Below are 72,089 nucleotides of genomic sequence, written 5' to 3'. Positions count from 1 at the left end.
CCTATTATACGCTAAAATTTACCATTTCATACATAGAGCACCATGCGACTGTCGAGCACTGTTTGAAACATTGTAGAAATGCTTTGCCTGTACGTGGAGTGATTTCCAAAGTTTATAACCTCCTCAATGGCAAGGGCGTCGGTCCATTACACCATCGTAAGCTGGGGGAATCTGATTTTGATCACTCATTGTCCGATGAGGACTGGGACTTAATTTACTTAAAAGCTGGTAAATGTTCTATATCTACTGGGTTACAGGAAAATTGCTACAAATTATTATATCGTTGTCACTACACCCTAGTTACTCTCCATAAATTCAGGCCGGCTGTATCCCAACACTGTTGGAGGGACTGTGGGGAGGTTGGTACATATCATCTTTGGTGGCTCTGTCCCAAGATTTCTAGTTTTTGGGCAATGATTGCCAATTGGATATCCCAAATTCTTCAAACCACTGTGGAGTTTAAACCGTGGCATGTGCTCTTGGGAGCTCCTATTCAGAGTATGAATAATGAGGCACAAAAATTTGCATTGCAAGTCTTTATCGCAGCCCGCACAGAGATAGCGGCACATTGGACTAAAGCCTATACACCCAACTTGGCGAAAATACAACACAGAATATTTACATACTATCTGCTAGGCCGGTTCACAGCAGTCCACCAAGATCGCTTAACTGCTTTTCATAAGGTATGGGATCCCTACCTTACATGGTTGGAAACACAACAGGTGGAATAACTAGCCAGTATATGCCTATCTCCTTCTATAAAGGACATAGGCATGTATGATTATCATTGTCAAATTACAACACAGGTAGTCTGCCCTTGTGCAGACCTCTTCCATGATGGTGCAGATATATATTCTTTCCCTTTTCTCTTCTTCCCATTATAATGTATGAACCCAGTTGCTAAGGTGGGAGGGTGGGGATTGGGGAAGATTTACTAATTGTTAGAAAGATTGCTTTATCTATGGATGGTTCATCATTCTTATACAAATGGTTTTATGTATGGTTGTTTGTTCTTCAGTAACCATTGTATTGTAATTCATATGACTTATGTGATGAGGTTGTTATGAACCCATTAGATACTTATCAATAAAAAATGTTTAAACAAAAAAGAAACTGGTGACCATAACTGTACTCAACCAAACATAAACGCTGAATCCCAGCAATATTATAAATGTCCTGATCTAGGGACAGGGCAACAGCTTACCCGTAACCTCATGGAATCGAGATTCACCTCATGGGCGATTCCATGGCACTTATCATGGGCAGCCGAGGGTGGGATGCTGAGTCCATCTCTACACCAAGGAAAACTAAATTATCAGGTAAGTAATTTCTCCATTTCCTAGTGTGTAGCCAGATGGACTCAGGACCAATGGGATGTACAAAAGCTACTCCTGAACAGGGCAAGAAGCTGCCCATGGTCTGGTTAGCACTGCCCTCGCAAAGGCCGCATCCTTTCGGGCCTGGACATCCAAACGATAGAACCTGGAGGTGTGCAAGGAGGACCACGACGCTGCTAGACAGATGTCAATGGGAGACAGCAGCTTAGCTTCCACCCAGGATACGGCCTGGGCCCTAGTGGAATGAGCTTTAACCTGAAGGGGTATCAGCTTCCCTGCTTCTACATAAGCTCCCATGATCACTTCCTTGATCCAGCAAGCTATGGTTCCTCGTGAAGTCGCTTTGCCTAGTTTCCTTTCACCGTGAAGAACAAACAATGGTCTGTCTTGCGCATCAGTTCTGAAAGTTCCAGATACCATAGTAAAAGCCTACTAATGTTTAAGTGCTGGAGGAGGCGGCAGTTTTCCGTGTCCGTGGGGTCTGGATCCCTGTCAGGGTTACCCTTGGTAAGCCTGCTGATAGGGCTGGGAGGACGAGGCCTTCCCAGCTGGGGCAGCATCTGACTGCGCCTGAACAAAGGTTTGAAGGCCCTGAAAGAATTCCATCCAGGAAAAGGTTGCTGGGTCCATGCCTAGCCCAGGAGGAACTGGGGTAAGCACCCCTGAACTGCCCTCTCCCAAGGAGGACGCAGCCCCAGGATTGCTCAGATCCGGGTGCTAACAGATAAGGTCATGGCTGACCCATCCTCCGACTGGGAGAAGTTCTGAGAGTCCAGCCCTCCCTGGGCTTCCTCACAGAGCTGACACAGGAAGGATTCCAGGTCAGGCTGCGCAGCCCTAATATGGCAGGCAGCAGAGAGTGGCGCTTGTGCTTCTTTGTTGCTGGAGCCATAGTTCACTGTAACTTGTGTGTTCAATCAGCTAGCACGGACTCGCGTACGCACAAATACACCCTGAAGAGCGTAAGATAAGCATCCAGTTGTGCACGAATGTATGAGGGTGCTTATGCGCGCGGTTATGTGCAGAGATGCGCACTCATTAAGGGGTGGGGTCAGGCGCACAACAGGGCCAGCCCGCACCGCACGTACTAACGGTCAAGGAGGGGAAGTGCACCGCACCAAACCGCACACAAGATGGCGCCGCCGCGGCCTGCCACGTGAAGTGCCCACTGAGCCTGAAGTGGTGCCTGGCCCATCAGGGGGCCGCTGAACCCGCTCGGAAACCTCCTTTCCTTGCCCCTACCGGATCGGGAATGTCGTCAGTTCGGCGCACCGAGCAAGGAGACCGGAGGAAAGACTTACCGGAGCCCTTCCATGTCTCTGAAAAGAAAATTATTCCTTACCTGCTAATTTTCGTTCCTGTAGTACCATGGATCAGTCCAGACAGTGGGTTATATCCCCCGTCCAGCAGATGGAGTCAGAACAGAGTTTGAGAGCGTCAGCATATAGAGTAGTGCACCCTCTGCTGGAGCTCAGTATTACGCATAGCAAAGCCCAAAAGCAAAAACACAACATTTTGGATCCAGATCTGTCCCCAAAAAGGAACAGAGAAAGATATAAGTAAACAAACGATCAACGGGACCACCAACAGTCAACTTGTGAGGAGCTGTGAACAGTATTAATAATCAGAGACAAAACAGAATGAAAGTTACCTGGAAGAATCCGAGCAGGTCCTAATGAAACCCCTAGTGGTGGGTGTCTGGACTGATCCATGGTACTACAGGAACGAAAATTATCAGGTAAGGAATAATTTTCTTTTCCCTGTACGTACCTGGATCAGTCCAGACAGTGGGATGTACCCAAGCTTCCCTAAACCGGGTGGGGTCCTGAGAAACCTGCTCGGAGAACTTGATCGCCAAAAGAACCCGTGTACTGAGGCACCAGGTGTAGTCTGTAATGTCTGGAAAAAGTGTGCAACGACTTCCACGTCGCCGCACGGCAGATTTCCTGGGAGGAAATGGAGCGAGATTCCGCCCAGGACGCCGCTTGGGATCGCGTGGAATGAGCCGACATGCTGCGAGGCGGCACCTGCCCCGCCGCAATGTAAGCCGATGAGATGGCGTCCTTTATCCAGCGCGCAATAGTCGTCTTGGATGCCTGAGAACCTCTCCTCGGTCCTGACCAGAGGACAAACAAATGATCGGATACCCGGAAGTCATTGGTAACCTCCAGGTAACGGAGCAGCACACGCTGATGTCCAGGAGCCGGAGAGACCGGGGTTCCTTTGGAGCGAACGCTGGAAGCTCCACCGTTTGATTGACGTGGAAGGCCGAGACCACCTTTGGTAGGAAGGATGGCACCGTACGAAGGGAAACCCCGGAGTCGGAGAAACGCAGATAAGGGTCCCGGCAGGACAAGGCTTGGAGCTCTGAGATCCGGCGAGCAGAAGAGATGGCTACCAGGAAAACCGTCTTGAGGGTCAGGTCCTTGAGGGAGGACCCCCTCAGGGGTTCAAAAGGAGGGCCCGACAGCGTTCGCAGCACCAAGTTGAGGCTCCAAGAAGGGAAAGGATCCCTGACCGGTGGCCGTAGGTGTTTGGCACCCTTCAGAAAACGTGCGATATCCGGCTGAAGGGGTAGAGAGCAGTCCTTCTGTACCAAGACATTCAAGGCCGCCACCTGAACCCGGAGCGAATTATAGGCGAGACCCTTATCCAGACCATCCTGTAGGAAATGAAGGATCAGCGGGACAGTCGCCTCCATGGTTTGGACCCCGCGGTCGGAGCACCAGGCTTCAAAGACCTTCCAAACTCGAACGTAAGCGACGGAGGTCGAAGGCTTGCGGGAACGAAGCATCGTTGAGATCACTGTCTCCGGGTAGCCTCTGTGGCGGAGACGGCGCAGTTCAAAAGCCAGGTCGCAAGACAGAAGAGTTCTGCCTGCTCGAAAAATACCGGCCCCCGACGCAGAAGATGAGGAAGATGGGACAGGCGAAGTGGGCGGTCCACCGACATCTGAAGTAGATCTGCGAACCATGGCAGACGGGGCCATTCCGGGGTGACGAGAATTACAGTCCCTCGATGATGTTCCAACCTGCGGAGAACCTTGCCGACCAGAGGCCAAGGAGGAAACACAGAGCAGTTGATCAGACGGCCACGGAAAGGCGAGGGCATCCACCCCCCCCCCCGCGCTCTCTTCTGCGGCTGAAGAAGCGTGGAGCCTTGGCGTTGAGAAAGGTCACCATTAGATCGAGGCGTGGAGTCCCCCAACGACGGACGATGAGATGCATTGCCTCGGAGAGAGCCCACTCGCCGGGGTCTAGCTGTTGACGACTCAGGAAGTCCGCCTGAACGTTGTCCACCCCGGCGATGTGAGAGGCCGCTATCCGGACGAGATTGCTCTCCGCCCACTCCATCAGGGGAGTTGACTCGAGGGAGACATGCTTGCTTCTTGTCCCCCCTTGACGATTGATGTAGGCCACGGTGGTGGCGTTGTCCGAGAGGATCCTCACCTCTCTGTGTCGCACCAGGGGAAGAAAACGCTGGAGAGCGAAACGCACGGCTCTCGTTTCCAGGCGATTGATTGGCCACTTTGCCTCCTCTGGTGTCCAAGTCCCCTGCGTGGCGCTTCTTTCGCAGACGGCGCCCCATCCCGTGAGGCTGGCATCGGTGGTCACCACCACCCAATTGGGAACCTCGAGAGAGACTCCCCAAGCCAGATGCGAGGGGACAAGCCACCAATCCAGGCTTTTCCTGGCTAATGGTGGAAGCGGCAGGAACACCTGATACTCCTGGGAGACTGGTTTCCAACTGGATAGCAGGGACGCCTGCAGTGGACGCAGGTGTGCAAACGCCCAGGGTACCATGTCGATGGTGGAGGCCATTACTCCCAGAAGCTGTAGATAATTCCAGGCGGTTGGTTCTTCCAAAGCCGAAAACCGAGACACGTGCTCTTTCAGGGCTTGCGCCTTGTCCTGGCGCAGGAACACCATACCACGCCGGGTATCGAAGCTCGCTCCTAAGAAATCCAGGTGTTGCGAGGGCACAAGGGAACTCTTTGGAAGGTTCACCACCCAGCCCAGAGAGCATAGGAATTGTACTACTCTGGCCACTGAGGTCTGACCATGTGAGAAGGACTTCGCTCGAATCAGCCAGTCGTCTAGGTACGGATGTACTAGGATACCCTCCTTGCGGAGGGCCGCCGCCACCACTACCATGATCTTTGTGAAGGTCCGAGGTGCGGTCGCCAAACCGAAGGGAAGCATCTTGAACTGAAAGTATTGACCGAGAATCTTGAAGATACCACCGGTGAGCCGGCAGGATGGGAATGTGCAAGTATGCTTCCGAGAGATCCAGTGAAGCGAGGAATTCTTCCTTGTGCACTGCGGCAATCACTGATCGAAGAGTCTCCATGCGGAACCGGCTGACCCCGAGGGCCTTGTTTACCTCCTTCAAGTCCAGGATGGGCCGAAAGGAACCATCCTTTTTGGGAACGATGAAGTAAATAGAATAGTGGCCCAAGCCCACCTCGAAGGAGACGGGAACGATGGCCCCTATTTCCTGCAGTCGGTCTAGTGTTTGTTGAACCGCTATCCTCTTGAGATCCGAACCGCAGGGGGAGAAGATGAACGGGTCCCTTGGGGGGTGGACAAACTCCAAGGCGTAACCGTCTCTTATGGTGTCCAGCACCCACTGGTCCGTGGAGATAACTGCCCACTCCTCGTAGAAGTCCATGAGGCGGCCTCCGATCCAGGGAGGTGAGAAGTGGGCTCCTTTGGCATCATTGGGAGGACTTTGTGGGCGGATTTCCCTGCCCTGGACCCTCTCTCGCGGGCCTCCGCCCACGAAAGGAACGAGACCAAGGCTGGGATCTTGTCGGCTGTGTCCGGGAACCGGACTGCCGGTAAGACCTATAACGTCGCTGTGCCCTGGCTCTGATTCTACCGGAAGAAAATGACCTGAAGGAACGCTGTCTATCCTCCAGCAGCCGATGCACCGAATTTTCCCCCAGTGACTTGATGATCTGATCCAGGTCCTCTCCAAATAAAAACTTCCCCCTAAAGGGGAGGGAGCCAAGGCTCGACTTGGAGGAAGCATCCGCCGCCCAGCTGCGAAGCCACAAGAGCTGTCTGGCTGCTACAACCGAAACCATGGACTGCGCTATTACACGAAAGAGATCATACAAGGCGTCCGCCCCGTATGCTATGGCAGATTCCAGACGGTCCGCCTGGGCGGCCTCTTCGGGGGGCAACTCCTGAGAGGTGAGAAGCTGCTGTACCCAGAGTAAGCTGGCCCTTTGCGCGAGCGAACTGCACATCACGGCCCGCATACCTAGGGCGGAGACTTCGAAGACCCTCTTGAGGAAGGTTTCTAGTTTACGGTCCTGCGTATCCCGCAGGGCCGTTCCACCCGTAACTGGGATGGTCGTCCTCTTGGTCACTGCCGACACCGCTGAATCCACCTTGGGCACCTTGATAAGATCCAAAAAATGCTCAGGGAGCGGGTATAGCTTTTCCATGGCGCGTGTGACCTTCAAGGACGCCTCGGGAGTGTCCCACTCCCTGGTGAGAAGCTGTAGGAAGGACTCATGGATAGGGAAAGCCCTTGCCCTAGAACGGAGGGCGGCAAGTACTGGATCCCCTTTGCGAGAAGAGGTGGCAACGGCGGATCTGGAGGTGGGTCGAGGTCCAGCTCCTGAATAATATGGTAGATGAGTTCATCCAGCTCTTCTTTTTGAAAAATCCGTAGGGCTCGAGGGTCGTCCCCCTCCGTATGTCCATCCGGATGCGCCTCCCGGGGTTCCGGGGAGTCGTCTCTCACAGGGGAAGCCGCCCCCGTGGTACGCCGGGGTGGTACGGGAGAGGGACCCGGCAGGGATCCAGGCGTAACGGGCGAGGCGGTGAGAGACCAACAGCAAGTTTAGGAACCTTGGGGGGAGGGGCCCCCAGGGGATTCGGCGCCTGCGCTCCCATACCCTGCAAATAAGCCATGTGCATTGCCAGAATAAAATCAGGTGAGAAAAACGGGGAGCTGATTGGAATCCCTGGGGGGGGACCGTCCTGGGAGCCCTGGTCGGGCAAACCCCTCGCCGGGGGCAAAGCCTGTTGAGAGCCAGTGCAACCAATCCTGTCTGCATCTCGGAGCGAGTCCGTCTCACACTGTCCCCCTAAAATGGCCGCCGTTCCCGCCAAAGGCGGCGTCGTGGCCGGCCCGCGCCGCCCGGGCTGAGGAGGAGGCAGGTCCGAAATCGCACCGGAGGACTGCAGGGTGCCTTCCCCGTCGGGGAAGCACCGCTCACAAAGCCCCTCCCTCAGAAATTGATTCCTCGGTTCGCCGCAGGCCTCACACCTCGAGGACCGTGGCATGTCAGCACCGGGAAAAAAGCCTCGGGGGGGGGGGGGGGGGGGGGGGGGGGCCAAAAACGAGCTAGTGCCGCGGGGGGGGGCCTGGAATGGCCCTAACAACCCGCCGGAGGGGTCCAGGAACTGCGGGGGAAAACCCCCGTTTCAGTTGAGCACACACCCGCGGGCGGAGCTTGCGAACCGCGGGACCCACAAACGACGCGTGGAGCGGCCGGAACCACCGGCATCCACGGGGCACCACCAAAAAGAAGCAAACCTGTGGAGAAAGAAACTCAAAAAACTTCCACTTACCCCAACGGAAGAGGAAAGGAGTACAGAATAGAGAAGGCAGAGCCACAGACACACGCCTCCTCAAAAATTGAAAAGTCTTTTTTTTTTTTTTTAATTTTAAGGATCCAAAATGAAGAGAAACATAAGACAGGGAAATACTGTGGAGAAAAAGAAAGAAATAACCAAAAATGAAGAAACCCTGTCAATCTGGGGGAGCTAGTGGATCCCCCCACTCGCATCTGCTGGAGTCAGAAGAATACTGAGCTCCAGCAGAGGGTGCACTACTCTATATGCTGACGCGCTCAAACTCTGTTCTGACTCCATCTGCTGGAGTCAGAAGAATACTGAGCTCCAGCAGAGGGTGCACTACTCTATATGCTGACGCGCTCAAACTCTGTTCTGACTCCATCTGCTGGACGGGGGATATCACCCACTGTCTGGACTGATCCAGGTACGTACAGGGAATTAGAGTGTTACGCCCGTCGGTCGGAGACAGCTGCAACCACTCTTGCTCACCTCTCTCTTCACTTTTCTGACTCCATGGGGTAGACTGGCAGCCTCTGCCAGCTGCCGACGGCCTGCTACCACTTCCAAGCCTCCCGGGGCAGCACAGACGCGGCCGACCACCATCTTGTCGGAGGTCCCTAGGCGCGTGCACAGGCCAGTCTTAAAGCCGTCATGGGGGGGAACCTCAGGGGCGCCCCCTCCGGATGATGTCAGTCACCCAGGACATTTAAGCCAGCTGGCCCTGCCTACCGATGACTTAGCAAAGAGAACCCTTCTTGCTAAATCTACCTCGTTTCAGAGAACCTGCATTCCAGTTCTTGCTTCCAGGCATAGACGTCTTGGGGTACCCGCTCCTCGGGGGCCCTCTCCTCGTCTTGGCTATCCGCTCCTCGGAGGGTCTTTCGCTTGGGACTTCTGCCTGCCCCATTCCCCGGGGCTTCCCTGGAACCTTAAGCCACGCTTCCGTGAGTACCCCGCTCCGCGGACTACTACCTGTGCTACCGAGGATTCCTCTCATGTATTCCACTTCGCGGACCACCACCATCCCTACTGAGGACCTCACCGGTGTTCCCTGCTCAGCGGATCACTATCATCTCTACTGAGGATCTTCAGCATGAGTAGCCCGGTCCGCGGGCCTTACCACCTCTATTAAAGGGCCTCATCAGCGCGTCCTGCTCTGCGGACCGCTATCAGCACTACTGAGGACCCTCTCCGGTGTACCCCGCTTCGCGGACCATTACCAACTCAGCTGAGGACCTTCTTCAGGTGCACCCCGCTCCGCAGGCCACTACCATCTCTACTGAAAACATCATCAGTGTACCTGGCTCTACAGATCATCATCTACACTACGGAGATATCCACTTGGGGTATTCTCCTATCCATGGACCCAGTGTCTCTGGATCTGAGACCTTCTCTCTGACACCCCCCACTCCGCGGGTTGTGTCACCCTCTCTCTTTAATAAAGACTCTAGCCCGATACTGTGTCTGACTTCAATGTGACCTCGCCTCCCGACAGTGAGGCTCACGGGGCTCCTCCCTGTGGGCGGTATCATCTCTCACCTCGGCCCAGGGCCCACACACGAACTAATCTTAACACAGAGGAGTTCTCCTCTACTTTCCCGAGCTCAGTGCATACCAGCTGAGTACAGAGACTGCCTCCGGCTGCAGGGGTAGAGGGCTTAGGCCTTCACCACCACGCTCGGCTTCCTGCACCCGCTGCCTTTCAGCTGCTTCAGCAGCAAAGTCCACGCCAGGAACCGGCTACCGGACCAAGGTCCATCTCCAAGAAATCTCGGAAATCACCTCAGGAATTCTCAACTGGGAGAGGGACCTTCAGGTATCACCACAGGAGAGCGGGGCTCATTCTTTTTCCAGCTGGTAATGGGTTAGCACCTCTATATCTGCTAGGAGACAGAGCGATACTGGATGGCCGAGGTCACTGCAGGGGGTATCTAGGGTGACGTCAGCTTTGAAATCTGACTCAGCCTCCATCTGCTAGCAGGGGAGCACGTAACCCATTGTCCTGGGTCCACACTAGGAAATTTATTTTTTAAATTGACTTTGTTGTTCATTTTAGTTTATTATGTTTTTACTATTTATGCTGTAATATTTATATTGAATTTAATGTTTTGTTTATAATCATTTATAATTTGTAATTGATTTTATTTATATTTATACTGTGAACTGTTATGATTGTTATCAGAATAACGGTATATAATATAATATAAACAAAATAAATAAAGCGGGGGAGCCTGGCTGAGAATTGAAGACTAAAAGTGACCAAGGTTTAGAAAATTACTTTTGGGGTTCAACTTCTTCCTTGAAATTTGTGGATCAGCAACAAGAGACAGAAGATCTTTATACATTTAATTTTCACTAGAAAAGAAATGTGGTTAATTAGAAGAAGAGATTCCTTAGATATTTGCAAAGCCTCCCCTAAATAATTAATCATCATCTCCCCTGGTGAAATATTCTCTCTTGAGAAAGTTGATAATTCTAAAATATTTCTCTTTTGGCAACATTTTCCAAATTCTTAATTTTTCTTCTAACAAACTTTATCCTGAATGGACCCAGGAGAATTAATGAGTAAATTTCCCACCTTGCTCTCCGGTGCCTGCAGCCGCTTAGCATGAGCAGAGATTTTCTTCTCCTGGGTCACTGAGGAGATTTCCCCTTCAATCCTTTCCAACTTGCTGCTCATTGTTGCTTCCGGCCGCTCCACAACCATCCACAGAGAGTCCCAAGTCCTGGGCTGCAGTGGATCCAGAGCCAGCCCTGCCCCCTCCTCTGATCCCGGAGGCTCTGCCAGAGGCTGCACCGAGGAGGGATCTGGCTCTGGAGAAGGCAGAACCCCCTTCCTGGGCTCCACTGAAGTCCCAGAACCCATAAAACCATCCATGGGAGACGGGCGAGATTTAGACTTTCCCTTTCTATTCGATGTAGTCGGCAGAGACAGGTCGGGCTGTGGATTAGAGAAAGAGAGAATCTGGAGAGTTAATTCCCTCCTGTACCGAGCACTTTGTGAATTAATAGAAAAACCTGCAGAAAACACTCAGCACCTTTGTATCAAACCCATCACATTTAAACAGCGCCAACTCCCAAAACTCACACAGCAACATCCTATCTATGAAACAACAAAACTGGAAATGAGGTAACTTGCCCTAAGGCAGCTAAATAATGAACTTTTTGTAATATGTGAATTAGAAATGTTCTTAAATAAATAAAAATCTGTTCCCTGCTGGAAAACAAAACAAGCTGAACTGATACAAATCTTACACAAAAACTAAACACTAGCAGAATCCCTCACCTCAGTCCCACATGGAATATACAGACAGAGCCTCAGCAAATACAGGATAAGGGAATAGCAAATTGAAAAAAAAAACCATAATACAAATTATAAAACAATAGTAAAGTAAAATTACAGGTTACAGAGAGCACGAAAGATAAATCTCAGGTTTCTGTGTGCAAGTAAAATTGTGAGCTTTGAGGAGTCTCTTGCAGGCTAACTCCCCTCTACTCTCTTTACGGGGTGGTGCTTAGTGCTCCCCCCATTCAAGCTTTGACCCCTAAATCCTAACATTTTAATGCTCAAGTTTCTGAAAGTCAAATTATTGTGAATCCTAAGGGCAGCAATCAGAGCAGCTCATAAGAATGGCTGCATACATAGGGGCCGAAGCAAAAATCTTCCCAGAAAGGAGGCGCTGACTTTTCAGCACCCGCTTTCTTAACACACACAGGGGGGGGCACCATGCAATATTTAAATTTTGGGGGGGGGGGTCACGCAGGAAGGAGGAGCTAGAGTCGTTTGCGTGACCTTAGCACCTCCTTCCTAGCGCGACCCGCAGCGCTGCCCTGTCTGCCAGTAATGAAAACGGCCACAGACTGTTTACTGGCAGACGGCCGGATATAAAAACTGACGGTGCCCATCTTCATAACTCGCCTGTCTGCTGAGTTATTTTATTTACTTTAAAAAAAGAAGTACAGAAAAGCAGTTTTTTCTGCTTTTCCCTCCTTTTCAATTTATCTTTTTGCATTTGGAGTGAATGAGTGCATTTGCATGTGATGAGCGCTAACTCATTCACTTCGTGTCCTAGGCACGTTAAATAGGCACTAATCCCCCTATTGCATTAGGGGGTGGATTAGCGCCTGTTTGTCCCACAGCAGGTTAAACAATGCACTCGGCTGAGCTCACTGCATTGCATCGGCCCCAGAGATTGCAACTTAAAGACCTGATCACCACCTTGATTTCCTTTCCACGCTCCCAGTGCAGAGCCCCCACCTGGAGCCCTTTACAGTCAGTCCCGCTGCTTGCTAGAAAACGTCACAGGGACAGCAGAAAAGAACGGGTTGGAAAGACACCGCTTAGGGTTGCCAGGTTTTCATGAAAGAACAAGCACTTTTTTCCAAAAAAAAAAAACCAAGCCCAAAACACATGAAACTGCAACACCAATGTTTGTGAGTCGAATAGATGGCAAAGAAAGCTTAACTTCTTGCATGTTGCAAAAGGTCTGCATGATGTGCACGAATGTCACACTTACAAAATGTGCACACAGCCTTACTCTCATTGCTGACAGACTGAATCCATGCTTTTAGTTCACATTCCTCTTCCCACACTTAGCAGGATCTTTTAGGTCCTTACTTTAGCTATAGTAGATCAAATCCATTTAGTAGCGCAGCAGCCAATGACAGAAACAGTAGGTATGGACAGGCTTTCTTACAAAGGGGATCTGCTGCAGGGAGAAGAAATGAGAAAAAAATTACATGAAATTAAAAGTGGTGTAGGACAAATTAAAAAAACACCAGCCCCATACACAAATAACCCCTCCGAGCACATCTCTGGCCCCCCACACACCCACCGATTCCCCCCTCCGAGCGCATCTCTGGCCCCCCCTACACACACCCACCCACCGATTCCCCCCTCCGAGCGCATCCCTGACCCCCCCCACACACCCACCCACCGACCGACCGATTCCCCCCTCCGAGCGCATCCCTGCCCCCACACACAGATTCCCCCCTCCGAGCGCATCCCTGCCCCCACACAGATTCCCCCCTCCGAGCGCATCTCGGCCCCCCCCACACACACACAGATTCCCCCCTCCGAGCACATCTCTGCCCCCCCCCCCACATACAGATTCCCCCCTCCGAGCACATCTCTGGCCCCTAAACCCTCATTTTCCCCTCCCCACTCCCTACAAACCCGTCCTCAATCCCCCCACACTCATCCTCGCCTCCTGATCCCTGGTTGTAGGCAGCTGAGTGCTCCACACCTTTCAGCATTCAGGGCTGCAGCTGCACAGAAGCTTCTTGGTCACCCACGACGCTTGTTGCTTCCTGCAATGCCAGGCCGGGTCTGCCCACGCGCTCCTGGGATTGCTGGCTCTGGTTAGCTTAATGCTGCAATAGGTTAGGGTGCGCCTGCTATGGACAGGCCTCACCGGCAGCAGCAGCCAATCACTGCAAACATCAGAGCACAGGACCCGCCCACCAAGCCCAAACAAAAACGCGATTGGCAGGAAAAAACGCCCAATTACAAGCAACCCGCGAATCAAAACAAAGCCCGCGAATGACTGGAAAAAAGCCCAATCACGTGGGAAATAAGCGAGGTTTGCAACCCTTCTGTAGGACTGAGCATTATTGCAGTTGCTTAAGAATCATCATTCTGCGACTGCTGGTGGAACTGCTGCTGCTGATGAGTCATCAATCTGCGACTGCTGGTGGAGCTGCTACTGCCGATGAGTCATCATTCTGCGACTGCTGGAGGGACTGTGCAGCAAAGGAAAAAGCGGCAAACTTGAGGGTTGCTGGCAGTCAGGTGGCCATCCCAGATCTAACGCAACCGCACAAATGTGGTTTTTTTCCTACAGAATGGAAAAGAAATCGCCCAGCTGAGTGTGAAATTTCCCAATCTGCCAACAATGTATGCACTACTGTGGGGCCATAATGTTTGCAGGTGAGCTAGGAGGAATCTCCCTCCCCCTCCTCTAGGTGTGTCGGAGGAATATTTATGCCAAAGAAAATATACATAAAGAAATTAGAAATTGTCTCATTAAAAGAAATGCAAAATGTACTGCAAAAAAAAACTACACCTGGAGAAATCTTGAAGGGAAAGAAAAAAATATAATCTTCAAAAATGCATTAACCTAACCTAGTAACTCAGTAAAATGATCGCATCACCACATTGTGCTTTTTAAATAAAATACAGCATGACCTTTCCTTGCCCCTTCCCTGCAGCCACTATTTACTCTTTATTCGTGTGAAAAAAAAACTCAGCTCACACTGTTCACTCTCTCATTCCTCCACTTCATAAGAACATAAGAAAGATGCCATAACGAGTCAGACCAAGGGTCCATCACGCCCAGCATCCTGTTTCCACCAGGTTACAACAAGTACGTGGCAAGTACCCAAACATAAAATAGATCCCATGCTACTATTGCCAGTAATAGCAGTGACTATTCCCTAAGTCAACCTGATTAATAGCAGTTAATGAACTTCTCCAGGAATTCTTCCGAATTTTTTATAAACCCAGGTACACTAAGGGGCGGATTTTCAGAGCCCTGCTCGCGTAAATCCGCCCAAAACCGGGCGGATTTACGCGAGCAGGGCCCTGCGCGCCGGGAGGCCTATTTTACACAGACCTCCCGGCGCGCGCAGAGCCCCGGGACTCGCGTAAGTCCCGGGGTTCTCGGAGGGGGGCGTGTCGGGGGGGCGGGCCCAGTCGTCGCGGCGTTTCGGGGGCGTGTCGGCAGCGTTTTGGGGGCGGGTACGGGGGCGTGGCTACGGCCCGGGGCGTGGCCGCACCCTCCGTACCCGCCCCCAGGTCGCGGCCCGGCGCGCAGGAGTCCCGCTCGCGCGCGGGGATTTACGCCTCCCTCTGGGAGGCGTAAATCCCCCGACAAAGGTAGGATGGGGGTTTAGACAGGGCCGGGCGGGTGGGTTAGGTAGGGGAAGGTGAGGGGAGGGCAAAGGAAAGTTCCCTTCTAGGCCGCTCCGATTTCGGAGCGGCCTAGGAGGGAACGGGGGTAGGCTGCGCGGCTCGGCACGCGCAGGCTATACGAAATCGATAGCCTTGCGCGCGCCGATCCAGGATTTTAGCCGATACGCGCAACTACGCGCGTATCTACTAAAATCCAGCGTACTTTTGTTTGCGCCTGGAGCGCAAACAAAAGTAGGCTGTTCGTGCTCGTCTGAAAATCTACCCCTAAGTGCCCTAATTACATAGAAACATAGAAATGACAGCAGAAGAAGACCAAACGGCCCATCCAGTCTGCCCAGCAAGCCACGCAGTTAATCCATTTATTTATTTATTATTTATTTTTTTCCACCTTTTTTTTTCCCTTTTTTTTTCCCCACCCTTTTTCTCCCTCCACCCTTTTTCTCCCTCCCACCCATCACTATTGGCTTCCAGCACCCTCCGGCCCCAACTCCCTTCCACCCCTCCACCATGCAGAGAGCAGCGCTGTATCCGCATCCCAGTGAACATCCAGCTCAAACGGGGGTAGCAACCGCCGCAACAAGCAGGCCACACCCCTGCCCCATACTCCTACCCACCCCTGCTTTGTTTGTTTGTTTCTTGTTTTAGTTTTATTTGGAGATGGCAGCCCTCCGTGAAGGCGGAACACCAACCACTGGCCACTGGCATCCCGCTCCGTGAATGCCTCTGTGGCTACTGCCGCTCTGTGCAGTGTTTTGCTGCCTCCTCTTTATTTACGCCCACTAGACTTGATGGATCCACAGTGTTTATCCCATGCCCCTTTGAATTCCTTCACAGTTTTAGACTTCACCACTTCCTCCTGTACATAATTTTGTGTACACCGGACAGGGCAAATCAGAACACTTTGATTCAGAAAAAGATTTTAAAAATATAATTTATTCAGCTGTTTATACGAAATTCCAAGACAAGTGTTCTGGGAGATGCAATATGCCCTCTATCTATACCAACTAGCATCTCAGTGAAACTCTGACCTGCCCTGACTTATATAATCAAAATACAACCTTCCCGAAGCTTCCAGAATGAATGACGTAACTAGCCAAAGACTTCCTTACAAAAAATACCTTAGGCTATTGTCATGACAATCTATCATGTATAGGAAATGCTTGTGAGGTCATACTCCATTCAATTGTAAAAATCATTCATTTACTAGTCTTTCCTGATCCCATCCTCCTATGATAAAAGTTCCTGTATCATTCTGGCTTTGATGCACTGTATTCTTCTTTTCTTCTTTTGTTCTTCTTTGTTTATGTAAACAACTCGCAGTCTGGGTCTTGAATAGAGCTAGGCTTGGATTCCATTTCTTGGCACCAGGGTTTAATTAAAAACTATCACCTCACAAGATCTCCTTTTCACATTGGTTTCAGGTCATTGAAACCAGCATCTGCAAGATAAAAGCTTGCATCCAAGACTCAGTTTCTCTGCATTGTAAAGCAAATGTTGTCATTGATGCCTTCCTGGCCTGTAATTATAGGCTTTGCAGAGCTTACAAGTTTCCCAAATCTTCTGCATCCTTTGAATCTGTGATAGTCAGAAAGTCTCTCAAAGTTCATTCACCTCTGACAGGCTAGTACAGCAGAGGCGTCTGGGTATTCTTAATCAGACATATTCTTCATTTCCCTCTATGGGACACCTTTAATGGACAGGTGTCACATCAATCAGTCTTTGATGCTAAGCCATGACAGAGGAACTTAAAAGTGTAGCCTAACCCCTAACCTTGGTATTTATCAGGTGTAGTGCATAAGTGTATGTCCCTCTAGATTACCAATTAATATGAAGGATGCTCCCACAAGCATTCACTAGTTAATTAAACATCATCATTCAAAGTGAATTACAAGAATAATTCTCCAGTTCTATAGTTAAAATACACATATCATACTGTCATAATTATAGTCTTACACTTAAAATTTGCATTGCATAAGAAGAAAATACTATACTTAAACTAATAGTATGACGAGAGTGAGTTGTTCCTATTAGAAATTAATCTGCATACTACAAATCATATAATAATGCATCATATACTAATATAACTAAGATAAAGCAAGAACTAAAAATTATTAAAAAATAAAATACCTATCATATTACATTGTTTATAAAAGATGCGTCTCTGCAAGAAGAACTGTCTCATATTGAGAACCAGGGATAGAAGTAGGTATGTGTAATAGGGAAGAACGAGAACGAATAAGTGATAACAGTGAAAAAGAACATTGGAAGCAACAACAGCCAAAAATCAGTATACAGAAAATAGCAAATACAGAAAATAATAATTTACGTAACCAAGCAATGGAAGGAAGCCAAGAAAATATAGAATCTAACCATGAATCCGTATCAGGATTTATACCACCTTGTGTATACATAACATGCGATAGATTTCGAAGGTGTTGGAAAACATAGGACATATTATGTTCATAAGTTGCTGTAGGAATATAGGTACAACACGCAGTACCAATGATAACACAAACCCCTCCTTGCGATGCAAGGACAGAATCCAAAGCTAACCTATTTTGCTGAGCAGTAATTGCAGTTGCTCTGAGCTCAGTATTGATAGCATTAAGACCTGCAGTAGTCAAATTAACAAACTGCATAAACTGATAACGAATAGTCTGAATCCACTTAGCATTTGCTGCAGCTTGAACACCAGGTGTCAGCCATGAAGCAAAAAACAATTCAGTTCTACTAAACAGTTTAAATTCATCAGGGACATCAGTTGAAGTAAAATAAGCAGAACGACGTACCCGTTTAGAAAATGCAGAGGGTGAAAATATAGAAAGAGGTGTAATAAATACAGGGGCAGCTAAAGTCACCATAGCACAAGTACCACGCCATCGAAAGGGAAGAAACTGATAGACAGAAATACCACACTGCCAGAAAACATCCATGAGAGGCTGTGAACCAAATTCTAAATATATAGCATAATAGACAGTATCACAAGAAGAAATACCTAGAAAAGGTCCAGTACCATTTTGTGAAAAACAAAAAGGAAAGTGGGTAAGCGCAGTATGAAACAAAGGGCCTGAAAAAGGAGGTGGCCATGTATTAATAACAGAAGCAAAATGAGTAAAAGTACAAGTTATTGAAAGTCGTATAGGAATAGCAGAAACACATAATGTAGGAGTATCCGAAGTTCCACATATAGTCCATTTTTCTTTCTCTCTACAAGAATAAGTAAGGTAACTAAGCTGACGAAGTAAATGCTGAGGACACAAAGGGGAAGTCTCATTAATAACAGATGCATTCCACAAGGAAAGCATTGTAGAAGGGGAAAAACCAAATTTAGTATATTGATTAGCATTAGCAGCAGGAGGAATAGAATAAGGAGGTCCAAAAGTCTGATTACCATAAAAACAAGAAGTAACAGAAGAAATAAGGGAAGAAACTTGTGCTTGCATTCCAACAACTGGACAGGCAAGAGCATGATAGTAGCAAGAAACATTTGAAAGAGATAGTGGTATTGTCAGAACAAAACCAGCCATTTTAGTGGTATGAAAATGTTGAGAACACGCAATACAAAGAGTGTTGGGGTATGATGTAATAGCATGTTTATACATCAATTGATACCACATATTGGTAGAAAAAGGTATATGTGTAGGTAAAGAGAAATTAAGCAAAAGGTCAGGGGAAAGAATAGTAAAAGAGTGAGGAAGAGAACAGAGTAAATAAAAAACAAATAGATACATGATTTCTAAAATCTATCACTAATAAAGAAAACAAAAATAAGAATTAGCTAGCTTAATAACCTTCTAATTGAAATACACAGCTACTAAATAATACTTCCGTTGGTCATAGATTAGTCCTTTAAAGAACAAAACAGTCCTTAAATACTCCTAAGAATCCTTTAAAATAAAATAAAGTCAGTTCAAGCCTATGAAGCTGCAAAAGCAGATTTAAAAATAAAGTCTCATCAAGTAGCTTCTGTGCTGGGGCACAATCTCAAATCAATTAAATGAGTAAAAGTAGTGTCAGCATCTAAACAAGCCGCTGTAGGAGTTAATGTTGTTATTCTGTATGGTCCAGTATACACCGGATCTTTCCAAGTTCTGTGGGTAAAGTTGCGGCGATAGACTAGATCTCCTACTGCATACACCCTCGAAGGTTCTAACACTTTTGATTGCTTAGCTCTGGCAGCCTGTATTTGTTGACTTGCAACCTGCAAATTTTTAAGAAAAACAAACAGGTTATCTGGTACCTTAGCATGTTTCTGATACTCAACTTGTTGAGGTAAATTCATAGCTCTACCCATACACAGCTCAAAAGGAGTGAGTCCTATAGATCTCACTGGGCTCATTCTGATTGCCATCAGTGCAGCAGGTAAAGCTGTGAGCCAATTTTGCTCATAAGCCAACATCAGTTGTCTTAACTTTGTTTTAAGAATTCCATTCATTCTCTCTACCAAACCATTAGATGTAGGTCTATATACAGATACATGACGGCATTTGATATTCAGATCTGATGTTATTGCATGCATTATTTCATTTCTAAAATGTGATCCATTATCTGTCACAATTGTCACTGGTACCCCAAATCTGGGTATTATGTGGGTCAATAAAGCTTTTGCCATACAAGTACCTGTTTCTGCTTTACAGGGCATGGCTTCCAGCCATTGAGTGTATGGACATACACACATCAGTAAATATCGATAGCCAGAACAGGATTGGATCATATCAGTATAATCACAATGCCATTCTAAATAAGGTCCCTGTGGTTTTGGAATATGTCCACTAGGGGTCACTGCACCTCTACGGGGATTCGCAGTAGCACATATTGGACATCTGGTCACAAATTGCGAACAAAGGCTTTGTAAATTTGGAGCCCATATACTTTGAGACAAATTCAAATACATTGTATTAGAACTATTATGTAACGGCCAATGAGCTTCATGTAACATCAGATTTAAAACATTCAAAGCACAACACAAAGTTCCTGCTGGATGAATCCAACCTAAATTTTTAATAACTGTACACCCAGCTGCCTTCCATTTTGCTTTCTCATCACTAGTTGCTGACTCCTGTAATTGCTGGACTGTTCTTAAACCTGTATCTTTTTGTGCTCTTGTCTGCACTAATTCCTTCACTGCAGGCTGACAAGCTGTCTGTGCAACCTCTTGTGCTGCATAATCTGCCAATGCATTTCCTCTATAGATCCACGTATCAACAGCATGGTGAGCTTTCACCCAACAAATAGCTGTTAATAATCCTTTCTCTCCCCTTTCCTGTAAACGTGATAAAATTAATTCCCATAACTGCACATGTGAAAGAGGTTCTCCAGAAGCTGAAATAAATCCTCTCCTATTCCATTTGCGCAAATGTTCATTAACAGATGAAAATATATAATGTGAATCAGTAAAGATAGTCACCGGCTCATCTAAACAATATAATAATACCCATAAAACGGCACAAAGCTCCGCTCCTTGCGCAGACACTTCTGTTGGTAATGAAAACTGCTCACATCTAAGAACTTGATCATCCGAGTTGTATTGAATAGCAGCAAACCCTGGACTTGCTTTTGTACACGACCCATCTGTAAACCAAAAATTTCCTTCAACTAGAGGTTCATTAGATAGAACAACTTTATCAGGTAAAGGCAAAGCCGTGATTCCACAGGTGTGTGGCAACACAACTGCTCCCTCTAGCAGATCTTGGAGAAAATTGAATTTAGATGCGTTTGTAATAGTCCTATGTAACACTGTAGAATTCAATAATATAGCTGAATATTTCCCAAGCCTAGAAGCAGAAAAGGAAATATGAGTATCTCCCATAAGTGTTTTAACTGCATGAGAAGTATGCAATATAATTGGAATACCTGGCACATGTGACTGCAATTTACCTATAGCATCAGCACACGCAACAATACCTAGCTCACAGTCAGAAAATCCTTGTTCTACCACTCCAAAAGTGCCAGAAAAATAAGCGATGGGAGTGCTGTTATTATGTTGAGATGCTGCTGCTGTCCAACCATTCAAACCCTGATAGACCCATAAATCAACTGGACACTTTAAATCAACCAGAGCCAAACTAGGAGCATTTAATACTGACTGCACTAAGTCCTGCAATATTTCCAAATCTTGTTCAGTTAAAATCAATTTATCTTCACTAGCTGGGCTACCTTTAAGATGTCTTCTCAATGACTTACTTTTGGTACTAAAAGCTGGAATCCACAATCTACAAAAGTTTAACAAACCTAATAAACCTCTTAACTGTTTCACTGTTTGCGGAACTGCCAATTCTGACACTTGCTCATGCAGTGCACAACCAATACTCTTTCCCTCTACTCCTAGATTCAATCCTAGAAATGAAACTTGTAACTGACAGATTTGTGCTTTATCTGAATTTACTTTATATCCTGCCTGTGCTAATGTCTGCAAAAGCATTTCAGTTGCTGTCATACATGCAGACCGTGTAGGTGCTGATAATAATAAATCATCCACATACTGAATCAGCGACACACCCACTGGTAGTTGAGTACGTACTCCCTGAAGATCTTTAGACAGAATTTTAGAAAAAATAGATGGACTTTCTACATACCCTTGCGGTAATCTCGCCCACTGATAACTCTGCTTATCATATTGGAAAGCAGTTAACTCCCTACTTTGCCAAGCAAGAGGCACACAATAATATGCATTCGCCAAATCTAAAACAGTGTACCATTTTCCTAATGGCTCAGTTTGTAAAATAGTAGCTGGATTCGTAACATTAGGATATTCTACCACTACCATTTCATTAAGTGCACGTAAATCTTGCACTAATCTCCATTTCCCTGAAGGTTTTAAAATTGGGAACAACGGGGTATTAAATGGTGAACCACTAGACTCTATTATCCCATGTTTCAAAAGAGATGCAATTTCTGGTTTAATTCCTTCTTGTGCTTCTCTAGATAAAGGATACTGACTACGCTTAGGTCCTGTATAACCTGCCTTTAATTGTATTTCCACAGAATCTATACTCTTCACTTTACCATACGGATCATTCTCAGTTGCCCACACTGTCTCAGGCACATTAGGAAATTGGTCCTTTCTGTGTGTTATATTAACAAACTGTCTTGCAAAATGTAGTGCTGAGGATTTTGGTGCAAATGAGAGTTCTATTTCTAAGGCTTGTAACAAATCCCTTCCTAGTAAATTTACTGGACATTCTGGAGCATACAAAAACTGACTCATCACTTCTTTTCCTTCTAACTGCACACTAGTTTTTTCTGTTCTCTGTACTAACTTATCCTGTCCATTAAATCCTATTGTACAGATTGTTTCATCTGACAATGCAACTCCCTCAGGAAGTCTGGTAATCACAGATTTGGTTGCTCCTGAATCCAATAAAAAAGTATACGGTTGTTTATTTATATGTATTGTCAACATGGGATCTGCTGTTCCTGCCCTAATTTGCACCACCCCTAAAAGTCATTGATTATACCCATTTCCTGCTCTATACCTCTGAATCTCATTTGCAGGATCCCAATGAGGGAATCCTCCTTGTCTCCCTCTATTACCAGTACTGTTATTATCCGGATTGGCTCTACATTCATATGCATAATGCCCAAATTTGCCACAGAACCAGCAATCTATACCTGGTCTTCTATCAGGTCCAAACCCAGCTCCTTGTGATGGACTCCCATACATTCCTCTTCCACCGATCCCTCTTCTGCCTCGCAACATCCCTCTACCACGGATATTATTTCCTCTAGCTGTAATCACAGCACCTATTAATTGATTCTGGGAATGATTCTGTGGGAAATTCTGGGAGCAACCTACATTACACCCATCCTGTCCCGGTTGTATTTCTGACACAACTTCTTTATCTGAACATACTTTAACTCCTTCTGTCCCTATCACCTTATTTGTCTCTTCCTCTTTTTGTTTTTTCAGCTGTTCAATCTGAAGAGAGCATAACTTAGTTTGAATTTTAGTCAAATCAGCCGTGCCCTTATTTTTCTCCCTAATGTACAAATCCCCATAATGGCAGATAGTACGAAACATTTCTGGCCATAATTTACTGTCTAAACTGACTACAAGATCTAATTTTTGTTGGACACTTTTTGGTAAAGTTTTCCTTAAAGCTTGGAAAAACAGAGGTAACATTCCGAGCTGATCAAATGGCTGTTCCATCTGCCTAAACCAATCTTCCTGCATTGTTTGCACATGCAGTCTAATATCAGTTACGCCATCCCATACACGTGACATAAGAGTTGATAAATCTCTTTGTGTAGGGAAGTTTTGCCTTAAAGCTTCCCAGACATTCTGACGAAAATGATTAAAAGGATTACCATCATAATCTGAATTAGCTAATGTAATTTCCCTCATTCTAGCCTGTCTAAACAATGCATCTACATCAATTCCAGGCATTCTAGCTAATAATGCTTTTATATCTCCAATGGCTAATGTCAATCCACTAGTTAATTTTTCAAAATCACGAATCCATGCCCCTGCACCCTTGGTTAACGGAGGCAATTGCAGGATTAAATTAGTCAGATCAGTAAATTGCCATGGTGTATACCGAGGGAGAATCTGACCCCTTTCATTAGGTCTCCCTAACAACAGAGGATACTGTGCAGCTTCAGCCCCTGCTTGGTTTTCATATTTCTCCCATACCATTAAACCATCATTCATATATTGATCATCCCACTCAGGATCCCCATAAGGACCTCTAATACACTGACGAGCTACATTCATATCTCTAGAAGATAAAGAACCCTGTTTTGGATACGGAGACATATCTCCCCTCCTGTCCTCAGTCCATCTAGATAACCTATCCACCCATAAATCCACATAATATCTACTAGCTTCTTTCTCAGCCACTATTTCTTTTGGTGTCTGTTTACACCCACTCTGAACTATCATAACCAGATCCCCTTTTTCATCTCTACAAGCTGTCTCTTCATCTTTCCCTTCATGTATAATTATACAGCCCTGCGTCTTACATTTTCGGGGTGGCTGTTGTTTAGGAAAATAATTTCCTATCTTAATTGATTTTATCTTACCCTTTTCCCTTACGCTTTTATCCACTCCTGCCATACTTATAGCACTGTCCCCTGTTGATTCTATGCTCTCAGATGTTGGAAGAGTAAGCACTTCTCCAAACCTTTTTCGTAACTCATCTACAGTTAAACCTGGTTGCACTGTGTTAGATGGATGCATTAACCCCTTCAAAATGCAAGTTATCTCCTGCCATCCGTCCTGTAATTCTACCTGAGGAGGAACATATCCCTCTACTGGCTGTACTACCACCGGTGCTTTCTCTAATGCAGAAGCTGGGGAAACCATTTTTGGCTTAGCTACCACCTCTGGCAAAACAGAAGCACCAGCACTGGGGAACTTAGATTGCCCAGACATACCCTCTCCTGAATTAGCAATAACTGATAATGGAGTCACTGGGAGAGGATCCAACTGCAATGGTTTATATCCTGGGGCTACATCTTGTGGATTAACAGGTCCTAAGTCTTTAGGCATAGTATATACTGGAAAATGCCCTAAATTAAACTGTGGCAATGCTGGGTATAATCCTGAATAACTAGAAGCATGAAGCATGGGATTCTCAGGTGCATACGCTGGAGGTTTCTGAGTCCCCTCAGTGTCTGTAGTAACTGAATCTCTCTGCCTATACCATAAATCAAATACCTGCAAATGCTTATCTAACGATTTCCCTTTCTTGGAATCTCTAATATATTTAAGCAATTGTAACAGCACAGAAGATTGTAATGAGCCTGTTGGTGGCCACATGAAATCAGATGATACTTTAGATGGCTTCATCCACTTACAGTGAAAGTCTGTAATGTCCTTACGATTAAGAGGATTAGCCTGAATAACTGATTCTAACGGAGTTTTCATATTGTCCACTAGATGGCAACCCTATACCACAATCTACTTAACCCACACCAGTGCAAAAAATATATAGCTTATACCCCTTTTCTTTTCCTGTTCCAAATTCTACAAATTTTAATATACAATTTTCAGAAAATAGGAAAGAATTGAACTTCCGATAATGTTAAACTCAGAAAGCTTGAGTTAGCATTAGACCATTTGTCAGAAATCAATCAGAAAATATAAAGATTTATTTCCCTTTTCTTTTTTTTTTTTTTTCTAGTTTAAGGCAGGCACAAGGACTTAAGGGGAAAAAAAAATCAGAAAGGAGAGAGAACAAAATACCTAACTGAAACAAAATACCTGAATAAAATGAAACATACAATCACTATACATGTGCACACAAACACGCAAAAAATACAGATAATAAAATGTGAATACTTACAAACGTCTTGTTTGAAAAGTAATTACTTTTGATGTTTACCTGGAACCAGCCAGCTTCTTCTTGAACTCAAATATGCTCCGGGAATACCCTCCAGTCTTTACCTGGGAAACTCAATATCTTTGGATAAAATACCCAAGAACCTAGTGCAAAGTGTGTCCACCACACGTAGCACTACAGCTAATAATTATAATAACAACAGCTATTAATGTCCCTTCGTGGTCGCCAAAATGTACATAATTTTGTGTACACCGGACAGGGCAAATCAGAACACTTTGATTCAGAAAAAGATTTTAAAAATATAATTTATTCAGCTGTTTATACGAAATTCCAAGACAAGTGTTCTGGGAGATGCAATATGCCCTCTATCTATACCAACTAGCATCTCAGTGAAACTCTGACCTGCCCTGACTTATATAATCAAAATACAACCTTCCCGAAGCTTCCAGAATGAATGACGTAACTAGCCAAAGACTTCCTTACAAAAAATACCTTAGGCTATTGTCATGACAATCTATCATGTATAGGAAATGCTTGTGAGGTCATACTCCATTCAATTGTAAAAATCATTCATTTACTAGTCTTTCCTGATCCCATCCTCCTATGATAAAAGTTCCTGTATCATTCTGGCTTTGATGCACTGTATTCTTCTTTTCTTCTTTTGTTCTTCTTTGTTTATGTAAACAACTCGCAGTCTGGGTCTTGAATAGAGCTAGGCTTGGATTCCATTTCTTGGCACCAGGGTTTAATTAAAAACTATCACCTCACAAGATCTCCTTTTCACATTGGTTTCAGGTCATTGAAACCAGCATCTGCAAGATAAAAGCTTGCATCCAAGACTCAGTTTCTCTGCATTGTAAAGCAAATGTTGTCATTGATGCCTTCCTGGCCTGTAATTATAGGCTTTGCAGAGCTTACAAGTTTCCCAAATCTTCTGCATCCTTTGAATCTGTGATAGTCAGAAAGTCTCTCAAAGTTCATTCACCTCTGACAGGCTAGTACAGCAGAGGCGTCTGGGTATTCTTAATCAGACATATTCTTCACTCCGGAAGGGCATTCCAGGCATCCACCACCCTTTCCGTGAAGAAATACTTCCTGACATAGGTTCTTAGTCTTCCTCCCCGGAGCCTCAGCTCGTGACCTCTGGTTCTGCTGATTTTTTTCCTACGGAAAAGGTTTGTCGTTGTCTTTGGATCATTAAAGTTTTTTAAGTATCTGAAAGTCTGAATCATATCACCCCTGCTCCTCCTTTCCTCCAGGGTTGCTCTAACAATGAATTCCAGAGCTTAATTGTGCATTGAAAAATCATTTTCTCCAGTTTGTTTTAAATTTGCTACTTTTAACTTCATAGAGTGCCAAGGGGGAGCAATTTTAGGAAGCAGATTTTCAGGGCTGGCCTCACAGTCTGGGACAGTGGAAGCACTAGATGTACTAGGTAGTTGCCTAAAGTTCTACAGTTTTTAGGGTGACAGCAGCAGCAGGACTGGATCAGGCTGGCATAAGCTAAGGCCCAAGCCTTGCTGTATCAGTGGGAGCGAGCTCCCTGTTGCTTCTTCTACCACCCTTGCTCATATGGTTGTCTCCCATTGTAGAGGCTTTCAGTAGCGCCATAACCCAACTTAATTTCCAAATTCACGGCAGCGCTGATACTGCCACCTGTGCTCCCAGAGCCATATTTGAGATTGTGGGAATTGGCAAGAACACTCCAGGAGCTGGGGGAGGGTGGGGGGTTGGGAGATAGAGGAAGTTACATTTTCTGGGGCTGGAGAGGGAGTAAATGCATGGCTGAAGTCTTACGCAGGGCATCTCATACCCTTGCACTGGCCCTACAGCCCCAAACATTTCCTTGCAGTAAACAAAAACCTTGACAAGCATTTTCCCCTAAATAAGAACATAAGTTGCCAAACTGGGTCAGATAGAGGGTCCATCAAGCCCAGCATCCTGTTTCCAACAGTGGCCAATCAAGATTACCAATACCCAAACATTAAAAAGATCCCATGCTACTAATGCCAGTAATAAGCAGTGGCTATTCCCTAAATTAACATGATTAAGAGTGGTTTATGGACTTCTCCAGGAACTTATCCAAATCTTTTTTTTAAACCCAGCTAATCTAACTGCTTTAACCACATCCTCTGGCAATTCATTTAAGAGCTTAATTGTTCATTGAGTGAAATATAATTTTCTCTGATTTGTTTTAAATTTGCTAGTTGCTAACTTCTAGTCCTTCTATTATCTGAAAGTGTAAATAACCAATTCAGATTTACTCCTTCAAGGCCTTTAATGAGAGGTCGGGTAGGCTTCATGCCTGCCCGACCAGGACAATATGGCACCAGGCTCGCTAATGCAAGCCTGGCTGGCGCCTTGCTGGGGGAGGGGAGCCTCTAGGTGACCGGATGGTCACCCGGGCCCCCGTGTGTCCTGCTGCGTCGGGATTGGGTGGTTCTTTGAACCTCATCGTGGAGGGAGCTGATTGGCTCCCGAGGGGTGGGGGGGGAGGAGCCCGTAGAGGGATTAACTGAAACCTTCTGGTCAGTCCCTCTTCTTGGCCGGGCATCTGGTGCTGCATCGCGGTTCTGTCGGAAAAAGGGGGGGCGTCTGTTTTTCATATTCCGGAGGATTTTCTTGAGCCGGTGCGGTGGAGGTGAATCCGGTTGCAGCGTGTCGGCGGCGAATCGTGAGCAGGATGGCGTCTGAGGACATGGCAATGGCGTCGGACGTGATGGAGGGTGCTGTGCCTGATGTCCACAGTGACGATTTGAGGGCGGAGGCAGTCGGTTCGGTGGTGAGTGCTGGCATGAGCGTGGCTAAGGGGCGGGCCTCTCGTTCCCGGGCGTGGGGGGGGGTGCGACTGCAATGCCGAGCAGTAAGGGGGGCTCTCGCAAGGCCATTTTGCCTGCTCAGCCTCTGTCGGGTCCCGCCCCTTCTTCTTCCCCTCGCAATGCTTGTGCACATGGAGCTGTCCGGTGCTGTAACAGGCAGAGTCGCAGAGGATAAGGCTGCGCTGCCTTCCCCTGTGCCTGGACCCTGTGCTGGGCTTGTTCCCGTGCAGGACCTGGTCGGGGGCTCTTCTGTTGGGGAGGGGGCTAGTGCCAGCGATCAAGCCCCCCTGGATGGACAGCCTCCGGTTTTCCCAGGGTAGAGGCTTCTGGGGCTCCGGTTGCAAATCCAGCTCCGGGGTTAGATGGCGGCAGGGCCAGTGTCCGGTACCCTCCGGCTGGATCTTCTGGGCGGGCCCCCTCTGGTTCCCTTGGGGCCCAGGGCCATAGTCTGGCTACGAGCCCAGCTGCTGACTGGTGGTCCGCTAGCAGGGGCTCACCACAGGGTGGGGGTCCTGGGGATGTTTATGGCCCCTTTTTCCTTACGTGGCTTGGGGGCCCTTCGCCGTCTTGGTACGGCGGTCCATCTGGGTGGTTCCCTGCTCCTTCAGTTCCCCCTTGGGGCGTCAGTTTGGGCCCTTGGAGGGGTATGCAGGCCCCGGTCTCTTCGGGTGATGGTCCCCGGAGTTGTCCTTACTTCTTTGAGGTGCCACGGGTGAGTCCAGGTGGTTCCGGGTCGGCTGGGCCTGTGGCTGCTGCTTCTGATCTGTATCCGCAGATTCCTCCGGGGGATGGAACGGATGACGGGCCGGGTCCTTTGCGACAAAAGGAGTGGCGCAATGATCCCATCTCTGCGGCCACCAGCATGCCCAGTCCTGTGGGAGCACCGGTCGGCGTGGGTGGTCCAACCAGTGGACAGCGTGCATCGGGTTCCGAGGCTTCAGCTCCGATCGAATCCGGTGGTACCAGCAGTCCGATTGGTGAGTTGCCTGCGTCTGGCGTGGGTGTCACGTGAGTGATGTGGCCACTGCTTCTCCAGCTGTAGTTGGGGCGCCCGCGGATGCTAGTGCCGTGGCTTCCAAGAAACATGTGCGGTCCCGGCGCAAGAAGAAGCGATCCTGCTCCAGCTCTGCCGCTTCTTCTTCCTCTTCCTCGTCAGCATCCTCCGATGTTTTGGTGCGGGGCGTTGGTACTCAAGGAGGGGGGGCGTCCGGCCAGGTCCTGGAAAGGGGGTCTCCTGCTCTCGTCAGCTTATCGGAGCTGTGGGAGGATGTTGCAAGATCCCTCCAATGGAAGATCAGGCAGCGGAAATATATAGATATCTTCACGCTGCTCGAGGGACGCCGAGGGAGGAGGAAGGTAAAGAAAAGTCGGCATGGGGTGATAGGATCGCCGGGTGGCGCGTAACGTGCTGAATTGGATCCACTCCTTTCTTCAGCTGGCCAGTGTGGTGGGGCATCGTGATCCGGCCCAATACGGTCCGTTACTCGCTTATGCTGATGCCATTTTGGATGCCAGTCAGGTGTATGAGGGATGGTCGTGGCTCAATTATGATGAGCGATTCCGCGACTTAATGGAAGAAAATAAGCACATGGCTTGGGGGACCAGGGATGTTGGGTTGTGGTTGACCCAGATGGGTTCCAAGGCAGGGTCTACTTCATCAGTGGACACGGGTAGGTCCGCTGGTGTCTCCGGTGTGCGGTTCTTTCGGTCTGGGGCCGCCTCCGGGGGCGGTAGTCGAGCAGGGGTTGCCTTCCCCGATGTGTGTTGGAAGTACAATCGTCCGGCGTGCAATTTTCCCGATTGCAAGTTCCAGCAAGCATGTTCCGGGTGCGGACAGGGACACCCTGCATCCAAGTGTCCAAAGCGTATCGGTGGGGGGAGTCATTCCTAAGAACCCTCCTAAGTGACTTTTCGAGTGTGGCTCATGCGGTCCTGGCTGGGTAGGTACCCGAAAGTGGCGGTTGCTAATTTGTTGTGGGTAGGTTTTGAACAAGGTTTTTTATTCCCTTTGCGGGTCCGGTGGGGGTGGGTGGAGGTCATAATTGTCCGTCAGTTCGTAAATTGGCTCACGTGCTCCTGGCCAAGTTGCAAAGCGAGATTGCTTTGGGGCGGATTGGGGGTCCTTTCCCGGTCCCTCCGATGGATGACATGGTTTTCTTCCCTTTGGCCGTAGTACCGAAAAAGGAGCCGGGTAAGTTCCGGCTGATTCACAACCTTTCCTTCCCGGGGTGTATGTCCGTTAATGATCACATCCAGCAGGATCCCTGTTCGGTGCGGTACGTATCCTTTGAGGCGGCGGTAGCCATGGTTCGTTGTTGTGGCGTGGGAGCCTTGATGGCTAAGGTGGACATTGAGTCTGCCTTCCGGCTTCTCCCGATCCACCCTGAATGTTTTCCATTACTGGGTTTTCGATTTCAGGAGGAATTCTATTTTGATAGGTGCCTGCCTATGGGTTGTTCCATCGTGTGTGCCTATTTCGAAGTCTTCAGCTCCTTTGTCCATTGGGTGGTAGCGGAACGGGCCGGGATAGCTATACTTGTTCACTACCTGGACAATTTCTTGTTTATGGGGAAGGCGTCTTCGACGACATGTTCACAGCTATTGCAGTGTTTCCAGGATAGGGCGGTGGAATTTGGGATTCCTTTAGCTGCAGACAAGACAGACGGCCCTTGTCCTTGTTTGGCCTTCCTGGGCATTGAGTTGGACTCGGTCGCGATGACCTCGCATCTGCCTGCTGCCAAGGTGGCAGCGTTACGGGATCTGGTGTCCCGGGCTGTGCGGGCTAAGAAGTTGACACTGTGTCAGATGCAGTTGTTGGTGGGGAGTCTTAACTTTGCAAGTCGGGTGATCCCTATGGCTCAGGTATTCATCCGTCGGTTGAGTCATAGTATGTCTGGATTGCGAAAAGTGGTCATAGGATTCGCATTACGCGGCGGCTGTGGGAAGACTTGTTGATATGGGACCGTTTCTTGGTTGATTTCAATGGCTGCTCACTGTGGGGCGGATTTTCAGAGCCCTGCTCGCGTAAATCCGCCCGGTTTTGGGCGGATTTACGCGAGCAGGGCCCTGCGCGCCGGGAAGCCTATTTTACATAGGCCTCCCGGCGCGCGCAGAGCCCCGGGACTCGCGTAAGTCCCGGGGTTCTCGGAGGGGGGCGTGTCGGGGGCGGGCCCGGTCGTCGCGGCGTTTCGGGGGCGTGTCGGCAGCGTTTTGGGGGCGGGTACGGGGGCGTGGCTACGGCCCGGGGCGTGGCCGCGCCCTCCGTACCCGCCCCCAGGTCGCGGCCCGGCGCGCAGGAGGCCCGCTGGCGCGCGGGGATTTACGCCTCCCTCCGGGAGGCGTAAATCCCCCGACAAAGGTAAGGGGGGGGTTTAGACAGGGCCGGGCGGGTGGGTTAGGTAGGGGAAGGGAGGGTAAGGTGAGGGGAGGGCAAAGGAAAGTTCCCTCCGAGGCCGCTCCGATTTCGGAGCGGCCTTGGAGGGAACGGGGGGAGGCAGCGCGGCTCGGCGCGCGCAGGCTATACAAAATCGATAGCCTTGCGCGCGCCGATCCAGGATTTTAGTGGATACGCGCGGCTCCGCGCGTATCTACTAAAATCCAGCGTACTTTTGCTTGAGTCTGATGCGCAAGCAAAAGTAGGCTGATCGCGCTTCTTTTAAAATCTACCCCTGTGGCAAGGTGCGGCGGTATCTAATCATGACGTCGAGCTCTATACTGATGCGGCTGGGTCGGCGGATTTTGGTGCCTATTTTTGGGGATCCTGGTGTGCTGATGTTTCGCCGGGGGATTGGCGGGAGTCGGGTGTTACCAGGAATATTTCATTCTTGGAACTGTTTCCAATAGTGGTGTCCATTGTCCTTTGGGGTGTGCAATTGCGAGACAAAAAAGTGGTCTTTTGGTGCGATAATTTGGGGGTGGTAGAGGTGATTAACAGGCGGGCTGCTAAGTGTATCTTGGTTTCGGACTTGCTGCGCGAGTTGGTGCTGTGTTGCATGGGATTGAACATCACGGTCTGGGCCAGGCATGTCCCGGGTGCAGCTAACTCCATTGCTGATTCTCTTTCTTGTTGCAAGTGGACCTTGTTTCAGGAGCTTGCACCAGAAGCGGATCTGCAGGGAGCGTCGGTGCCATCTTTCCTCTGGAGCTTCGGCACCCGGAAGCGTGGATGCTGCTCTGGTCATCGTTAGCTTCATCCACCTGGAACTGCTTTGTGAAGTCCGCTCATAAGGTGGTGTCCTTCTCGGCTAGTCAGGGCTGGCGTTGGGGTCTGGTCTCTGATGAGTTACTGGTGAGGTTTGTAGAGACGTCTAGGGGGTTGGGCGCTTCTAGGTCTACAGTTTACAGGCATTTGGCTGGATTCTCCTTCTTTACGAGGGCACATGGTTGGGGATTCCCAGTGGGGAGGTTTTTGATCCGGCGGTTGCTGGCGGGCTGGGTGCGCAGTGCTCCCAAGGTGGGTGACAAACGCCTGCCTATTACGCAGGATATTCTGGGTCACTTGTGGGATGTGTTGTCGGGTATTTGTGACAATGAGTGTGAGTGTTGTCTGTTCTGGTTGGCCTTCGTCTGGGCATTTTTCGGGGCTTTTTGTGTGAGCGAGTTGGTGGCGCGTCGAACAAGGGGTCTGATGCATCCAGGCTTTTATTTAAGAACGTGCGGATCAGTGCAGTCAGTTGTTTTATTTATTCATAGATCCAACACTGATCAATTGGGCAGATGGTCTTCTGTGGTGATTCATCCTGTGCTAGGTCTGCGTACTTGTCCCGTAGCGAACGGCATTGCCTATGGGTGGATTCGTCCTGTGTGGGGGGCGTTCATTTTCTGGTGCACTGGGTTTGAAGCCATTGACAAAGTATCAGTTTGAGGCGGTGTTGCAGGCTTGCTTGGCCGCGTTAGGGTTGGGCTCTGCGAGGTTTTGGACTCACTCTTTTCAGATTGGGGCTGCGACCTCTGCGGCACTCTCAGGTCTATCGGGCGGCGTGATTCAGCAGATCGGTAGGTGGAAGTCTGATGCTTTCACCAGGCATGTGCGTAAGGGGTCTCCTTAATCGCACATGATATTAACGTGTCTCTCTTTGCAGGTGTGGTCCCTCGTGAGCTCATCGTGTGGATCGTGGGACACTCCTACGTGGCTTGGGCCTTTTCACATGCTCAGGAGCGTCTGTACGGGACAAATCTGGACTTGGGGGGGCGTGGGGTGTCCTTTTGTTGGTTGGGGCAGAAGGGGATGTGTTGGGGGGAATTGATGCGGTGTTTGCGGCGGGGGATGGCTTGTCTTAGTCCTCTGGACATTTTGATTATTCACCTTTGGGGAAATGACTGGGGGAAGATGTCGGGCCGGCGGTTCGTTGACATGGTACGCAGGGATCTGATGTGCGTTTCTTTCCTGCTGCCATCCACTGTAATCTGTTGGTCCGATATCATTCTGCGCCCTGCAGTGATCAAACAGAAGATCTGGCATCATTGTCGTGCTAAGGCCAATCAGCAGATTGGTTCGTGGCTGACTTCAATCGGGGGTTTCCATATCTGGCACGATTGGTCCTGGGAACTGGTGCCTGGCTTCTTCCGGGGGGATGGGGTGCATCATTCCTTTATCGGCATGGATTTGTTCTTGAAATCGCTGCAGGAGGCTGTGGAACGTATTCTCTGAGGGAGTTCTGGCCGCATCTTTGGGGGTCGCAGGTAATTTTACCTGTGCCTGGGGTGGGTAGCCCGAGCCGATTGGTGGGGGGTTATGTTGTGGTAACTGGTGGCGGACCTGAATGGGGGCAGGTCAGTGGTCCATAGCCAAACAACTGGGTGCAGTTGTGGCTGGTACGGCTCCTTGCTGAACGGTGGCGGGGGTCGGTTTATTCAACTCCTTGCTGGATGGTGGTGGGGGGTTGGTTTATTTGGCTCCTTGCTCGATGGTAGCGAGAGTCATGGGGACGTGATAAAGGGGGGTCGCTTCATACAGGCTAGGACAGTCTGGGGAGTGTCCCTGGCAGGCTGGGACAGCCTGGGTTTACACATTTTTAGGCTGGGACAGCCTGGGTTTACATGTTTTTAGGCTGGGACAGCCTGGGTTTACATGTTTTCAGGCTGGGATAGCCTGGGTTGCCCATCTTGCTGACTTGTGGCGGACGGGCAAAATGGGGAATTGAAGATATATATTTGCCTGGCTCGGGCTCCAGGGTGTTTAATAAAGCTGTGGCCTGTTGACTCCCAAATCAGTGTCTGTGAATTATTAGTTGTAAGAGGGGCGGGCTTGGGCAGAAGCGACAATCCTGGCTGCCCATAATATGATTTTATAGACCTCAGCTGCCTCTTCTTCAAGCTAAAGAGACCTAATCACTTTAACCTTTCCTTATAGGAGAGCTGCCAATCCATTCCCTTTATCATTTTAGTCGCCCTTCTCAGTATTCCAGTACAACTATATCTTTATTGAGACTGGAATTGCACACAGATTCAAGGTGTGGTCTCACCATGGAGCATTATGACATTTTCCATTATATTCACCATTCCCTTCTTAATAATTCCGAACATTGTTTGCTTTTTGCATTGTATGCTTTTGACTGCCACAGCATACTGAGTTGACAATTTCAATGTATTATTCACTATAATGCCCAGGTTTTTTTCCTGCGTGGTAACTCGTAATAAGGAACCTAACATTATGTAACTATAGCATGGGTTATTTTTCCCTATATACATCACCTTGCGGCTGAGGGGGGATATCATAGAGGTCTTTAAGATCATGAGAGGTCTTGAACGAGTAGATGTGAATCGGTTATTTACACTTTCGAATAATAGAAGGACTAGGGGGCATTCCATGAAGTTAGCAAGTAGCACATTTAAGACTAATCAGAGAAAATTCTTTTTCACTCAACGCACAATAAAGCTCTGGGATTTGTTGGCAGAGGATGTGGTTAGTGCAGTTAGTGTAGCTGGGTTCAAAAAAGGTTTGGATAAGTTTGGATAAGTTCTTGGAACCAACAAGAGAGGGAGCTATTTTAGATTTAATTCTTAGTGGAACGCAAGATTTGGTGAGAGAAGTAACGGTGGTGGGGCCACTTGGCAACAGTGATCATAACATGATCAAATTTAAACTAATAACTGGAAGGGGGACAATAAGTAAATCTGCAGCTCTAACACTAAACTTTGAAAAGGGAAATTTTGATAAAATGAAAAAAATAGTTAGAAAAAAACTGAAAGGTGCAGCTGCAAAGGTTAAAAGTGTTCAACAGGCATGGACATTGTTTAAAAATACAATCCTAGATGCGCAGTCCATATGTATTCTGCACATTAAGAAAGGTGGAAGGAAGGAAAAACGATTACCGTCATGGTTAAAAGGTGAGGTGAAAGAGGCTATTTTAGCCAAAAAAACATCCCAGATCCTTCTTCCAATTTTTGAAGGATGTTTTTTTGGCTAAAATAGCCTCTTTCACCTCACCTTTTAACCATGACGGTAATTGTTTTGCCTTCCTTCCACCTTTCTTAATGCGTGGAATATATCTGGACTGCGCATCTAGGATTGTATTTTTTAAAAATGTTCCTGCCTGTTGAACACTTTTAACCTTTGCAGCTGCACCTTTCAGTTTCTTTCTATTTTCCTCATTTTATCAGTTTCCCTTTTGAAAGTGTAGTGCTAGAGCCGTGGATTTACATATTGTCCCCTTCCAGTCATTAATTCAAATTTGATCGTTAAGATCACTATTGCCAAGTGGCCCCACCACCGTTACCTCTCTCATAAAATCCTGTGTTCCACTAACAATTACATCTAAAATTACTCCCTCTCTTGTTGGTCCCTGAACCAATTGCTCCATGAAGCATTCGTTTATTCCATCCAGGAACTTTATCTCTCTAGCATATTCTGATGTGACCCTTACCCAGTCAATATCAGGATAATTGAAATCTCCCATTATGACTTGACTGCCAGTTTGGTTAGCTTCCCTAATTTCTCTTAGCATTTCACTGTCCATCTCACCATTTTGGCCAGGTGGATGGTAGTATGTTCCTATCACTATACTTTTCCCTAACACACATGGGATTTCTATGATAAAGATTCTACTGTGCACTTAAGTCTCTTGCAGGATCTTTATCCTGTTGAACTCTGTACCCTCCCTGACATAAAGTGCTACACCCCCACCAAGTTGATCCTCCCTGTCATTGTGGTATAATTTGTGCCCCGGTATAATACTATCCCATTGGTTATCCTCCTTCCACCAAGTCTCTGAGATGCCAATTATGTCTTTCTCATCATTTACTGCTATAAACTCTAACTCTCCCATCTTACTTCTTAGACTTCTGGCATTGGCATTCAGACATTTCAAAGTGTGTTTTTTGTTTGTATTAATAACCTGCTTTTCAGTTGATAGGGATAAGTTAGATTTCCTAGCGTGTAGCCAGATGGACTCAGGACCAATGGGTATAGTGTACTCCTGTTAGCAATTGGAGACGGATCAGATTTCAATCTGATGTCAGCCCCTAGTACATATACCCCTGCCGGTAGGGCAGATCCTCAGTATTTTCCGTCTCCAAAGCAGTTAGGGACTATCTGCACGCTCAAAGAGCGTTAGAACCAAACTACTACAGAAACCAAATTTCAGAAGGAAAATCTCTTACCGAAGACTAGCCCCGCTCTCCTGCGGTGACACCCTCGGGTCCCTCCCCCAGTTGAGATTCCCGAGGTGACTTCTGTGGTGCCTCGGAGGTGAGTGAGCCTCGGTCCGGCAGCCGAATCGCGGCGGGGACCTAGCCCCCGAAGGATCGGGCGCGGCTTAGAGGCAGCGGGTGCACCTCAAGTGCGGCGGTGAAGGTATTTGCCCTCTCCCCCCGCAGTCAGAGACCGCCCGGAGCGCAGCCGGTAAGCGCCGAAGACAAGGTAAGGTAGAAATCCTCCTTTGTGTACGGTCTCCGAGGATCGAGGAGAAGCGCAGGTCAGTGACGAGACCAGCGCTACCGGGATTGTTCCGCTCCAGCAGGGACAGACCCCAGTTAGCCCAAGAGTCGGCTACGTGGAGACCCATAGAGGTGGTCGCCATCTTGCCTGTGTGCTCGCCGTCGCCATCTTGGCAACTTCGCCGCCCCGCTCGCCGCACAACCGAGCGCACTTCTGAGCGCACAAATCATCAACTGAGCGCACAAATCCCCTTGTGCGCATACGGGCGCGCACATATACTTTGAGCGCATAAGATACACGCACAGGGCTAGGCGCACAAGATCGGCGCACCCACGAGCTAGGCGCAACTTCAGCGCACAGCCGCGCACATATCCTACAAACAGCCCAGGCGCACAGAAGCGATCAAAATCTACGCGCCAACAACCGTGGCACCACCAGAACCCGAGTTCAGAGTGCAAGACCTCTGCCCTGCAGGTCACATTAAGGCTGCACAGAGTGAGGCGGTTGACGCCCTGTGCTCCCAGTGTGAGGAGGCCTTGGGGGACCCAGGACAGGGCGCATCACATCCAAGGCCGAATACCAGTCCTTTGGATAACACCCCGAACTTAGGAAAACCCAGGGGGACACCCTCTCAGCCGGAGGCCCCCAAGGATCCAGCGCCACTCGGCTTAGACCCTGCATCCGTTTCATGGGTGGAACTATTCAAGGGGATTCACACCTTTGTTCGAATGCAAACGGAAACTTCACACCCACATGATCCATGGGAGGATCCCGAAGCACCAGGGCCCTCCAGAGGCAGATACAGGCTCCCAAGACCCAGAAGTCCTACTTATGAGGACACGGACATATTTTATACATCCGAAGAAGAAGTCGAACCCCTAGAGGAAGGGGAACTTCCCCCAGGAACAGAGCCTCACCGCACCATGAGACGTTTCTTCGCAAGGAACTCCCAGACCTGGTAGCCCAATGCCTCTCAGAGCTTGCCATTCCAGGCCCAGGCAATTTAGGGGAACCCAAAGAGAACCCCCTGCTGGAAGGCCTCTGCCAGACCTCTCGCCACTTTCCACTGTTAAAAGCCTCTCAACAGTTAATTGACCTGGAATGGAACACCCCAGAGTCCAATTTCAAAGGGGGTCGAGCCCTAGCAACTATGTACCCCCTGGACCCGGCAACTAAAGAACTCTTTATATGCCCTAGAGTCGATGCCATGGTCTGTGCGGTCACCAAGCGCACCACCATCCCCGTGGAGGCAGGGGCAGCACTCAAGGACGCCCACGACAGGCGCCTGGAATCCATCCTTAAGCAGGCCTTCGACGTCACCGCCATGGCTCTTCAAATTGCGTCCTGCTGCACCATGGTAACACGTTCCTGCTTATCCCAAGCCAGCAATAACACCCCAGGAGAAGTCATGGAACCAGCATTATCGTTCCTCACAGATGCTGCCTCCGATCTCGTACGCACAGCGGCCAGAGGAGTGTCATCCACAGTGGCGGCTAGGAGGCAACTCTGGCTCCGAAACTGGTCAGCGGACGCGTCCTCTAAGGCTCGTCTTACGAGGATGCCCTTCAAAGGATCCCTCCTGTTCGGCAGCGAACTGGAGAAACTGGCCGACAAATGGGGAGACTCCCCACTGCCGCGCCTACCAGAGGACAAGATGAAGAGAAATCAGCGGTCCTTCCCCAGATCTTCCAGGGGCAGGGGCTCTCAGCGCGTCAGCCCTTATAACAGGAACAGCTATCAAGCGCCACACACCACAGGCAGAAATCAGTCCTTTTGGAGCAGGCACAACAAGAGGGGAACCGGCTCGGGTGCAGGCCCCAGCCGCGCCCCACAATGAGATTCAGCCGACCCGTCTAAAGGAAGAAGCCATAGGGGGCAGACTAACCCTATTCTACCACAGATGGGTCGAGATAACTTCGGACAAGTGGGTCCTAACTATCATTCGGGAGGAGTACTATTTGGACTTCCTACGAACCCCCCCGGACAAGTTCGTGGAGTCTCCTTGCCACGACCCCACCAAGAGGGCGGCGGTGGAAACCACACTAAACAGACTTCGGACCCTCCAGGCCATCTCCCCAGTACTGCCTCAGGAAACAAGCACTGGGCATTACTCCATTTACTTTATCGTGCCCAAGAAGGAGGGAACTTTTCGGCCAATCCTGGACCTCAAGTCGGTCAACAGGTACCTGAGGATTCCCCGCTTCTGCATGGAAACCCTCCGCTCCGTAATAAAGGCAATACAGCCAGGAGAGTTCCTTACCTCCCTGGATCTCTCGGAGGCCTACCTACATATCCCAATTCATCAGGAACACCAGCGTTTCCTACGCTTCAAGGTCCTGGGCCACCACTATCAGTTCCGGGCTCTTCCCTTTGGGCTAGCCACAGCTCCCCGGACATTCACCAAGGTAATAGTGGTAGTGGCAGCATCACTGAGGAAAGAAGGAATCCTTGTACATCCTTACCTAGACGATTGGCTGATCAGGGCAAAGTCGCCAGAGGAAAGCCACCAAGCAACCAGCAGAGTCATAACTCTACTAGAGAGCCTAGGATGGGTGGTCAACACAAACAAAAGTTCTCTACAGCCCTCCCAGTCACTGGAATACCTAGGAGTCCGATTCGACACCAAACACGACAAAGTCAGCCTGACTCCCACGAGGAGATCAAAACTGTGGAACAGGCTGCAAACACTGTTGAACAACCTTCGCCCCACAGCATGGGCCTACCTGCAAGTCCTCAGACTGATTGCATCCACGCTGGAAGTAGTCCCATGGGCAAGAGCTCACATGAGGCCCCTCCAGTGCTCACTCTCATCGAGATGGAGCCCACGATCACAGAACTACACCGTTCGACTACCACTTCCGGCCAGGCTCCGGATCCAGCTACGGTGGTGGCTACTGACCAACCACATAAACCGGGGATCAAGACTGTCCTCTCCAACATGGACCCTGCTCACAACAGACGCCAGTCTGAGAGGATGGGGAGCACACTGCGAGGAGTTAACCGCCCAAGGAAGTTGAAACACCGAAGAGTCAGGTTGGAACATCAACCGCTTGGAAGCACGGGCAGTCAGACTAGCCTGCCTGCGGTTCGCCCACAGAATCCGGAACAAGGCAGTCAGAGTGATGTTGGACAATGCCACAACGGTAGCCGACATCAACTGACAAGGGGGCACCAGAAGCCAACAGGTGTCCCTAGAGATAGACCCACTGATGGCGTGGGCGGAAATAATTCTCCAAGAGATCTCCGCAGTCCACATCGCCGGGAAGGACAACATCACGGCGGACTAGCTCAGCAGAGAAAGGCTAGATCCAGGAGAATGGAGGCTGTCGCCCTCAGCATTCCAGACAATAGTGAACCGGTGGGAACTCCGGACATGGATCTCATGGCAAACAGATCCAACGCACAAGTACCCAGATACTTCAGCCGCAGAAGGGAACCACAGTCCCAGGAGATCGACGCCCTGGTACAGACCTGGCCTCTGGAGACGCTGCTATATGCCTTCCCGCCGTGGCAACTGCTGGGCACAATCATTCACAAGATTCAGCTACACAGGGGACTAGTTCTTCTAGTGGCTCCAGATTGGCCAAGAAGACCTTGGTACGCGGACATGAAGAGATTACTGGCAGGGAACCCTCTTCCTCTGCCGCCTCACAGAGACCTGCTCCAACAAGGACCGATCCTCCACGAGGACCCAGCTCAATTCTCTCATACGGTCTGGCCCTTGAGAGGGCTTGCCTGAGAGAGAGTGGATACTCGGGGGCCGTAATCGACACCCTCCTCAGAGCACACAAGTTCTCCACATCACTAACATACGTAAGGATCTGGAGAGTATTCGAAGCCTGATGCAAAGATCACAACGTCAAGCCAAACTCATGCAGAGTTCCAGTGATCCTAGAATTCCTACAGAAGGGACTTCAGAAGGATTTGTCCCTCAACTCCATCAAGGTGCAGGTGGCCGCCTTATCGTACTACAGCCCCAAGAGCGAAGGAGGCAATATAGCCTCTCACCCAGACGTGTCACGTTTCCTGAAGGGAGTCAAACACATCCGCCCGCCACTAAAGTGGCCGGTACCTCTATGGAATCTCAACCTTGTCCTGGAATTCCTAACGGGAACATCTTTCAGACCCCTTGGAGGCCTGTCCTTCCATCTCTTGACCCTAAAGACGGTATTCTTGCTGGCAGTCTGCTCAGCCCGCCGCATATCGGAACTACAAGCACTGTCCTGCCGTGAATCGTTCCTCAAGTTCACCCCGGGATCCATACAACTTCGCACTGTTCCCTCGTTCCTCCCCAAAGTAGGCTCACACTTCCATCTCAACCAGACCATCTCGCTTCCATCGGCGGATGCCCTGAAAAATCCGGAAGAGGCTCGGAACCTACACCACCTCAACATCGGCAGACTCCTATCCAGATATCTGGAAATGTCGGAACCCGTAAGAAAGACGGACCACCTCTTCGTCCTTCACAGCAGGAAGAAACAAGGCGAAGCGGCTTCGCGGGCCACCATTGCCCGCTGGATCAAGGAAGTTATCAAGGCGGCCTACGTAGAAGCAGGAAAACCCCCGCCTCTACAGGTCAAAGCCCATTCGACCAGAGCCCAAGCAGCATCCTGGGCAGAGACCAGAATGATGTCACCCGTCGAGATTTGCAGGGCGGCAACATGGTCCTCCATCCATACCTTCTCCAGATTCTACCGTCTGGACGTTCAGGCTCAGGAGGACACGGCCTTTGCAAGAGCAATACTGAGTGGATCACAGGCAGCCTCCCACCCGGTTCGGGAATAGCTTTTATACATCCCATTGGTCCTGAGTCCATCTGGTTACACGCTAGGAAATGGAGAAATTACTTACCTGATAATTTCGTTTTCCTTAGTGTAGACAGATGGACTCAGCATCCCACCCTTGGCTGCCGTACACTTAGATGTCACAAAATTCAAGGGTAAGCCAGGTTTTCGTTTACCCAGGATTTCCACCCTATCGGGTATCGACGCTTCCAGTTGAGTTCTCTGGCGGTCTCCAGCTATAGTTCACCAACCGATCAATTAATCAAGTCAATTAAGTTGTTAAAGTTTAAATAAGTTATGGAGTTACAAAGTTATTTAAGTTATTAAGTTAATCAATCAGTCAGTCAAACATATATCCAAGATGCTTTGCAATGAAGAATATTGAGGATCTGCCCTACCGGCAGGGGTATATGTACTAGGGGCTGACGTCAGATTGAAATCTGATCCATCTCCAACTGCTATCAGGAGTACACTATACCCATTGGTCCTGAGTCCATCTGTCTTCACTAAGGAAAACGAAATTATCAGGTAAGTAATTTCTCCAATTTTTTAGCTCAGGTGAGATTTTAGTTACAGGCACTTGGACTACTTTTCTTATTATTGGAACCTCACTGTCTGGATGCCCTAATTCTAATGCATCATTAGTATCCTTTGAAGATACCTCCTTCCGAACCATGCGCTGCTGAGTGCCTGTCGGCTTTCCCCTCTGTTCTAGTTTAAAAGCTGCTCCATCTCCTTTTTAAAGCGCCAGAAGCCTGGTTCCACCTTGGTAAAGGTGAAGCCCGTCCCTTTGGAAAAGTCTGCTCCTTCCCCAAAAGGTTCCCCAGTTCCTTTACAAAACTGAATCCGTCGTCCCTGCCCCAGCGTCTCATCCACGCATTGAGACTCTGGGACTTCTGCGTGTGCATTAAAAGAGATGCAGGGTACTAATCCCCCAAAGAAAGCTTCAATCTATGCAGTTTATTTAAGCCCAGAGGTTGGATATTATAAATGCCCTTATTCCTGAGACACCTTTTAAAGGACCCACAGAAATGATGCATCACATCCCACAAAGATCCAGTGCTCTCCAGGAGGGTGCAGGACATTTATAAGCGTAGGCTGCAGTCTGGACTCTGCCCTCGTCCCCCCTCCCTGAGGGAACTAGCAGTGCACAGAACGTAACACTTATTTTACCTTATATCTGTGATCCAATCAGCCCAGGAACTCACCCTCATTTGTCTTAGAATAGAGATTTATTGTAAGGCATTACGGTGCCAGAACAAATACTAACAACTTAGCAATCTTAGGGACTTTAGCAAAGAATGCACTCCTGGTTATTAGCTGGACAGGTCTGAATAAATTAGCAGAAGCATAACACATCCTCTTAGCTGGAAAGAAATTATCATTTATAAACAGTTCTTAGCAAACTTAGACACTTATAATGAATCTTAAGTACTTTGAAGATTCTCGGTCTCTGATCTGCGAGCGAAGCTGGAGGTCTCAGACGCTGTCTCTGTCCAAGTGCTGCGTGAGAAGCGAGAAGGCCCGAATGCTGTCTCTGTGACTGGGAAGTAGGCTGTGGGTCTCTGCACCTGGATGAAGGGCAGAGGACTCCCCTGGTCCCTTGAAAAGAACCTGGCAAGTTCAACTCTGGCTGAAGTAGCCGGGCTGGAGCCCCTCTTCCAAGCAATGCTGCAGGCCCTGGACTTCCTGTAGGTGCTTGGTTGCAGGGCGGGGCGAGGAGCGATTGCTCAGATGGCTTCTGGCCAGTGTGAATGGGATCTTCTTAGCCCAGCTCTGAGCCCCTCTTCCCAGCTGCTTTTAAGGACAGCGTATGCAAATTCAGTAGTTTCATGCATATGAACACAGGGACAGCTGTCACATTCTGATTGGTTCTTCTTTCTTTTTTTGTAATTTAAAAATTTATTAACAGTGGCAAGTATACAAACCATAATACAGAATATCAAGGATACAGTCCAGAACATTATCAGAAGGCAAAACAGAACAAAAGATATCAGAATGCACCTGTAAAATTAGTGTCATAATGGAGCTATATGTACTGTACAAGTCCCACTGTGTTTTCCTTCCCTAATCCCCCCCCCCCCTCCCCATAGGTACTTCAAGGGAAGAAGTTGATATATTAAAAGAAAATCACAAGCAACCACCCAAATAAGAGACTACTCTACATTGACAACCTCCGAGCGTATCAGAGAGAAGCAGTAGTTGAGTGGCTTTCCATCTGGTATATGACTGCCAGGTTTTGTCAAACTTAGGCTTGGTGTTATGTCGAAGAGCCGTAATTTTAGTCAATACATATATTTTTTCTACTTGCTGTCGTATCTCTGCTTTAGTTGGGGTCCGGGGATCCTTCCACGCCCTAGCTATCGCCATGCGTGTGGCCAGTATGACATAATGGGCCAGCCGATTGTGGTCATCAGGCAAACCCAGAATCCTTGGTTCTTCTTTCTTGACCGCCCAGCTTGGCTTCCACACCTCTCCCCCCCTCCACCCGGGGAGGCCAACCTTCTGCCACCTGGCAGCTGACTTGGATCTGGTTAGGTTGCCAGGTACTTCTGAGCTTGGCTGAAGCCTCAGGTCGGTCGCTCTCACCCACAGACAGCAGGGCTGCATTGTCTTGTCTCTTCTCCAGTTACTGAGAGAAGATTTCAGTTTTTAACAGAGGCTTAGACAAACAGTGTGCTTGGCACAGGAGATGAGAAAGGCAAGTATTGCAGCTTTGTCAGACGTTCAGCATCTCTGTATTTCTCAGAAAACAGGCCAGGATCCAATGTGAAGTAGAAGTTCATTTTATTGTCCAGAGACTGTTCAAAGGCAATAGCAGACAGAAAGTCGAGGGAGTTGCAGAGTCAGTTGCCAGTCTGCTTCCTGGCTCGTTTCTGTCCACAAGAGCTTCAAAAGCTAAGTAGAGGATATTATTACTGCCTGAAATCTGGATGTCTGCTCAGCCTGCTGCACTGAAGGGCAGGTAGTGTGGACCTGCGGTTCTTAACCTTTAGTCTATCAGGACCCACCTGAGAGATGACGCTCACATGCGTGACACACGGAGCACATGACCATCATGGGACTAAATACAGGCACATGCTCTGCATCCACAGGAGTCCCCTGCGTCCTAACAATGAGTGCAGAGCAGAACTGACATTTCCCTGTACAACTCACCATACAAAAAGATATTCTGATTCTGGTGTCATCTTAACAGCATCACAAACTCCCTCTACTACCAGGTGCATTGTAAAATAATACAAACAACCCCCTCGCTGTGCACATCTATCAAACCTCAGCAGCACTAACTCCAAGAAATGAAACAGCACTAGCCCTACCCATGAAAAGGCAGCAGCTCACACCCAGTGCAATATCATATTGAGGAAAAAATACAATACATAAGACTGATACAAAGCTCATCTCAGTCACAGACAGACCTGCCTTCACCTAATACAGAATAAAAGAGCACAAATTACAAATGCAGAAACTAAAACTGGAATGGAAACCCCAAGCCCACCTTCTGCATGCAGTGCAAAACTGAAGCCTAGAAACAGAAATATATTTCCTCCTACACTGAGCAAAGTTCAAAGAGAGAAGAAATGCATATTCTCAAACCTGACATAGTACGGCCCTTGTACCCAGACACTCCAATCCATGCCCCCAACACCCCTCACTTCTCCCAGCTACTCAATCATCCCTTCACATGCTCCTATCCCTGTCCTACATTCCCAACACCCCACCCCACATCCTCTTCCCTGTGCTCCCTCTCTCCCCTAATCAGCTTTCTCCCCTCCCCTACCACGTTCAGTACATTTAAATGGTTTTTCTCCAGTATGGATATTGTGATGCTGTCTGAGACATGCCTTGTCCCTGAAGCTTTTACCACATTCAATACATTTAAATGGTTTTTATCCAGTATGGATTCTCTGATGCAATATTAAATAAACCTTCTGAGAAAAGCTTTTACCACATTCAGTACATTTAAATGGTTTTTCTCCAGTATGGATTTTCTGATGCTGTCTGAGACATGCCGTGTCCCTGAAGCTTTTACCACATTCAGTACATTTAAATGGTTTTTCTCCAGTATGGATTTTCTGGTGCCGTCTGAGACACGCCTTGTCACTGAAGAGTTTACCACATTCAGTACATTTAAATGGTTTTTCTCCAGTATGGACTCTCTGATGCAACGTAAGAGATCTCCTCCGAATGAAGCATTTACCACATTCAGTACATTTAAATGGTTTTTCTCCAGTATGGACTCTCTGATGCAACGTAAGAGATGTCCTCCGAATGAAGCATTTACCACATTCAGTACATTTAAATGGTTTTTCTCCAGCATGGATTCTCTGATGCAATATGAACTGCACCTTCCGAGACAAGCTTTTACCACATTCAGTACATTTAAATGGTTTTTCTCCAGTATGGGTTTTCTGATGCCGTCTGAGACTTGCCTTTTCACTGAAGCTTTTGCCACATTCGGTACATGTAAATGGTTTTTTCTCCAGTATGGATTTTCTGGTGCCGTCTGAGACATGCCTTGTAACTGAAGCTTTTACCACATTCAGTACATTTAAATTGTTTTTCTCCAGTATGGATTTTCTGATGCTGTCTGAGACATGCCTTGTCCCTAAAGCTTTTACCACATTCAGTACATGTAAATGGTGTTTCTCCAGTATGGATATTCTGATGCTGTCTGAGACATGCCTTGGCCCTGTAGCATTTACCACATTCAGTACATTTAAATAGTTTTTCTCCAGTATGGATTTTCTGGTGGTGGCTGAGACATGCCTTGTAACTGAAGCTTTTACCACATTCAGTACATTTAAATGGTTTATCTCCAGTATGGATTCTCCGGTGCAATATGAAATACACCTTCTGAGAGAAGCTTTTGCCACATTCAGTACATTTAAATGGTTTTTCTCCAGTATGGGTTTTCTGATGCCGCCTGAGGTAGGCCTGGTCACTGAAGCTTGTACCACATTCAGTACATTTAAATGGTTTTTCTCTAGTATGGATTTTCAGATGCTGCATGAGAGATGACATCCGACTAAAGTTTTTACCACATTCCATACATTTACATGGTTTTCCTCCAGTATGGATTTTCTGATGCAGTCTGAGGTGGGCCTTGTCACTCAAGCTTTTACCACATTCAGTACACTTAAATGGTTTTTCTAATAAAGAGACCTCAGAACTGTAAGATTCCCCATCTTGAGGACATTGAGAGTGTCTCTTACCTGTGTGTGTACTTTGGTGTATTACTAAGATTTCTCTGCAAGAAAAGGTTTTCTTGCATTCAATACAAGTAAAAGTGCTCCCTTCAGTGTAGATTCTCTGGTGTAAGTTCAGGGTTAACTTCTGCTTGCATGGAAAAGGTCTCTCTCCTGGGTGACTCCTCTGGTGCAATACAAAATGACCTTTTCTATTAAAGTTTTTCCCACAGGTGTCACAGTGAAAGGATTTCTTCCCTTCCTCCTCTTTCTGCTGGAGGTCAGAAGTCATTTGATCACTGTTATTACTCTGGAAGGGATTCTCTCTTCTCAGGTGTGCCTGCTGCTCAGGGATGTCTGTGAACTCCCTGTCACTTCTCTCACCTGCAGTGACTCCATCCAGTGACTCTCCTGCAGGGTCTTGCTGCTTCTTCTCTGATCCCTGCTGTCTTTGGCTAATGTCTGCCCCCTCAGTCCTCTGGGCAAGATTCTCACAGACATTTCCTGATTGTCTTGGTGTAAATGCCAATAATATAGGGTGTTCTTCTCGATTCTCCTCCCTCTTCTCTTTCTGTATGACCTCATTGTCTGCTGGATACAAAAAGAAGGAATTAATCATGTGTAAGAGACAATGGCATGGAAAGCTATCAACAACCTGAGATGAGATGTTTAGAAGGATCACATAATGAATGCATATTAAAGAATTCTGTGACTTAGCAGAAGCTTTATGTATTCCTATGAAAACCTCTCTATGATGTCTCTATAGAAATATTCAGAGAAGTTAAGAAAATCAATGGGTTCTCTTTACCATACTGTGTAGGATGCAGAAATAAAGCTGATGCAATACAGGAACTTTGGAGATCATACAGGTCCCTCCTTTAGGATTCCTGTAGGTCTGGTGCCTCGGGGCTTATCTACTATTTATTTAGTAACATTTATAATCTGCTTATACCGGATCTGCCAAACTAAACATTATAATAACAAATTAAATTAATAATAATCATGGACCATTAAACTTCAGAGATCTAAAGACAATAGTTAAAATTTAAAATGTAATCCACTGCTGGAGCAGCAACCAAAGTAATTCACGCAGCAGCAGAGTCACATGATCCCAAGGAAAGCTTCTTATAACTAAACGGGCCCTGGACGGTTGGAGCGTTTGCAAGGCTCGCAGGCTAGAGTGAGGCAGACCAATACATTTATTTATTTATTTATTTAAGAATTTTTTTATATACCGGGGCACGTTAAAAACATCACCCTGGTTCACAATGTAACGTAACGTAGCAACAGGCTTTACAATAATTTAGAATAGATAAGCATAGATAAACATTATTTAGCTTTACTATAAATTAGAATAGATAAACATTATGACAACTGTTCAACTTGGGATAGGTGGTTTATCAGGTGTTACGTGATAAACTCATAAGGAGAGTAGAAGAGAAAAGGTGATTGGAATATGGGCAGGTAAGGAGAGGTAATTCTTAGGAGGGTAGAAGAAAAATAGGTTCTTTAACTATTCACAAAGTGACAGGTAAGAGGGCGGATATGGAGGGGTAGGAGGAGGATGGGGCTGTTGAAATGGGAGGAGGAGGATGGGGCTGTTGAAATGGGAAGAGGAGGAGGGGGGTGGGAGGAAGGGGAACAGGGATGTGGGAGGGGGCGGGGATGAGGGGGGGGGTCATGATTGTTAAGTTCAGTAGAGGCGTGTCAGTCGGGAGGGGCGTGAGGGTCGGGTATGTAGATTTGGGCGTGGATGGTTAGTCGGGGTATGCTAGTTTGAAGAGCCAGGTTTCAGATTCTGTTTGAATTTTTTTATGGCAGGGTTCCTGGCGTAGATGGGGTGGCATTTTGTGCCTGCTATAATGAATGATCTTTCTCTGATCGTGGCATGTTTGATGACTTGGGGGAGGGTGTCAGGAGTTTGGCTTGGTGCTGTTTTCTAGTTGGTCTGGTTGTGTTGTGGATGTGGAGATGTTCAGGGAACCAGTGCATGTTTTGGTTTGTGAATGGCTTTGTGTATGAGGGTGAGGGATTTATAGATTATCCTGGAGTTTACTGGGAGCCAGTGTAGGGATTGAAGAACTGGGGTGATGTGTTCGTGACGGTGAGTATTTGTGAGAATGCGGGCGGCAGCATTCTGTAGGAGCTGTAACGGTTGAAGGGTATTTTTTGGGAGGCCTAGTAGGATAGCGTTGCAGTAGTCCAGTTTGGATAGGATCATGGCCTGCAGGTACTGTTCGGAAGTCAGAAGAGTGTAAGAGTGGTTTGATTCTCTTCAAGGTGTGGAGTTTGAAGAATCCGCTCTTTATGGTGTTAGAAATGAATTTTTTGAGGTTAAAGTGGTTGTCTATCCATATGCCTAGGCTGCGGACGAATTCGGTGGGGGGGCAGCCTGGGTGGCGAGGGGGAAGAAAGGCTGAGTGTGGGAATGCTGGGGGGAGAGAGGATGAGTAGTTCGGTTTTGTTGGTGTTGAGTGCCAGAAAGTTGTCAGTGAGTAATTTGTTTATGTCAGACAAGCAGATTTCCAAGTCTTCATTGCGTTAGTGATAGAGTCTGTTATAGGTATGAGTATCTGTACGTCGTCTGCATATATGAAGTGCTGGATGCCCAGTTTGGAGAGCAGTATGCAGAGGGGTATGAGGTATATATTAAAAAGGGTTGATGATAGGGATGAGCCTTGTGGAACTCCTTGTGATAGCTGACCGGTTTGGATTCATTGCGGCCGATTTTTACTCTATAGCTCCTGTCCCTGTAGGTAAGACTGCAACCAGAGAAGGGCGTTGTCTGTGATGCCCATTTCCTTGAGGCGTTTAATGAGTATGTTGTGATTAACTGTGTCGAATGCCGCCGATATATCTAGAAGTGCGAGTATGTGGGGCTGTCCTTTGTCCAGGGCTTTGAGTATGGTTTCCGAGAGGGAGATAAGTAGGGTTTCTGTGCTATTGGTGTTTTACGGAAACCAAACTGTGAAGATGAGAGAATGTTGTGGTCTTCTATGTATTCTGTAATTTGTTTATTAATTATTTTTTCTAGTATTTTGGAGAGGAACGGGAGGTTTGACACTGGGTGATAGTTGGCTGGATCAGTGGTGTCTAAGTCCGGTTTTTTGAGGATGGGTTTTATAATGGCTTGCTTCAGTTGTGTAGGGACCTGTCCCAGTGAGATATATTTATTGAGGATATTTGCGATGTGTTTGGCAATTGATGTAGGGTTTGAGATTAGTGTTATGGTGTGCAGGTTGTCTGAGGGATGATAGGCGGGTTTGAGTTTTTTGATAATATTTTCAGTTTCTAGTGTAGATGTGTTTTCAAAATTTGAGAGGGTGGTGTTTGAGGTATGTATGGGTGTTATGGGATTGTAGTGGTCATTGGGAGTATTGCTAGGAGTTGTTAGGTTCGGGAGATTGGGGTGAGGTGAGAAACGAGCCATAATGGTCTGTACCTTAGTGTTGAAGTATGATGCTAATTTTTCACACTTTGTTTCATCGTCGTGGTTAAGGTTGTGTCTGTCTGGTGCTGTGATAAGGCTGGTTACGTATTGGAAGAGGGCTTGTGGGTTGAACTGGAACTGATGGATTCTTGCAGCATAGAAGTCTTTCTTTGTTTTTTCAGTGGCTTTTCTGTAGGTGTGTAGAAGGGCGCAAAACTGTGCTAGGATGGTGGGTGTTTGGTTCCTCCGCCAGGATTTTTCAACTTTACGAAGGTCGAGTTTCATGGTTTTAAGTTCATTTGTATACCATGGTTTCTTATTATTTTTGTTTGCTTTGATTTCTTTGGTGTGGGATGGGCAGAGTTTATCTGCTATGTCTGTGGTGATTTGAAACCATGAAGCTGTGGCTGTGTTTGCGTCAGTGAGGTCTATGTTGGGGAGTTCTTTTGAGAGGGCCTCAAGGATGTTTTCAGTCTTGCCTTTTTTGCGAAATGTTATTGTTTTTTTGGGTTGCGAGGGGGGGGGGGTGTCTTTGATTGTGTAGCGTGTGTCTATTCGGAAGTGGTCTGACCAGGGGATGGGTGTGCATCTGGGTTGGTCAGTTTGGATTGAGGAGTTGGTAAAGATGAGGTCGAGTGTATGCCCAGCCTTGTGCGTGGGTTCTGAGACATTTTGTTTGAAACCAAGTGCTGTCATAGCTGTTAAGATAGCTTCAGAAGAAGGGGAGAGGGGGTTGCGGTCTACATGAATATTCAGGTCTCCCAGAATTATGGCAGGCTTGGTATTGTTTATGTGTGTAGAGATGTATTCTATGATGTGGGAGGGATTTTTTCGAGAAGGCCAGGGGGGGCATAGATTAAGCAGAGTTGGAGGGAATTAGATTTGAATATGCTGATTTCCAGTTGGGGGGTGGTGTAATATTTTGGAGCGTGAGGTTGAAGTTCTTTTTGGCGGCCAGGAGTAGTCCACCTCCCTTTTTTTTTTTTACTTCTAGGTATGGAAAATAAGCTGTATGCATCTGAGGATAGTTGGTTAATTAAGACGGAGTCGGTATCCTTTAACCAGGATTCCGTGATGGCGCATATGTCCGGGGCTTCGTCTGTGAGGATGTCCTGTAGTAGAATGGTCTTTTTTAGAATGGATTGGGCGTTGAGTAGTAGAATGGAGAAAGATAGCATACCCAGGATTTGTGTGAGGGGGGATGCCATAATGGGGATGATTGATCTGTGTTGTTGTGTGATGTATGTGTGACTGGTCATTTTGTGGTGGGTGTAGAAGTGTTTTATGGTGGGAATAGGTTGTGGAGTCATTATTGTAAAGGGTGGGGGGGTTCTGCTATTGGTTGGTTGTTATATGTAGGGTAGGGTGTTGTTCGCTGCAGGGGTGCGTTAGTATGAGGTAACGGGTGGATACTTTCCTATGGAAGGGAGGAGATACTTTCCTATGGTAGGGAGGAGAGGTTGTGGGTGGAATGCAGGAGACGGGGGTGGTGTAGGTGAGGGCGGGTGTGATATCTAGTTTCTGAGGTAGGGCAGGTTGTGTAGTCTCTAGAGGGATAGGGGGTGTTAGCGGCACGTTATCGTAGTTATACAAACAGTATCATAAGAGGTAGGCAAATTAATGTGGTTATGTAGGCAATGTCAGAAGAGGCAGGCAAATTAAGAGGTTATGCAGGCAGATTAACGTGGTTATAGCAGGCAAATAACGTGGTTATCCAGGGCAATGTCAGAAGAGGCAGGCAATTATATAGGCAATACAAGCAAACTAGGTAGAATCAGGCAATTATTGTAACAATTATAACAGGCTGTAGAACATAGCATTTAACTAAGGCAAAATTTTATTTATTTTTTTTTTAACTGCTGTGGGAGTATGTGAGATAAAGAGCCTGAGGGGGTGGGTAAAACGTCTTACAGTTGGTGGGGTCCTGTTGGTCTCAAGACTTGTATTTGGGTTATGAGATGTAGAGTTGATGGATAACGGATCCTGGGCGGCGTCGGAGTCACATGGCAGCAGGCAGGATGAGACTGAAGGCTTGTCGTTGGTCTGTAGGAGATTGTAGGGTAGCTGCGGCTGCGGAGGCGCACAAAGGGGCGGGCCCCTTTGTCGCGCTCCTTCGTGCGCGCGGCGCCGGATAGCGATAGGATTTAAATGTCGGCTGGGGCGGATGCTGGTTGGCTGTCCTGGCTGGCGGGCGGGACGCGGCAGGTCGATGTCGTCGGTGCACTCCGGTCGGGGGCGGAGTTCAGGCCGGCGGGCGGAGAGGAGCCTCGCGGTCGGCGCCTGGGCTGCTGGGGGTAAGGGTGCTACTGAGGCCTTACCCCGGCGGGTCCTGGGTGCCGAAAGCGCAGGCCTGGCTTCGCACTCTACCGCTGGAACGAAGAAAGAGGCCAGCGCCGGAGAGCAGTAGGATTTAAATGCCGGCTGGGGCGGCTGCTGGTTGGCTGTCCTGGCTGGCGGGCGGGACGCGGCAGGTCGACGTCGTCGGTGCGCTCCGGTCGGGGGCGGAGTTCAGGCCGGCGGGCGGAGAGGAGCCTCGCGGTCGGCGCCTGGGCTGCTGGGGGTAAGGGTGCTACTGAGGCCTTACCCTGGCGGGTCCTGGGCGCCGAAAGCGCAGGCCTGGCTTCGCACTCTACCGCTGGAACGAAGAAAGAGGCCAGCGCCGGAGAGTGGTAGGATTTAAATGCCGGCTGGGGCGGCTGCTGGTTGGCTGTCCTGGCTGGCGGGCGGGACGCGCAGGTCGACGTCGTCGGTGCGCTCCGGTCGGGGGCGGAGTTCAGGCGGCGGGCGGAGAGGAGCCTCGCGGTCGGCGCCTGGGCTGCTGGGGGTAAGGGTGCTACTGAGGCCTTACCCTGGCGGGTCCTGGGCGCCGAAAGCGCAGGCCTGGCTTCGCACTCTACCGCTGGAACGAAGAAAGAGGCCAGCGCCGGAGAGCGCTAGGATTTAAATCTGCTGTAATCCAGATTGCCTCTCCCAGCTCTCACAGAGGATTCAGAAACCCAGGAATATAATGGGTACAGTGTGGTTCTGGTAGAACAAGACTGTAACTCTGAGGACACCCCAATTCCCCAACTCTTGCAGTGTTCCTGTATATCCACCCCCCTCTACTCCCACACAGAAGTCAGAATCCAGGATTCAAAAACCCAGGAAGGTAAAATTTACAGATCAGCTGATAATTTTCTTTCCTCTAGGATAGGCAAAGCCAATCCCCAGAAGTGGGTTATGCACACCTACCAGCAGATGGAGACAGAAAACCAACGGACTCGCTGATGTCACCCTCATATAGCCCTGTACTGACATCAGCGTGCCAGTATTCTGCAAAAGTCAACTGTGGCAACTAATTAACACTAGAACTGTAAGTCCGGAGTTAAAACACTCTCCTCCCCCAATCATTGACTTCTTTTTTTCTTCCAGTGAGCAAAGCACTGGACTCAGACGAGAAGGAAATGCAGAAGCCATAAACAGACAAAGAAGGCAAACACACTTACAAGGCCCTTAGACGACCTGAAGATCTGCATCGGCCCTACGAATTCTACTTTCAATAATGTCCCTGAGAAAGGACAAATAGAAAAAATCAGAACAAGCAGCTCAGGGTAGGATTTGTGGATTGGCCTGCCTCTCAGAGAGGAAAGGAAATGATCAGGTAAGTAGTAATCTCACCTTCCTCTTACATCCAGGCAGTCCAGTCCACACAAGAGGGATGTACCAAAGCTACTTCCTCCGTAAGGGAGGAGGCTGCTCTGGCACAAGAGCAACTTCTCGAACCCCAACAACCATACACTAAAGCCTGGAGAAGGGATATAACCAAGACAACGTCACTGCTAGGCAAATCTCCAACAGAGAAAGCAAACATTACTCTGCCCACGATACCAGTAGCAAATGTAATCCACTTTGAAGTGCTGAAAAAAAGTGCGAAAAGCAGAATATAACTCTAAATAAATTGGTGAAATTACTTTACCTGATAATTTCGTTTTCCTTAGGGTAGACAGATGGACTCAGGACCAACGGGTATAGCGTTACTCCCTTGATAGCAGTTGGAGACGGATCAGATTTCAATCTGACGTCAGCCCTAGTACATATATCCATGCAGGAAGTGCAGCTCTTCAGTATTTCCGTCTCCATAGCAGTTAGGGACTCTATGCACGCTAGCGCAGCGTTAGAGTAAATTACCAAATAAATCCAAATCTTACCCTCTACAGACGAGCACCGCTCTCCTGCGGTGACACCCATTGGGTCACTCCCCTAGTTGAGATTCCCGAGGTGATTCCACGATCCCTCGGAGGTGAGCCTTGGTCCGGCAAGCCGACCCTCGACAGGGACCTAGCCCCCGACATCGGGTAAGGCTGAGAGGCAGCGGGTGCAAACCTCGAGCATGGCTGTGAAGGTATTTCCCTCTCCCCCCCCCCCCCCCGCAGCCGGAGGATCCCGCCCGGAACGAAAGCAGGAAGCGCCGAGACAAGGTAAGGTAAAATCTATTTAAAAGTCTCCGGTCTTCGAAACTCGAGAGAGACGCACAGGTCGCCAGCCGGACCAGTGCCACCGGTTGATTGGCCCTAGCAGGGCTAGACCCCGGTCAGATCTGAGGTCCTCCCACGTGGAGACCTTCCAAGGTGTACCCATATTGTTCCGCTGGTAGCCATCACCATTTTGGCCCTGTTTTGTTCACCGCCCTGTCCGCCGTCTCGTTGCACGCACAAGCGAAGCGCATAACACTGTGCCGGGCGCATAATTCGACCCGTGCGCGCACATCGCTCTGCACGTGCGCACCAAACCTACACGCGCAACTTCGACGCACACCGGAACGCACAACTGTATTGTACGCACAGAAGCCATGGCACCACCAGAAAATAAGCTCAAATCTCAGGGCCTTTGCCCAGCATGCCACAGAGCTGCATAGCATGAGGAGGCCACGGCCCTGTGTATACAATGCGAAGAAGCCTTAGGGGACCCAACTGATGGCCCTCCCAAGCCGGCACCAGACCCCAGCCTCATGAGCGGTACTCCGGACCTAGCATCACACAGCAGGACCCCCACTCAAACGGGGCTCCCCAGGGACTCGGTGCCCCCTAGTCTAGACCCAGCTTCCATCTCCTGGGTGGAATTCTTCAAAGGTCTGCATACCTTCGTCCACATGCAACCAGGGCCTCCTACAATGCGGTCACAGGCCCCACCAGAGGACCTCAACATGCAAGGACCCCTCTATGCCCAGGGAAGTGATCCCAAACGCCCAGAAGCCCCACCTTCGGGGACCGACACATCTCAGATGAGGAGTCAGAGCCCCTGGAGGAAGGGGGGAACACCCTCCGGGGACAGACACCCCATCGAACCATGAGACGCTTCTTCACCAAGGACGAGCTTCCAGACCTGGTCACACATAGCTTACAAGAGCTTGCTATCCCGGGCACCAGGCACCTTGGGGGAACCTAAGACGAACCCACTTTGGAGGGACTTCGTCAGATCTCCCGTCATTTCCCACTATTACCCAGCCGTCCAGCAACTAATTGACCTGGAATGGGATGCCCTAGAAACTACATTCAAATGGGGGCCGGGCCTCTGGCAGCCATGTACCCTCTGGACCCTGCCGCCAAAGATCTCCTGGCATGTCCGAAAGTGGATGCCATGGTCCTGCGCGCTCTCGAAGCGCACTACTATCCCGGGTGGAGGGAGGAGCAAGCACTCAAGGATGCTCAAGACAGACATCTGTAATCCATCCTCAAACAGTCCTTTGACGTCTCCGCTATGTCTTTACACGCTCGCGGCCTGCTGTAGCCTGTGGTGACACGCGCCTGCTTAGCACAGACCAGGGAACAACACTCCCAGGGAAGCCCTGGAACCCAGCTGTATCATTCCTCGCGGACCACAGCTTCGGATCTGGTACAACACAGCAGCTACATAAGAACATGCCATATTGGGTCAGACCAAGGGTCTATCACGTCCAGTATCCTGTTTCCAACAGTGGCCAATCCAAGCTAGAGGGAGTCTCATCTGCCGTGACAGCCAGAAAGACAAATCTGGCTCTAAAACTGGTCTGCCGACGCATCCTCAAAACGAGACTCCACAAGGATGCCTTTCAAGGGAACACTCCTGTTGGAAGCGAACTAGGAGAAACTAGCCAAACAAGTGGGGCGAGACCCACTGCCACAGCTACCGGAGGACAGGAATAAGAGAAACCAGCAAATCCTTTCCGCCGGACCTCCAGAGGGCAGAGGATCACAGCGCTTCAAACCCATATAGAAGCTCATATCAAGCGGCCCGCCCCGCAGGCCAGAGCCAGATCCTTTTGGAACAAGTCATCAATAAAAGGGGAGCCAGTGGTCCCAGGTCCCTTAGCCGCTTCTCCACAAGTGAAGATCAGCCACCGACCCATCCAAAGGGAGGAAGCCATAGGAGGCAATGCTCTTAGGCCCTATTCTACCAAGATGGGTCGAGAGGATAACTTCTGGACAAGTTGAGTCCTATCCATCATTTCGAGAGGAATATTACCTGGATTTTCCACCACCTCCCTCCCCGGGACAAGTGTTGTGGGAATCTCCCTGCCACGCGACCCTTCCAAGAGCAATGGGCAGTAGGATAGTTACACTGATCCAGATACTATAGCCTTAGAGGCTAGAATCATCTCTGCTGCTCTCACTCTACAATTAAATACTGGCCATTATTCGATCCTATTTTATCATTCCCAAGAAGGAAGGAACATTTAGACCGATCCTGGACCTCAAGGCGGCTCAACCATCACCTGAAGATTCCTCGCTTCCGCATGGAAACCCTATGCTCTGTAATAAGGGTGATACAACTGGGAGAGTTCCTTACCACCCTGGATCTGTCGGAAGCCTACCTACACATTCCAATCCAACAAGAGCATCAGCGTTTTCTACGCTTCTCGATCCTGGACCGTCACTACCAGTTCCGGGCACTACCTTTCAGGTTTTAGCCACTGCACCCCCGGTCGGTTCACTAAGATCATAGTGGTGGTGTCGAGCAACACTGAGGAAGGAAAGAATCCGCATGCATCCTTATCTAGACGTTTGGCTGGATCAAGAGCGAAATCCCAGAGGAAAGCCACCAGGCAACAGAGTCAAAACTCTACTGGAGAGCCTCGGGTGGGTGGGTCAACACAAACAAGAGCTGCCTGCAGCCTTCCCAATCTCTAGAATACGTGGGAGTCCGGTTCGACACCAAACAAAACAAGGTCATCCTGACACCGACAAGGAGATCAAAACTGATGACCCAGTTACGAACGCTGGTGAGCGAACTTCGCCTCACAGCATGGGATTACCTACAAGTTCTTGGCCTCATGGCATCCCACCTGGAAGTAGTCCCATGGGCACGGGCTCATATGAGACCCCTACAACGCTCACTACTATCACGATAGAATCCACTGTCCCAGAACTTACCACACGGCTTCAGCTACCGGACAGAGTTCGGGCCCAACTACAATGGTGGCTACAAGAAGCCTATCTGAGCCAGGGAACGAGACTATCCTCCACAACCAGGATCCTACTCACCATGGATGCCAGCCTATAAGGATGGGGAGCACACTGCCAAGAGGCTAACTGCCCAAGGGCAATGAACAAAGAAGAGTCGGGATGGAATATCAACTGCCTAGAAGCCCGGGCAGTCAGACGAGCCTGCTTAAGGTTCGGACACAGACTCCGAGGCAAAGCGGTCAGAGTAATGTCGGGCAACGCCACAACAGTGGTCTACGTCAACCGTCAGGGAGGAACCAGAAGCTAACAGGTGTCTCTGGAAATAGACCCCCTAATGTCATGGGTGGAAGTGAATCTTCACGAGATCTCGGCCATCCACATTGCCGGGAAAGATCCAGGAGAAAGGAAACTCTGAACCACAGCATTTCAACTGACAGTAAACCGAAGGGGAAAACCAACCATGGACCTCCTGGAAAACAGGTTCCAACACCCAAGTACCCAGTTTTCTTCAGCTGCAGGCGGGAACCCCAGTCCAGGGAATCGATGCCCTAGTACAGACCTGTGTTTTCAAATGTATTACTTAACAATTTCTTTTGTATAAATTCAATAGTACTCAGTCAACCTACACTCTGTGGAGCTGGAGACCGCCAGTGTTCTTCAACCGGAAGGCGTCAACACCCGGCAGGGTGGAGGCCCTATATAAGCAAAACATGGCTTACTGTATATCGGTGAATCCCGATGTATACCGGCAACCGGGCGGGATGCTGAGTCCATCTGCTTACACTAAGGAAAACGAGATTACCAGGTAAGTAATCTCTACATTTCCTCTCTACAGGCCTCTCGATCGCACCCTTCCCCCCAACAGGCTCCATGCCGACCGCGAGGACTTTCTCCCTCCGGCACTCCGCCTCTCCGGGCCCACTTACCAGCCCAGCGCCTCCCTGCAGCCCTCCACGAATCCGGCGCAGATCGGTGACGTCATCGCGGGGCAGCGCCAGGGGATTTAAAAGCCCTTGCTCCTCCCGGTGTCGCGCGCCGAAGGAGCGCGACAAAGGGGCCCGCCCCTTTGTGCGTCCCTTCGTGCAGCCCCAGCGGGCAGCCAATAGCTCAAGCTCTCTCTCCCACGCCATCGAATAATCAAATTAATAAAAACTAACTGTCAACCCCTTGCAAGAAGGAAATCGCATTCAAATTCACGCAACCATCGGCAGAACCCCAGACTCTTCTCAAGACAAGGAACAACTCCACAGAGACCACACTACAGAGATTACACCAACCACGAGACTACGCCACAGAGACTACGTCACAGAGACTACACCGACCACGAGACTACGCCACAGAGACTACACCGACCACGAGACTACGCCACAGAGACTACGCCACAGAGACTTCACCACAGAGTCTACACCGACCACGAGACTACACCACAGAGACTCTACCTCAAAAGCAAAAATGCTGAACCGCTTACGCACCTACAAATCCCTCATCCCTATAATGATTTCTCCCCCACCACTCAGTTTTTTAGGACTATCTCTATTCACCATCATTCTATTTAACGCTCAATCACTCACTAACAAAACAATAATACTCAATGATCTTCTGCAGGATTCAACCCCAGACTTTTGCGTTATAACCGAAACATGGCTAAAATCTTCAGACATCGCCCTCATAAACCAATTACCAACACAGACCTACGATTTTTTCTCTATCCCAAGGCAAAAAAAACAGAGGCGGGGGACTCTTCTTAGCTGTCAAAAATTCCTCTGAGATTCTCACACTACCCAATCCATCCCGCTACCAATCTAGAAATAGGATTGTTTAAATCTGAACATTTGCAAATCCTCCTAGTCTAACCCCCTCCAGGCCTGCTAGATTCTGATGCCTCTCCATTCTCGAAATCATAGCCTCTCACTTAAACTATTTCACTATTACAACCGGACTCCAAGCAGACCGCCAGTCCAACTATTTACTAACTCCGGCATTTCACAAACCAAACAACCAGAATGTTGCGGTCTCCACCGCTTTCCCCCTTGTTGCTGTACTCAGGGCTCACCTCCGAAGCCGGGAACGCCGCTCCCGCAGCTCTGCTGGGCCTTTGGGGCGTCCGCCATTACTGGATCATCTCGCTGCGAGGACACGCATTATGGACGCACGGTCACCGGAAGTCTGGCCCCGCCTGGACTAACTACGCCACGCCCCAAGCCAGATTTAACCGGCGTTCATCTGCCTTCTCATTGCCTTGCAACGAGGGTCGCTACTGTTAGTAGTTCTTAGCTGCGCTTCTGCTGTTCTGCTTCCCGGTTGACCTCAGCTTGTTCCTGACTCCGCTTCTGCCTGCCGCCTGCCTTGACCTCCGCTTGTTCCTGACTCCGCTTCTGCCTGCCGCCTGCCTTGACCTCAGCTTGTTCCTGACTCCGCTTTGCCTGCCGCCTGCCATGACCTCAGCTGTTCCTGACTCGCCTCTGCCTGCAGCCCGCCATTGACTTCAGCTTGTGCCCGACTCCGCTCCTGCTTGCCGCCAGCCTCCGACCTTTGCCTGCACCTGAGACTGCTTCGACTGACTGCCAGCCTGACTTGGGTTTGTCTTTCTACTCACTGCTCGGTCTGGCTCCATTGCACGCTACTGACTCCGGTCCTGCCTTCAGCAGGTCACAGCCTACGATACACTACAGACTCTGTTCCTGTTACCTGTCTGCTCCACTCCGCGGCATACTAAGACCCCGGGTCTGCTCTCTGCTGCTTGTCAGCAGGCTAGACTCTATCACTGCCCCGCTCTCGCCGGGCCTTCCTGTTCCCTGCTGCTGGACTCTGTGGTTACTCTTGCCCAGGCCTTTTCTATAGAGACTGTTACTGTGCTCCTAAGTCCCAAGGTTCTAGGACCCTACGGGCTCCTCCTGGGGGGTTCCTGGTTCCTGGGTGAAGACCTGTGCCTGTGGCTCCGCCTCCCGAGCTACTCTACCCAGGGTAGTTCGGCTCAAGGGTTCACACCTGGACTGCAGCTTCCCAGACTGCAACAGTTTGCAAGGCCATGGACTCGGCGGAGTCTCCCAGTCTGCAGGCTATCCCTGGGATGGCGCAGCCTTCAACAGCAGCAACATTGTATTGATACTTGCTGCCACTGTGGACCAATTGGTCTCTCGTCTAGAAGCTTCTACTGCCAAGGGCCTTCTGTACCAGTCGCTGCCCAATACACAGTTGCCAGCTCCTAGCAGGTACGCTGGGGACAGTAAGTCCTGCCGTGGGTTCCTGAACCATGTCAAGTACGGTTCACTTGTTACCACCCAGTTTCCCACTGAAGCGGCTAAAGTGGCCTATATTTTTCTTTACTGGATGGCAAGGCGCTGAATGGGCTTCACCCTTGTGGGAACGCTCCGATCCTCTGCTACAGAATCTTCAGGAATTCCTTCTTCAGTTTCGCCTGGCCTTTGATGACCCTGCACGCCAGTCCACGGCGGCTTCTGAACTCCTGCATCTCCGACAGGGCACGTCCAGTAGCGGAGTACATTATCAACTTTCGGACCCTGGCCATGGAACTGGCTTGGCAGGATGATTGTTTAAAAGGGATCTTCCTTGAAGGCTTGGCTGGTCGGATTAAAGATGAACTGGCAGGACGGGAGATTCCTGAGGAGTTGAATGACTTAATGGACATTGCAGGCAAGGTTGACCGCCGTCTTCAACAGCGTGACAGAGAGACTCGGTCGGCTAATAGGAGTCAGCCACGCCTACACGTCTCCTCCAGGTCTCCTCTGCAAAGGACTTCTCCTGCTGCCACCCTGCTTCTGAACCATGCAGCTGGGCAGGTCACCACTTACTCCGGAAGAGAGGAGCCGTCGGCTCCTAGGCCTCTGCCTTATTGTGGAGGTAAAGGACATTTCCTGTCATCTGCACTGAGCGTCCGGGAAACGCCCGTGCCTAGGTTATACCGAGGAGCTACACCTAGGCGCTACCGGATCCGCTCCTCTCTGCACTCTGCCTGTAACCCTCAAGTACCCCGGTGGGGAGATCCAGATTCGGGCCTTTGTCGATTCTGGGGCGAGGGGAACTTTATTGTGGCCGAGCTGGTGAACAACTGGGCCTGCCTACAGAACCAAGGAATCCTCCCTACGCATCTCTTCGATCCGAGGGACCTTGTTGCCTGGAGTTATCTCTCGCTCACGAGACCAGTGACTTTGCACGGGTCTATTTCACTCCGAGGAGATTTCCTACTCATCCTGGAACGAGCCGTGCATCCATTGGTGCTGGGACTTCCGTGGCTCCGTCAGCACTCCCCCGTCATCAGATGGGATGACTTCCAGCTGTTAGCTGGGGTTCTGCCTGCTTTGACCAATGTTTAGCTTCCTCGTCCTCCCAACTCTGCATCTCTGTTCCACACATCTCTGCCAGAGGCTACCAAAGTTTTCAAGATGTCTTCTCCAAGAGATGGCGGAGATTCTCCCGGAACACAGACCTTTGACTGTCCCATTGATCTGGTTCCCGGTACACACCGCCTCGTGGCCGTGTATATCCTCTCTCACTGCCAGAGACTAAGGCGATGTCCCAGTACATCTCCGAGAACTTAGCCAAGGGATTTATTCGTCCATCCCGTCACCGGCAGGTGCTGGATTCTTTTTCGTGGGCAAAAAGGATGGTTCGCTACGACCGTGTATTGACTATCGTGGTCTCAACGCCATACTAAGCGAGACCGCTATCCTTGCCACTCATCCCGGAACTACTGGACCGTCTCCAAGGAGCTCGCATCTTTACCAAGTTGGACTGAGAGGGGCCTATAACCTCGACGTATTCGCCCAGGAGACGAGTGGGAAGACGGCATTCAACACACGTGATGGGCATTACGAGTACCTCGTGATGCCCTTTGGGCTTTGTAATGCCCCCGCCGTCTTCCAGCACCTCATGAACGAGGTCTTCGAGAGATGCTCCATTCCCACGTAATAGTCTACTTGGATGATGTCCTCATATACTCCAAAGACATAGACTCTCACCGCCAGCATGTTTGCCAGGTCCTCCAGGCCCTCCGGGCCAATCATCTATATGCCAAGCTTGAGAAATGCGTGTTTGAAGCTGAATCTCTACCTTTCCTGGGTTATATATCTCAGCAGCGGGCTTTTGGCATGGACCCAGAAAGGTAGCCGCCATCACGAAATGGCCCCAGCCCACGGGTCTCAAAGCCCTCCAGCGCTTCCTGGGCTTTGCGAACTTTTATAGACATTTTATTCCGCGTTACTCTCACCGTGTGGCTCCTCTTACAACCTTGACCTGGAAAGAAGCAGATGTCACGCACTGGGCCGGAGGCTGCTTGTCGCGGCCTTTTCCGATCTCAAGGTAGGCCTTCCTCTCGGATGTCTGTCTCCGACACCCGGACCCTTCATGAACCATTCATCGTGGAGGTCGATGCCTTCCAGCATCGCTGTGGGAGCGGTTCTCAGCCAGCCACTCTGATACTGGACAACTCCTTCCTTGCTCGTACTTTTCCCGGAAGTTCTCAGCGCTGAAATTAATTATCTATTGGGGATAAAGAGTTGCTGGCGATAAAACTCGCCTTCGAGGAATGGAGACAGTGGCTCGAAGGCTCCTTGCACACTACCACCGTTTACACGGATCATAAGAATTTGGAATTTCTGACCCAGGCTCAACGACTGAACCCCCGCCAAGCCCGGCTGGGCCTTGTTCTTCAGTCGTTTGACTTTGTTGTACAATACCGTCCGGCTGCTAAAAATCTCCGGGCAGACGCCCTGTCTCGCACCTCTTGTGCCGAGGAGGACATTGACCCACCACAATTCATCTTGGACCCCTCTAAGATTCGGCTCTCTGCCATGACCATCCTCTCGCAAGACCGCACAGTGCTCTCACGCCGGGACCGTTTGACAGCATTACGATGGGCCCACGACTCCTTGATTGGAGGACATGCTGGACGAGAAAGGACCCTGGAACTTGTTAATCGGTATTACTGGTGACCCAACATCCGGCGTGACGTCGCCTCGTATGTGGCTTCTTGCCCTACCTGTGCTCACCAGAAACCCAATTCTGGCTCCCCATATGGTCTCCTGCACCCGCTTCCGGTTCCCACTGAACCATGGACCCATATAGCTACAGACTTCATAGTTGACCTGCCTCCATCCCAGGGACATACGGTCGTCTGGGTCACGGTTGACCGTTTCTCAAAAATGGTCCATCTGGTTCCCCTGCCTAAGCTTCCCTCTGCACCCGAGTTGGCCCTCCTGTTCACCCAACATGTGTTCAGGCTTCACAGCCTCCCTCAAGATATCGTTTCGGACAGAGGTTCGCAGTTTTGTGGCCCGCTACTGGAGGAGCTCTCTGTAAATGCTTTCAGGTTAAGCTTAGTTTCTCCACAGCCTTTCATCCTCAAAGCAACGGACAGACCGAGAGGATGAACAGGACTCTAAAGCCTACCTCCGGGCCTTCATTAATGAGAGGCAAGACAATTGGTCTGAGCTTTTACCCTGGGCCGAATTTGCCTATAACAACCAGGTCCATGCCGCCACGGCAAATCTCCGTGCCATCTAATATATGGTAAACCATTACGGACCACCACTCCCGCTAGAGGCTTCCCAGTGCCTCACCCGCTGCTCAAGTAACAGCCCAGCAACTCCAGGCATGTGTGGCACATGACACGAAAACAGATTCTCCGTGCGGCCCGCGAAGGCTAAGCAGACGGCCGATCGCCATCGTCGGCCAGCTCCCACATTCCAGCCTGGGGATAGAGTCTGGCTAAGTACGAAGATCTGCAACCTTCGACTTCCCTCACGAAGATTCGCCCCAAAGTTTCTGTGGTCCGTTTCGAGTGGCTGAACGAGTGGGACTGGTATCGTATCGGCTTCGGCTACCCTCTTCCTTCAGAGTACACAATGTGTTTCACGCCTCACTGCTCAAGCCTGTGGTCCTCTCCCGGTATCACCATACACCACCGGACCCTGCAACCACAACCGTTGATGATGACCCTACATACCAAGTACGGGACGTCCTGGACATCCGATTTCACAATCGCAGATGGGAGTATTTACTGGCCTGGGAAGGGTGTGGTGACGAAGATAACACCTGGGAACCCAGCCGTAATATTCTAGACAAAGATCTCCTGCACCAGTTCCACCGGGACCATCCAGAGAAACCCGGTCCGCTCAAAAGGGGCCGTAAAGGGGGGGGTACTGTTGCGGTCTCCACCGCTTTCCCCCTTGTTGCTGTACTCAGGGCTCACCTCCGATGCTGGGAACGCTGGGCCTTTGGGGCGTCCGCCATTACTGGATCATCTCGCTGCTGCTGCTGCTGCTGCTGCTGCCACGCACGCGAGGACGCACGGTCACCGGACGTCTGGCCCCGCCTGGACTAACTACGCCACGCCCCAAGTCAGATTTAACCGGCGTTCATCTGCCTTCTCATTGGCCTTGCAACGAGGGTCGCTACTGTTAGTAGTTCTTAGTTGCGCTTTCTGCTGTTCTCCTTCCCAGTTGACCTCAGCTTGTTCCTGACCTCTGCTTCTGCCTGCCGCCTGCCCTTGACCTCCGCTTGTTCCTGGACTCCGCTTCTGCCTGCCGCCTGCCTTGACCTCCGCTTGTTCCTGACTCCGCTTCTGCCTGCCGCCTGCCTTTGACCTTCGCTTGTTCCTGACTCCGCTTTTGCCTGCCGCCTGCCACTGACCTCAGCGTGTTCCTGACTCCGCCTCTGCCTGCAGCCCGCCATTGACTTCAGCTTGTGCCCGACTTCCGCTCCTGCTTGCCGCCAGCCTCCGACCTTTGCCTGCAGCCTATGAGACTTCTTCGCTGACTGCCAGCCCTGACTGGGTTTGTCTTATCTACTCACCTGCTCGGTCTGGCTCCATTGCCACGCTACTGACTCCGGTCCTGCCGTATCAGCAGGTCACAGCCTACGATACACTACAGACTCTGTTCCTGTTACCTGTCTGCTCCACGCCGCGGCATACTACAGACCCCGGGTCTGCTCTCTGCTGCTTGTACAGCAGGCTACAGACTCTATCACTGCCCCGCTCTCGCCGGGTCTTCCTGTTCCCTGCTGCTGGACTCTGTGGATTACTCTTGCCCAGGCTTCTTCTATAGGAGCTGTTACTGTGCTCCTAAGTCCCACGGTTTCTAGGACCTACGGCTCCTCCTGGGGGGGTCCTGGTTCCCGGTGAAGATCTGTGCCTGTGGCTCCACCTCCCGAGCTACTCTACCCAGGGGTAGGTTCGGTACAAGGGTTCACACCTGACTGCAGCTTCCCAGACTGCAACACAGAATGCAATCAAACTACATATCCTAAAAAGAATAAAAACCTTTATTCCACGCACAGGACTTCAGAACAATTCTTCAAGCAATAATCTTCTCCAAACTAGATTATTGTAACTCGCTACTACTAGGTCTACCAGCTTTCCACACCAAACCTCTACAAATGGTGCAGAATACAGTTGCCAGAATCCTGACGAACTCTAGGAGAATGGACCACATCACCCCAATCCTCAAGGACCTCCACTGGTTACCGATCCATTACAGAATCATATACAAATCCATCACCACCATCTACAAAATCATTCACCAACAAGCCCGGATAAACTTACAAATTCCCTTCAAAAAACACACATCCATCAGACCTATCAGAGAATCCTACAAAGAATCTCTTCAGGTGCCTCACACAAAAACCATTCATCATAAGCCTCTCAGTGCCAGAGCATTCTCAACGCAGGTCCACCATTATGGAAACTCCATCCCAGCGGACCTGAGACAAGAACCCTGCCTTCCCAACTTTCAGAAAAAGGCTGAAAAACTTGGCTTTTTAAAAAAGCCTTTCCAATCCTTGACTGAGACCTACACCAGACATCTTAACCACACCATCCAAAGCTCCGACTGAGACCTACACCCGACATCCCAACCACACTATCATTCGCTGCCATCACCTGCACAGTATAACACTATCATTCACTGTACAAATCACATCTAATCGGAGTCAATCTTGTAACCCTTGTAAATAAGTTGCTGTAAGTTAAATCCCCTTCTTCTCACCTCAACTCCCAGTTATTTATTTCCTTGTTTTATGTAACTGTCACTCTCCTTACAATGCTCTTGTTACAGTTGTTTGAGTTATCCCTTATCTTGCACACTTGTTAATTGTAAACCGGTTTGATGTGATCCATGACATGAAAGCCGGTATAGTAAAAATAATAAAATAAATAAATAAATTTCCTAGCGTGTAGCAGATGGACTCAAAACGAGTGGGATGTACAAAAGCTACTCCCGGACTGGGCGGGAGGCTGCCCGAGGTCCATGTAGGATTGCCCTCGCAAATGCTGTGCCCTCCCTGGCCTGGACGTCCAGACGGTAGAATCTGGAGAAAGTATGAAGGGAGGACCACGTCGCCGCTTTACATATCTCTGCCGGTCAGCATCCCGGTTTCTGCCCAAGAGGCCGCTTGTGCTCTGGTAGAATGAGCCTTGACCTGTAGAGGTGGTGGCTTTCCTGTCTCTACGTAGGCTGCCTTGATAACTTCTTTGATCCAGCGGGCGATGGTCAGCCGTGAGGCCGCTTCCCCTTGCTTCTTCCCGCTGTGCAGGACGAACAGGTGGTCCGCCTTTCGTACTGTTTCTGACATGTCCAGGTATCTGGACAGTAGTCTGCCAATGTCGAGATGACGTAGTATTCAACCTTCTTCCGACTTCTTCAAACCGTCCGTAGTGGGCAAGGATATGGTTTGATTGAGGTGAAATTGCGAGACGACTTTGGGTAAAAAGGAAGGAACCGTGCGAAGATGGACAGCCTCTGGAGTGATTCTGAGAAACGGATCACCGCAGAACAGTGCTTGTAGCTCTGAGATGCGACTGGCTGAACACACAGCCAGTAAGAACACCATCTTCAAGGTCAACAAGGAGAGACAGGCCTCGCAGGGCCTGAAGGGGATCCCGCTAGAAAAATTCCAACACTAGGTTGAGGTTCCCAGGGGCACTGGCCACTTTAGTGGCGGGGCGAATGTGCTTGACCTCCTTTCAGAAGCGTGAAACGTCCGGGTGTGTGGCAATGATTTGGCCATCCCTCCTGGGACCATAGCAAGACAGTGCTGCCACCTGCACCTTGATGGAGCTGAGGGATAAACCCTTCTGAAGTCCATCTTGTAGGAAATCCAAATGATAGGGATCTTAGCGGCATGTGGATTGGTGCTGTGAGAATCGCACCAGGCTTCAAAAACTCTCCAGATCCTTATATACGTAAGTGATGTGGAGAACTTGCTTGCTCGGAGGAGTGTATCGATTACCGCCTCCGAGTATCCTCGCTTCTTCAGTCGAGCCCTCTCAATGGCCAGACCGTAAGAGAGAATTGAGCCGGATCCTCGTGGAGGATGGGACCCTGCTGCAGCAGGTCCCAGTAAGGAGGCAGAGGAAAAGGATTCCCTGCCAGCAATCTTCTCATGTCTGCATACCAGGGTCTTCTTGGCCAGTCCGGGGCCACTAGAAGAACTAGGCCTCTGTGTCACTGAATCTTGTGTATGATGGCGCCCAGCAGGGGCCACGGAGGAAAGGCATATAGCAGAATCCCTTGAGGCCATGGCTGCACCAGGGCATCGATCCCCTGGGATAGAGGATCCCGCCGGCGACTGAAATATCTGGCTACTTGAGTGTTGGACCTGTACGCTAGTAGGTCCATGCCCAGCATCCCCCACTGATCCACAATCATCTGGAAAGCTGTGGGCGACAGCTGCCATTCTCCCGGGTTCAGGCTTTCCCTGCTGAGGAAGTCTGCCTTGGTGTTGTCTATCCCGGCGATGTGGACGGCGGAGATATCTTGGAGATTTGCTTCTGCCCAAATCATCAGGGGAGTGATCTCCAGGGACACCTGTTGGCTCCTGGTTCCGCCCTGTCGGTTGATGTATGCCACTGTGGTGGCGTTGTCCGACATCACTCTGACCGCTCTGTTTCTGAGCCTGTGGGCAAATCGCAGGCATGCGAGCCTGACAGCCCTTGCTTCCAGTCGGTTGATGTTCCACCCCGACTCTCTTCTGCTCCACCGCCCTTGGGCGGTGAGTTCTTCGCAGTGTGCTCCCCATCCGTTCAGGCTGGCATCCGTAGTGAGCAGGGTCCAGGTTGGGGAGGACATTCTCGAGCCCCGGCACAAGTGGCCGGGCTGCAACCACCACCGTAGCTGAATCCGTACTCTGGCTGGTAGAGGTAGGTGTATGGTGTAGTTCTGGAATCGTGGGCTCCTCCGGGCCAGAAGGGCACGTTGCAAAGGTCTCATATGAGCCCGCGCCCATGGGACCACTTCCAGAGTGGATGCCATGAGGCCCAGGACTTGCAGGTAATCCCGAGCTGTGGGCCGGAAGGTGCACAGCAGGACCTGCAGACAATTCAGAAGTTTTGATTTCTTCTTGGAGGTCAAGCTGACCGTGTCCGCCTGGGTGTCGAATTGGACTCAGATATTCCAGCGACTGCGACGGCTGTAGGGAACTCTTGTTTATGTTGACTACCCAACCCAGGCTTTCCAAGAGGGCTATAACCCTGCCGGTTGCCCGGCGGCTCTCCTCTGGAGACTTTGCTCTGATCAGCCAATCGTCCAGATAGGGATGGACGAGGACGAGAATTCCTTCCTTCCTGAGAGCTGCCGTCACTACTACGATTACCTTGGTAAAGATCCGTGGCGCAGTGGCCAACCCGAAGGGTAAGGCTCGGATCTGGAAGTGCTGATTGAGGACTTTGAAGCGTAAATAGCGCTGGTGGTCCTGATGAATCGGGATATGCAAATAGGCTTCCGACAGATCCAGGGAGGTGAGAAACTCCCCTGGTCGCACTGCATTCTTGACGGATCGCAGAGTTTCCATGCGAAAGCTGGGGACACGGAGGTGTCGGTTGACGGACTTCAGGTCCAGGACTGGCCGGAAAGTGCCCCCTTTCTTGCGTACTATGAAATAAATGGAATAATGCCCAGAACTTATCTCCCTTGCAGGGACTGGGACTATGGCTCTTAGGGCCAGGAGCCTCTGTAAGGTCACTTCCAATGCCGCCTGCTTGAGAGGTGAACAGAGAGATTCCACAAACTTGGTCGGCGGAAGCCGAAGAAAATCCAGGTAATACCCGTCTCGGGTGATGGCAAGGACCCATTGATCCGAGGTGATCTCGACCCACCTGTGGTAGAAGAGGGTTAGCCTGCCCCCTATGGCCGCTACCCCCGGATGGGTCGGCTGATTGTCATTGCGGTGTACGGCCGGGGCCAGAACCCGGGCCGGTTCTCCTCTTGTTCTTAGCCCGGGATTCCTGGCCTGAGAACGAGGTGCTTGGTAGCGAGTCCTATAAGGGTTGAAGCCTTGAGAGCTGCCACCTCTAGATGGCCTCGAAAAAGCACGCTGGATCCTCCACGACCTGTCTTCTGGTAGACGGGGTAATGGAGAGGCACCCCAGGTATTAGCCAATTGCTCGAGGTCGCTGCCGAACAGTAGGGAACCTTTAAAGGGCATTCTTGTGAGGCGTGACTTGGAGGACGCGTCGGCTGCCCAATTGCGTAGCCATAGCTGCCTCCTGGATGCCACCAAGGAGGACACTCCCTTGGCAGCCGTACGGACGAGGTCAGAGGCTGCGTCAGTGAGGTATGCGAGAGCGGACTCCATGTCTTCTCCAGGGGTGTTGGTTTGAGCTTGTGATAAACAGGAATGTGTCACCACGGTGCAGCAAGTCGCGATTCGTAAGGACATGGCTGCCACCTCAAAGGCTTGTTTCAAAATGGTGTCCATTCGCCGGTCATGAGCATCCCTGAGGGCCGCTCCCCCCTCAACCGGAATGGTGGTGCGCTTCACAATTGCGTTAACGATGGCGTCTACCTTGGGGCACGCCAGTAGTTCCTTGGACGCCGGGTCCAGAGGGTATATGCCCGACAGGGCCCGACCCCCTTTGAATGAGGCCTCTGGCGCTTTCCATTCCAAATCGATCAGCTGCTGTGCTGCCTGTAAGAGGGGAAAATGGTGGGCCGTCTGGCGCAGGCCCTCCAACAGAGGGTTCATCTTGGGGTCCCCCGGGGTGCCTTGGCCCGGAATGGCCAGTTCTGATAGGCATTGGGAAACCAAGCCCGGAAGATCCTCCTTCCGAAAGAAGCGTCTCATGGTCAGATATGGAGCCATCCCCGAGGAAAGTTCTCCCTCCTCGGGGGAATCTTCCTCTTCCCCGGAGCAAGCCGAATCCCCAAAGTCGGGGCTGCCGGGCGAGGAGTGGCCAGGCCGAGGTCTCGAGGGTCCAGGGGCCGGATCCACCGGAATGGGAGGACCCATTGGAGGGGCAGACTGCATCTGGACAAAGGCGTGAAGCCCCTATAAGAACTCCACCCAGGAAAGTGAGGCCGGATCTGGCCTTAGGGGCACCAGGTCTCTCGGATTCCCTGGCTGCTCGCCGCTGCTTGCTAAGTCCGGAGTGTTCCCCGAGGAACCACAGGGCTGGGACCTGCTCTGGCCCGGAACTCCCATGGCCTCCTCACATTGGGCACATAGGGAGTCTGCGTCCTCGCTCTGGGTGGCTCTGAGGTTGCATGCCGAGCAGAGACTAAGAGTTCTCATGCCTGAGTCTGGAGGAGCTGGCTCTGCGGACGCCTGGGCTCCCTGCTGCTCCATTTCGGCCGTTATTACCACCCAGCCAGAGTATGCGCCTATGAGCGGGCATCTTATAATGCGCGCCTATGAGCGGGTGTCTTATAAATGTGCGCCTATGACCGGGCGCCTAAGAAATGTGCGCCTATGACCGGGCGCCTAAGAAATGTGCGCCTATGAGTGGGCGTCTTAGAAATGTGCGCCTATGAGTGGGCGTCTTAGAAACGTGCGCCTATGCGCGGGCGTCTTAGAAACGTGCGCCTATGCGCGGGCGTCTTAGAAACGTGCACCGACAAATGAGCGTCTTAGCAATGAGCGAGCTCCTATAAGCAAGCGTACTTATCTCGGGCGCCGAGCAACAGGCGCCTATCGCAGCGAGCGTACAGCAACGGGCGCCTATCGCAGTGTGCGTACAGCAATGGGCGCCTAACGCAGCGTGTGAAAGGCAAGAAAATGGCGTCTTCCTCGGCGTGCTGCCTCACAGGCAGGCCCAGCTAGTCCACACTTCCTCGGAGACCACAATAAGATGTACGCCTTACCTTGTCTTCGGCGCTTCCCAGCTGGAACCCAGGCGGTCTCCGGCTGCGGGGGGAGAGGGGAAGTACCTTCACCGCCGCGCTCTAGGAAGTGCACCCGCTGCCTCTAGGCCGCGCCCGAACCCATCTCGTTCGGGGGCCAAGTCCATGCTGGGACCGAGGCCGCCTCTACGCCGCGCCCGAGCCCTTCTCACTCGGGGGCTAGGTCCCTGCCGCGAATCGGCCACCGGACCAAGGCTCTTACCTCTGAGGGACCGCGGAAGTCAGCTTGGGAAACTCAACTGGAGGAGGAACCGAATGGTATCACTGAAGGAGTGCGGGGCTCGTCTTCAGGTAGATTTTCTATTAA

General features: G+C 49.8%; 1 long non-coding RNA gene and 1 pseudogene across 1 annotated transcript; both read right to left on the bottom strand.

Moving 5' to 3' along the window:
* Nucleotides 1-10,512: 10,512 nt before the first annotated feature.
* On the bottom strand, nucleotides 10,513-13,387 carry LOC115083666. Its single transcript, XR_003854378.1, has 3 exons — nucleotides 13,180-13,387; nucleotides 12,552-12,642; nucleotides 10,513-10,874 (listed from the first exon to the last, which is right to left on the bottom strand). It is a non-coding gene; the product is annotated as an uncharacterized LOC115083666 (long non-coding RNA).
* Nucleotides 13,388-45,383: 31,996 nt separating this feature from the next.
* LOC115083656 lies at nucleotides 45,384-47,396 on the bottom strand (annotated as a pseudogene).
* Between the last annotated feature and the right edge of the window lie 24,693 nt (nucleotides 47,397-72,089).

The sequence above is a fragment of the Rhinatrema bivittatum genome, chromosome 2 (genome assembly GCF_901001135.1).
Source record: "Rhinatrema bivittatum chromosome 2, aRhiBiv1.1, whole genome shotgun sequence".
In the NCBI taxonomy this organism is placed as follows: domain Eukaryota; kingdom Metazoa; phylum Chordata; class Amphibia; order Gymnophiona; family Rhinatrematidae; genus Rhinatrema; species Rhinatrema bivittatum.
The sequence above is the reverse complement of the archived record's forward strand: the minus strand, read 5'-3'. Positions and strand labels throughout refer to the sequence as shown.